Raw genomic sequence first — 72,089 nt, forward strand, 5'->3', positions numbered from 1 at the left:
GCTCAGGACAGGGCCGTCGCCCTCCCAGGCAAAAGAAATTGATCAATGGCCGCTATCCCTGCTGTTCAAGAAGGCGTAGCAGGAAAGGGACCGTTAGATCAAGCAACCTCCCGACGATCTTGACGGCCGAAGGATTTTTCCTGCGAATTGGACAACCTGCGAAGTGCATTTGGCCTGTCCCAAGAGCAACCTGCTGAGTCCTGTTCAGATCGAGCTCACAGCACAGGAGAGTTTTCCCCCTTCCAATGGCGACAATCGGGCATTCTCTGAGGAAAATTTCCCCCTTGCAAAGGCAACGGCCATCGGCCAAATTTGGGCTTGAATTTTGCCCAACGAGAGCCGTGCACGACCGCCCTGCAATTAGAAGGCAGAACTAACTTGTAAGCAGACCAGGTATTGTCCTATCCCTTCTTGATCTTCCTCTTCTCCCCTTCCTTTCTGCAATCTCTTCTTTGAAGAAGGGAGAGACCAGAAAAAATAACAAACAAATTTCCTATCTTTCTCTTTCTGGTCTAACAATTTAGGGCGCCCCCTCTTCCCTTATAAAGGGGGAGATCAAATGGGCCCCCTAAGGTGGGTCAACAAAGGGGGGGGGGGCTTATATAAATGGCTCCCCCATTACAAACTAGAAGTATAAGGAAACATAAAAAGAAAAACAAGGGAGGAGGGGAAGGCAAAGTCTAGCGGTCCCTCCCGTCGACGACGACGGCGCACGTACGAAACACGTTGCCAATGCAACGACGAGAACGGGAAAGACACAAAACACGAGAAAGAACGATGAAAATGAAAACATGATAATCGAGCATTTATCACCCGATTTTTGATGACGGTGGTGGGCGACGCGGACAACGTCATCGACGATCCTTGACGGAGTGCGCCATCACACATTTACGGCACATCATCACCGCGGGATAGATACCCTCGAAGAACATTAACCTATGCCGTGTAAAAAAATAATTATGTCTCCCATTTCCTCTACCTCATTTCTTATTAACTAAAGAACCTAATTCTTTAACTTAAACCAACACTATCAACTAAGTTTATTCACACTGTGGCTGTGTAAGTGGTCCTTAGACTTGAGACACCAAATATGTCTTGTGGACTTGCAGTTATACTTTTATTATGATCTATGAGCTCATATTCATAAAATTCCAAAGAATCTTAGTTCAGGTGCCACAAGAAGTTCACAAGATGATTGAGTGATTAATATGCATCAGTTGTGTGAGGGGCTATATGTATATGGTTGGGAATAACAAACATCATCTGTCACGTCATTTTTCATTGTGATGAATTATAATTTTCAGCCAAGTGATGGTGACAGATGACGTGACGGGTGACATGATGGTGATAGAGGGTCTCGGATGTGTCTCACGACAGGATGGCATCACGTATGATGATGGTGACGTAAATTTTAAAGCATGAAAATGGGTTAATTTATTTTTTCTGTTTAGAATAAAAGAAGAAATTGTGGGCAAACTTCATTTTTTAAAAATACATTATATTATTAATAGAGGAAAGAAATAATGCATGACTAATTTTTTCTATAACTTTAAAATAATACTATTGGTGATATTATGTATAAGATGGTGGCAATATATATAAAGTATTTACGTATAAGAGCCTATGACCGATATTAAAATTTAAAATTAGGGAAAAAGGAAACTAGGAAGATTAAAATTTATTTATCCTTACAGTATAAGGAGAGATATGATGGTCGAAATTAAAATTCAAAAATAATTAGAATGCTTAGGATTACATTATAATGTGTTTGAATAGAGGAAACAAAAAAATTCATTATTATCAATACTGCAAAAATGAATAGAAGTAATTATGCGTACATGTCAATATAACTCTATTATACTTCTCACAATTTTGATGTGAATCTTCATGTACATAATAATTTGTATATCATTATATTTGTTTCATTGGACATAAAAGGACTTTAACATTGTTTTTACACTCACTCTCTCTAGACTTGTTTTATTATCCATTCCCCCTGTTCTACAATGGAAGACTCCAATTTATTTTTCTTCATTATAATGATAAACATTCTGCTATACTAGCTTTGTTTATTTAATGGAGCTTATCTATCTAATGGAACATTATGAAATACTAGCTTTCATCATTTGATGGATGTTCATCTATTTAATGGAAATTATCATGTATTAAAATTTTAAATTTTGGAAAGAAGGAATATTAAACAGAAAATGACTTAATTGATTTAATGAAGCTCATCTATGTAATGGAACAATCTGATATAGTAGATTTTATTTCTTGATGGAGACTCATTTGTTCAATGGAGCTTATCAAACATTAAAATTTTAAATTATGGAAAGAAGGAAAATTAAAGGGAAAAGAGTTATCTTTATTTAATGGAGATTCACTTATTTAATGGAACATTCTAATATACTAGTTTTATCATATGTTAAATATATAAAACATTGTGAAGCATTATCGACAAGTTCTTTGATATACTTTGTCACTACACCGCTCTTCCCACCCGTCTCCTCAATGGACAGGTGTTCACAAAGAATGCCCTTCAATTTATCATGGACTCTAACATGATTGAACTGCATATGCCTCCAAAATATGTTTCCAGATCTATCTTTATTCATCTTCAACCTATTTTATAATGGGTCAACATTTTATTCATGACATAGTATGCAATCCCATATGCATGTTCCAACCTCTATGAAATACTTTTGATGGGAGACTATCTAGCCTCGCACACCTAGTTTTTGTGTTTGTTCGCACCTGTTTGGACCCCGGTATGGCACTATATTTTTTGTGTGTGTGCGAGCCCATGTATAGGCATGTATGTGGAGCTCTCTCTTATTAGGGGCTCTAGGACACTTACTTGGGCCTTCTTCCCTTTATTTCTAAGGGGGAAGACCCATATTTGCCCTTATAAGAGGGGGGTGTCCATCCTAAGAAAAGGAGAGAAGAAAAGAGTTGAGAAAATGTAATCCCTTAATTTTCCTGGTTCTTTTAGGTGTTTTTAGTTTAGTTTTTTTGGGTTTGAGATAATTATGAAAATACCCCTCTGCACTCAGGAGGGGAATTAGATCTTCACCTCGCCATCGCCGCCAGAGCACCACCATTGCCCCTCGCAGGTTTTCCACGCCGCCACAACCGCCCATTGTAATCGCAGCTGCCAGCCCCGGTCGTTGCCACCGGCTGCTAGCAGCCGCAAGCCAAAACCGTGACAGCCGCGAACAGCAGCCGCGAGCCACAGGTGCAGTGGCTAGCAGCGGCCGCTGCCTCTAGCAATAGCCGTAGCCACAGCCACCAACTGGCGGCCGTGACAGCTCCAGCCGCCATTGTGGTCCGTGGCCGACAACCACCAGCTGCAACTAGAAACCACATTGCAGCCGTAGTCGCCGAGCCATCGAATGCAATCGGAAGCTGTAGCCACAACCGCAACCGCCACCTCAGCCGCAGCCACAGCCCTCGCCACCACGTCCTGTCAGTGCACTTGCCATTGCGCTTGCCGTCGTACTTGTCAATGCACTGCCGCTGCGCCTACCTGCGCTTGCCACTGCCCTTGCCAGTGCATTCATCATTGAGCCCGTTGCCATGCCTACCCATGCCGTCGCGCCTACCTGCGCCGCCACACCTACCCACGCCGCTGCGCATACCTGCGCCACCGCAACTACCCGTGTTGCCACGCTTACCCACGTTATTGCGCCTAGCTCCGCCACACCAGTGCCTAGCCGCACCTAATGTTCTCTACAGTAGCCTCAAGGGAGCCGTTCGTCAGACAACCCATCGCCGCTAGTTCACCATCGCAAAGTACATTCCACCGTAGGAAGAATAGCCGCCGCTATCGCGACCAATGTTGATATCTGTTTGCCTACAAATAGCCTTAGTCGTAACCTACAACCGACTTCGCTGCAGTGACACATGACATCGTCATCGCTGTAGTCTGTTGCAACGCTGATTCAACCATCTTGCACCAGTTGTCATGGCCGCTCTATACTCGCCGCACTTTGCGCCGCCCCATGCCCCGATGCTACAACTTGCTAGAGTAGCTTCAAGGGAGACGTTTGCTGGATGATCCGCCGCCATACGTTCACCGCTGTGAAGTACATCTCACCGCAGGAAGAACAGCCGCTGCTAACGCAGCCGATGCCTACATTTATTTGCATGTAGCAAGCAATAGCTGGCACTCACCCACCACAGTTGCCAACCCGGTTGCCATACGCCTGCCATTCTACTGATTAGCTGCCCTCCCTTGTGATGTAACATGAGCCGCTCGATCCCGGCAAGCCGTGTTACATCAACTTCAATATTTTTGCCTTGCCTTTAGGCTTGGTAAGAGACATCCCAACCAAATTGAGAGGGACTTCTTGAACATCATCTGATTATGACTCTCCACTTGATTCAACATTCAAGTATCCATGAGTGAAAGCCATTCTAGACCATGTAATTAACATGAACAAAGACACATATACATAAAAATAAGTATGCATTAAAAGATTAAAAAGTAATGATTAAATTAAAACAAACCTTGACACCAACACTTTTCTCCAACTCTTCTCTCTTGTCACTAACACTTTGAGAACCCAACCCCATTAAAACATGACCATACCCCCACCGCCTCCAATAGCCAAAACGTTGTGTCCAATGCCTTGATAAGTTGAACCCATCACGGTATCCTGACCGACACTCACCCTCATCTTCAAACGCGACTCCCAAGTCTACAACAGCCCCTTCCATAATGTGATTTTAATTATCCATCATAATGGAATTTATAGACACTTGAAGGCATAAAAAACATAATTATTTACAACTTACTAGTAATTATTTTATATAATATGCAATGAATAAAAATTTTGACGACGTAAAATATTATACCTCATGTCTGCAGCTCATGTTTTCAGCTATAGTGGTAAGTCAGCACCCAATACTATCAACTAAGAACTTGCAATGACATTGAGCCAAAATAATATTAGAACATATTTGAACCGAATAAAGCAGAGACAGTTAGGAAGACAATAAGAGATAAAGGGAGAGGGAGTCCAAGTGAGAGGGAGTCTGAGAGAGAGAGATCAAAAGAGAGGGGAGAGATCAAAAGAGAGGGAGACTGAAAGAGAAAGAGTAAGATCGAGCGAGAGATAGAGACCAAGAGAGAGAGATACTGAAAGAGATAGACAGAGGAAGGAACCAAGAGTGAGAGAATGAGAGAGAGGGAGAAGGGAGACCAAGTCAGAGTCTTGATAGAGAGAGGGAGTTGGATAAAGAGATTGGAAGAATAGAGAGAGAGGGGAAGAGTGGAAGACCATAAGACAGAGTGGGTGACCAAGTTAGGGAGTGAGAATAAGACCGCAAGAGCAAGTGGGAATTAGAGAGGGGAAGACCAAGAGTGAGATAGGAAGACCCAGAGGAGTTTGAGAGAGAGCAGATTGAAAGAGAGAGTCTTTGAGAGAGATAGGAAGATAGAAAGGGAGGGAGAGGGGGAAAACAAGAGAGATAGAGAATAATGAAGATCGAGAGAGAGAGAGAGAAAGAGGGGGGGAATGAGAGATAAAGGAAGACAGAGATAGAGAGGGAGAGTAGGTGACCGAGTCCGAGAGAGACATACAAAGTTTGTGAGAGAGAGAAGGAGACTGAAGATATAGAGGGAATCAAAGAGAGACAGAGAGAGGAAGATCAAGAGAGAGAGAGAAAGAGTGGGAGAATGAAAGAGAGAGGGAGACCAAGGCAAAGTTTCCGAGAGAAAGATAGACAGAGTTAGAAAGTGAGAATGATACTTAGGAATGACAGAGAGAAGAGGAGAGAGCTCAGAGAGGCATGTTACTTACAAACGCAAAGTCATGTAGTGAGGAAGAGTTGCAGATATAGTTGCAAGCAGCAAAAGAGGAAGGGCAGGTAGTGTGATGATGGAAAGAGAAGAATCAATTGTGTATGCTACATGTTAATTTGTCCAGATGATGACAAGGTAAGAATTGACAATTTCAACCTATTGTAAATAATTACACTTCTATTTTTTTTAATTGTGGATATGAAAATTTTCCCTTGTCACGGGGATACTGTCTGGTGACAGGACAAGGACATGACAATGGATGTGGTGACGGGTGACAAAGATGTGGTAATTTTTTGTAAAATCTAGGGGTGTGTGATGTGACAGGAGATGTGACAAACTTCCCATCACGCTTCCGTTTGTCACCGATCATCACCTGTCCTGTCAAGTCCTAGTCCTAGATGTGACATTCCCTAGTATCTGTTAATTGATGATAACATAAAGGTTCCATGAGGGAGTCAATACAGTCTTTTGTATCTTCTAAAACACAAGGTGTAGCTTGGAATCCCACGAGCTAGAAAATTGAGATATCAGTTGGTTAATCAATCCATGATTAATTAATCTATATGACGGTTGGTGATGAACCCAAAATGAGGTATACTTATTTTTAGGATATTTTGGCATCATTTATTAATCTTACCTTCAGATCTCAGCTCCACACAGGGCCGAGCCAACAAGCAAAAAGATTGATCGCAGCCCGACAGGCCTCAATCTTGAGAAAAATAGAACAAAGCATGACCAGGCTTCGAGCCAACCTGGCCCGAAGCGTGCGTCTAAATGAGCCTAAGCATAAGTGGCATTTTAATCACAGTCGTCCGATCTTCATACAAAGGATCGAACAATAAATGTTACATGTAACTCCTATTTTTGCTTATTTATTTTTCTAGGCCTCTGAGTGGCGATGACTGCTGACAAGGGTGGTAGGACCCTTAGATAGACAAATCATAAAGTAGAAAAAAGCTTACGGGGCTGATGATGGGGCGTTGGCATGGCTCATGGGTGCACCATAACTAAAAGGACTTCACAACTGCAATTTAATCAAAATACCGGGGGCAGATCCATCCATATCTACCTTAGTTGCCGCCTCTGATGGGTGCATTGCAGCTTTGTTTGCATGTGACCTCTAAGGGTGATCCTAATGCCCCGAGAGGACCCCTGTGGCAAAAACATTTTATTTACAGCCACCATAGGCCCTCGAAAGGGTTTTAAATGGTCTCAAAAGGCTCCTAATTTTTACATCTTCTGTTCTCGATACGAGGTTGTGTCAAGATACCCTTTTTGGCAATGGGATGCGCTAGGGAGGGTTGTGATACCTCCCCGATGGTTCCAACTACCCGACAAAGCACCTTAGGAGTGCTAGAGCTACTTGGATTTGTGCCAACACAGAGAAGGCCACATAGACACACAATAATTAATGATGTTAGTCGGCGAACATACAAGTCAAAAATGTTGTTCGCATTCCTGTTCAGTTCATTCATGTTTGTTTGTGAAGAGTTCACGCACTGTGTGCCTTTTGAAAAACCTGTATTATTAGAAGCGAAAGGAGAGATGGGGGGAGAGGGGAGGAGGGGAGGAGGGGAGGGATCCCTAGAAGGGGGGCCCACTGGCATGGGGATGAGAGGGGAGGGGGGCACGAGAGAGAGAAAGAAAGAAAGAAAGAAAGATAGATAGATAGATAGACAACTAGATAGATAGATAGATAAATAGATAGATAGATAGATAAATAGATAGATAGATAGATAGAGAGAGAAAGAGAGAGGAGAGAGAGGAGAAGATGAGAAATGCCTGTGGAAGAGGAGAGGAGAGGAGGCACAAGAGAGGGGGGTGGGAAGTGAGAGAGTGGATGGGCATGGGAGAGGGGGGTGGGCACAGAGAGAGAGAGAGGTCACCGATCTATCTCTAACTCTATCTCTATTTTTCTCTCTCTCTCTGAAAGGGTAGGGGGGTAGGGGGAAGGGAGAGACTCCAAATAACGGTTAGTATATTATAAAAAATATTCCTCAGGAATGACAATTGATCACAAACAGTCTTAGTTATTCACAAACCGTTTATGATCCGTTCAAATGGGATTTTCTCCATTCGTGTTCGTTTGCACATTTGTGAACGAATGACACCTTTTTCCCATCATCGATAACCACTGGTGTGGAGACATTACAGGCAGATACTAGGCCTTATTTAGAGGAAGAGTTCACTAAATTGATCCATTTGAATCCCTACATGGTATCATGTTGAAATGACAACCAAGTTGAATCATGGCATAATTGCATCATTAGTAGGTTGGCCTAAGACATTGGTAAAGCTAATGCAATATTTGATTAAATGGGAATGATGGCGCGTCACCACCGGACGTCATCGAGCCAGCAGTAGAGGAGCAGCATGACGTCCCCGACTCAGCACCCGAGGAGCCGGCACTACCCAGCTCGCCACCGAGACGAGTCCAGCCACCACGACGAGCCGTCGCAGCAACACGGGACCCCGCATTCCGTTACTCGGCATGACGCGGACGCCGACCACCGGAGCATACCATCACAGTCAGTTACTTTATCTTATAGTTTTCCCTTTATTCGTATTGTCGTGTAGCGGGGAAGGGCCCATAGGAGGAACCCTTTCCCCTTTTTATGTTGGGCCTGACAAGCCCGTTTCCTATTTTCTTGCTTATTTTCTCTCCCTTTTATTTTGTGTTATTGGACTTAAGGAAGGGCCATCTTCACCCATATATAAGGGAAGAGGTGGCGCTTCCCTTACCTTGACCTAATTTTTGAAGAATTGCATTTTGAGAAAGAAGGGTCAGGTCGTGGAGAAGAAGAGAAGAAAGAAGAAGAAGAGGAGAAAGAAGAAGAAGAAGAAAGGAAGAAGAGAAAGGGAGAGGAAGGAGGAAGGCGCGCGCGCATCGCCGCCACGCCGACGCGCCGCCCGGCGCCGCGCGCGCCCGCCGCGCGCCGCGCGCCGCGCCGCGCCGACCGCGCGCCGCGCGCGCCACGCGCTCCGCGCGCTGCGCGCCGCGCTCCGCCGCCGCGCGCTGCCGCGCGCCGTGCTGTCCGCTGCCACGGGCCGTCGCCGCCGCTGCGCGCCGCTGCCGCCGCCGCCGCACGCTGTGCCGCCGCTCCGCTCACGCCCTCACCAAGCTGTCGCTCCTGCGCGCTAGCCGTGACCGCCGTCGCCCAGCGGCAACATCGCCGCCGTGCTCGTGGCGTCGTCCCACCGCACTGCTCGCCATCGACCACGCCACCTGCACCGCTCCGCGCCGTCGCGCGCAACCGCCCCTCCGCACGGTCAATCTCGGGCGCCCCGACAACTCCCTCTCCGGAACCAGTTGGTACGAAGATCCGCCGCCAGCGCGAAAGGTACTCTGGTTCCCTCGCCTCTTACGTCATTTATTCCCTTCAGTATTCTTTCGTATTGCCTCCACCGCGCTCGGGTTAGATAGGTGAGTGAGACAGATTGAGAGAACGACGAAACAAAGACGAGCGTCTTACCTGCCCGGTGCAGTCGACGCCCGACGCAGCGTGGCGTTCCAGTGGGAGTTACCCCCATTCGACGGCGTGCGCGCCCTCGACCCACCTCGGACGACTCGGAGGGCTGGTTCAACCTAGCTAGGTGACCCCGTCCCCGCTCCGGATCGGCTCTCATAGCTTGTCGGCGCATTGCACGTACCATAGTAGAACCATCGTCCTCGTTATCGTCATACATGCATTTCTGTTCTCCGCATATCCATCGGTTGACGTCGTGGACGTAACCCGATTATTTAGTGATACGACACCGAGTTCCTACCCTCGATGACGGTCGGACGCCGTTGAGACGACGTCCGGCATCAAATTGGTATCAGAGCCAGGCTGTGGTCGCCCACAGCACGTCTCCGACTTCGCATCGCATCTAGTGCATCGCATCCATCGATTTTACGTGCATCCATATCGGTACCCAGGAATGGCCAGAGACACGATCCGACGGATGGCGCAACGCGGAGGTTCTACCTCCCCGCGACCAGTCGAACGTCGCGAGGCGAGAGAGGCAACGAGATTGCCCTCTCGGACCTCAACCGCCTCACCGGCTGCGGATCCTACCTTACCCCATATCGAGGACACAGCGGTCCCACCCGACGTCACGGGTGCTCCAGGCGCATCGAGATCACCGGCATCGCCCGGTGGTTCACGCCGGTCCCAACACTCCCCACGCGGCACACCGCGCCCTCGGCGACTCGATCGGTGACTACGAAGGCCGGGATACCACGAGGCGACGACCACACGGAAATCTCCGTCGCCGAGTACTCCCAGGCGACCCCTGCACGGGTAGAGGACGAGACGAAGAGGCGCCACTCGCCAGTACCCGCCAAGAGAAGAACTTCCGAAGACCAAGGAGCTCAACGTCGCGCATCGGCAGCTAGGGCGGAGCACTTGAGCGGATGCTCGCCGACACCCGAGTGTCCGAGCACGGAGTTGAGGCGGGACGGTTGCACGAGGCCCCCGCCTCTTACGGGCTGGTAGACCCGAATACCGTGGTCACCCGACCCGACCTTGCTGATGATTACGAGGTCCCTGATCGCCCATTTCACGGCGCATCGCCACCGCACGCCTAGCTAGGGAACCCGTGCGCGACCCACAGGATGTCCGCGCTTGGGACATGCATCGCCCGCGGGACGACTACGCCCGTGGCTATGACGGGGTCCCTTATGCTCGACCTGATCTCCCAATACGTCAGTACGAGCCCGACCCGAGCCGTGACTATCCGGCTCGTCGGTTCGACCCTCCGTTCCTCCCGTGGTCCGTGGTTCGGCGAGCCACCGCACGACGCGAGGACTACCCACGCCGCCACCCCGCCATATTACGGGCTGACGGTGCATGCCCACCACCACATCGTCCGGTGCCTTTGGACCGAGCAGCGGGATGGTCGTCCCTACCACGGGACGCACCGCGGACACGACCCATTCCCGCCCGTCGCCCCATGGACCAGCGGCGAGGGGACTCACCGTGCCCGAGCGGCACTATGATGACAACGGCGTCGGGCGCGAGGAGCATCGTGGCACGCATCCAGAGGAGCGCGCGCCGGCGTATTTCCATCTCACGAGGGCTCGAGGAGCCCAAGGAGTTCATTGACTGGGAATCAAAATGAACTCGTATTTCAGGTGGTACAGGATGGATGGCGACCTTTGCGCCGAGCACGCGGAGACACGGCTTGACGGACAAGCCCAGATCTTACGGGAGAATGAGCAATTCGCCGAACGACGAGGACAGCCCATCATGTCGTGGGCAGAAATGGCGCGACGCTAAGGAACAAGCACGCTCGTCAGTACCAGATGACACTCTTCCTCTCGTGGCTCGACCTTAAGCAAGGTCGACTCGGTGTCGGAGTACATCGAGGCTTTCGAGGAATGCCGGATGCGTTGCCGCTTTCGTGGAGGATCCTCGCGTCATCATCGCCTTCGCCCACGGCCTTCGCCCGCCTTGCGCAGCAAGGTCTCGACGCCAACCGGCAGAGGTCGACGAGGCATACCACCTAGTGGAACACATGGATCCGCTGTCGAAGACACCCCGCGCCCAACGCGCACACCACGCCGCGAAGTTCCTACGGTTGGCTTGCACCCGCTGCTTCCACCCTACCGCGACCACTGGGTCGACCGGTCACCGGGGCCAAGGAACGACCCCAACCACCTCGGTGGGGTCTACCCGCAAGCCCGGCCTCGACCGGCGATGCCCGCCCGTAGCGCTGCACCAAGTCAAGCACACATCACGTGCTACAAATGCCAAGGCGAGGCACCGGGCACACCAATGCCCATCTACACTTTTGATTGATGTCGGGAAACCGAATAGGATTATTGCGATGGAGCGATGTACCCGGAGGACCACTATCACGGAACGAGGAATGCGCCTTGAGTACGAGGAGCCCGATGGACAGATAGGATTCATCCAGATCATCGAGGCGCGAGGAGCCCCACCCGTGACAGGCGTGCGTCCGTCCGGCCGTTAGCCAACATCGCTGTCGACACCCGCAGCGTAGAGATAGGATATCACCGCGGGTTGACAACTCCGCTAGACTTCCACGGGCTGCTCAACAGCCGACACCGTTCGTTGATGCGCCACCCGCATCGATCTTCTACACGTACATCAAGATCAACGGCAAGGCGTGCAAGGTGATAGTGGATAGCGGTAGTTGCATCAACGCGATCTCAGATACTATGGTCAGCGGCTTAGGGTTGACTTCGATAGAGCACCCCACGCCGTACGACATTTCGTGGATCGACGCTTCATCACTATCTATGAAGCGTCAGTGCGCGCCCACGAAGGTGAACACATACGCCGAGGGCGTGCTGTGATGTACTACCCATGAAGGTGGGTAGCATCATCCTCGATCGCCATGGTTATATGATCACGACGTCACCTTAGCAGGGCGGCGTGAACACCTGCTCCTTTATGCACCAGGGGCGGCGAGTTACGTGGCACCCGTGACACCACGGCCGCCAGCAAGCCGCCGCGACCACCAGTAGGGTTAGTGATAGTCCGAGGACCCTTATTCACCGCGACCTTGGCCGCGAGGGTGACGATACACCTATGTCTCTGGCCGTCACCCTTGACGTCCCTGCTGACAGTGTAGTGACCTCGCACCCCAGAGGTTGAGGCTCTCCATCGGAGTTCGGAGATGTCTTCCCGAAGAGCTACTGCCGGATTACCCCGATGAGGAACATACAACATGCCATCGACTTGGTGCCCGGCGCCGCTTCCGAACCTACCGATACCGCATGGAGCCGCTGGCACGAGGAGTTGCTACGGCAAGTGAGGAGCTTTTGGGGAAGGGCCTCATTCAGGAGAGCATGAGCCCTGCGCAGTACCCGCTCTCTAGCCGAAGAAGGATGGCACGTGGCGCATGTGTTGCGATAGCCGTGCCATCAACAAGATAACGGTCAAGTACCGTTTTCCCATTCCGCGTGTGCAGGATCTATTCGACATGATGGCAGGATCCACTATCTTCTCCAAGATAGACTTGAGGAGTGGATACCATCAAGTATGGATCCGTCCTGGCGACGAATGGAAGACCGCCTTTAAGATAAAGGACGGTTTATATGAGTGGAGGGTTATGCCTTTGGGCCTCTCCAACGCGCCCAGTACCTTCCAACGTCTCATGAACGAGGTACTGCGCGCCTTCATAGGGAAGTTCGTGGTCGCTCACTTCGACGACATCCTCGTCCACAGCAGATCCAGAGACGAGCATGCAGACCACCTTCGGCAGGTCTGCACCATCCTACGGCAGGAGCAGCTCTACGCCCACCCCAAGAAGTGTAGCTTCCTTGCGTCCGAGGTTGCCTTCTTAGGGTTCATCGTGTCCGCCCAGGGCGTTGCCGCCGACCCGGAGAAGGTCCGGGCCATCACGTCGTGGCTGACCCCGGCAAGCATGCACGACGTTAGGAGTTTCATAGGACTGGCGACTTTCTATAGACGATTCATACGGAATTTCAGTTCCGTACGGCCCCCATCACCGATCGCCTCAAGGAGGAGTCGTCGCCTGGACACCGCAGCAGAGAGAGCTTTCCAGCAGATAAAGCTCATGATGACACAGCGCCGTACTACGGCTTCCGACCGGGAAAGTGTTCGAGGTTACATGCGATGCCTCGGTATCGGCATCGGAGGCGTCCTCGGCCGGAGGGCCACCTCAGAAGTTCTTCAGCGAAGCTGAATGATGCAAAGCTTCGATACTCCACGTACGACAAGGAGTTCTACGCGGTCATCCAAGCCTTACGGCATTGGAGACACTACCTCCTATCATCGGAGTTCGTGCTCTTCTCGGATCACGAGGCGCTCAAGTACCTGCACTCGCAGCAGAAACTGAGCGATCGGCACGCCAGGTGGGTCGAGTACCTACATGACTACACCTTCATCATCAAGCACAAGAAGGGCAAGGACAACGTTGTAGCTGACGCCCTCAGCCGGAGAATTCACGTGCTCAACGTCATGAAGGTGACAGTCTTGGGGTTCGAGACCATCCGAGATGGGTACGATAACTGCCCTGATTTCGGCCCCATCATCGCGGAAGTCCGACAAGGACCATCCCAGGATTACAAGGACTATGTGCTTACTGATGGATACCTGTTCTTTAAGAACAGATTGTGCGTACCCCGCACATCACTACGTGACTTCCTCACTTGGGAATGTCACGCCGGAGGCCTTAGCGGTCATTTCGGCCGCGACAAGACGATCGCCGTCATGGAAGGCCAATTCTACTGGCCTTCCCTAAAGCGCGATGTTGGCAACATAGTTGCCCAATGCCGCGTATGTGCCTTGGCCAAGCAGGTCAAGAAGAGCGCCGGACTTTATACCCCATTGCCGACGCCGAGGCGTCCCTGGGACGACGTGAGCATGGACTTCGTCTTGGGACTGCCCCGCACCGCGAGGCACCACGACTCCATCATGGTAGTCGTGGATAGATTTTCGAAGATGGCCCACCGTGCCTCGCGAAGATGCTCGACGCCATGAAGGTCGCCAGATCTTCTTCCGAGAGATCGTGCGCCCATGGCTCGCCATCCTCGATCGTGTCCGATCGTGACGTGTGCTTCACGAGTTACTTCGAGGACCCTATGGAGCCTCTTGGGCACGGCTCAAGTTCTCGATTGCCTACCATCCGCAGACCGGCGGTCAGACGGAGGTGGTCAATCGTAGCTTGGGCAACCTTACGTTCCTCGTAGGCGAACACCTCGCGTCTTGGGATCTTGTCATACCACGCGCTGAGTTCGCATACAACTCCTCGGTGAACAGAACCACCGGGTTGAGCCCTTTGAGATCGCCACGGCCAGGCACCCCGTCGACCCCTAGACCTAGCTCCCATAGATCCTCATGTTAGGGTTTCGAGGACGCACTTGCATTTGCCCAGCATGTCTCTGCATTACATCATCGCATTCATGATAGGATCACGCAGCAAAATGCATTGTACAAGCCGCCGACTTGCATCGCCGACCGAGCATTTGACGTGGGAGACCTAGTGATGGTCAGACTCAGGCGGAGAGATACTCTCCCGGACGGCAACGGCTGCACGCTCGCAGCGCCGCCCGCCCGATCCTCAGAGAGTGGGCGACAACGCGTATGTCGTCGAAATTCCTCCTACGTGGGAATAGGCTCTACATTCAATGTGGCGCACCTAGCTCAAGACCGGCCCCTTCTTCCTCCCCACCCCAGCCTCTCTAGACCCCTTCAGCGTGAGTGAGTTTGCGACACCACTCCCGATTGTTTCACCCGATAAGCACGAGGCAATCGATTGTATGCTGCAGAGGTAATTGACCATGCAGGTGGGGAAGCATCGAGAGATTCCTAGTACGTTGGCGGGCCACACCTGCGCGGGACGACACGTGGATTGCAGAACAGGAGCTCCGACGCCTCCGTCCCGACCTCCTTCCACCGTCGCCGATCCTCCACCCTGACTGCCGAGTCGAGTCCTTCCCACCGGGAGGGTTGATGGCGCGTCACCACCGGACGTCATCGAGCCAGCAGCACAGGAGCAGCATGACGTCCCCGACTCAGCACCCGAGGAGCCGGCACTACCCCGCTCGCCACCGAGACGAGTCCAGCCACCACAATGAGCCGCGCGGCAACACAGGACCCGCATTCCGTTACTTGGCATGACGCGACGCCACCACCGGAGCATACCATCACAGTCAGTTACTTTATCTTATAGTTTTCCCTTTATTCGTATTGTCGTGTAGCGGGGGAAGGGCCCATAGGAGGAACCCTTTCCCCCCCTTTTTTTTATGTTGGGCCTGACAAGCCCGTTTCCTATTTTCTTGCTTATTTTCTCTCCCTTTTATTTTGTGTTATTGGACTTAAGGAAGGGCCATCTTCACCCATATATAAGGGGAAGAGGTGGGCGCTTCCCTTACCTTGACCTAATTTTTGAAGAATTGCATTTTGAGAAAGAAGGGTCAGGTCGTGGAGAAGAAGAGAAGAAAGAAGAAGAAGAGGAGAATGAAGAAGAAGAAGAGAGGAAGAAGAGAAAGGAGAAAGCGCGCCGCATGCGCCAGCGCCATCGCGCCGCGCATTGCCGCGCCGATCGCGCGCCCGCCGCCGCGCCGACCGCGCGCCCGCCGCCGCGCCGACCGCGCGCCCGCCGCCGCGCCGACCGCGCGCCCGCCGCCGCGCCATCCAGCGTCGCCGCCGTGCCGCCGCGCTGCCGGGCCGTCCTGCGCCGCCCGCGCGCGCCGTGCCGCCTGCTGTTGCACCGTTGCCGCCGCTCGCTCACGCCCTCCAAGCTGTCGCCGTGCCGCTAGCCGTGACCGCCGCGTCGTCCGACCGCGGCAACATCGCCGCCGTGCTCGTGACGTCGTCCCACCGTACTGCTCGCCGTCGACCACGCCACCCTGCACCGCTCCGCGCCGTCTGCGCGCAACCGCCCCTCCGCACCAGTCAACCTCGGGCGCCCCCGACAACTCCCTCCTCCGGAACCAGTTGGTACGAAGATCCCGTCGCCAGCGTGACGAAGGTACTCTGGTTCCCTCGCCTCTTTACGTCATTTATTCCCTTCAGTATTCTTTCGTATTGCCTCCACCGCGCTCGGGTTAGATAGGTGAGTGAGACAGATTGAGAGAACGACGAAACAAAGACGAGCGTCTTAACTGCCCGGTACGAGTCGGGACGCCCCGACGCGCGTGAGCATTCCAGTGGGAGTTACCCCCATTCGACGGCGTGCGCGCCCTCGACCCGCCTCGGACGACTCGGAGGGCTGGTTCAACCTAGCTAGGTGACCCCGTCCCCGCTCCGGATCGGCTCTCATAGCTTGTCGGCGCATTGCACGTACCATAGTAGAACCATCGTCCTCGTTATCGTCATACATGCATTTCTGTTCTCCGCATATCCATCGGTTGACGTCGTGGACGTAACCCGATTATTTAGTGATACGACACCGAGTTCCTACCCTCGGTGACGGTCGGACGCCGTTGAGACGACGTCCGGCATCAGGGAACTTAATCGGTGTTTGGACTCTAAGATTATGCAATGATGTTTATTTGTTTTCCTTTTCTACACTAAAAAGTGTAGGGTAGAAATGGGTCAATCCATAAGGAGTATATGATAACACCCTAAATTCGGTATTTATTTCATGCTATTAGCACAATTTCATGCATTTAAAGAGCTTAAAATTGGGTTGCTATCATCCATTTACATGAAAAAACTGTTTTCAAGTGATTTCTAATTTTTCCCTAATTTTATGTTACTTCTATGAATTTTAGGGGATTTATTTGAGCTTGAAATAATTACTTTTGAATGAAAATGGCAAGTTTAATATTTGATTTCGAGATTTATCAGTACAGGGATGAATCAGTGAATTTTCTAGAATTTTCTAGGATTTTTTACAATTTTTTAGGATTTTTCTGAGATTTATTTGAAGAGGAAATGCATTTTTCTAAGAAAAAAGTATATTTATAAGGAAAAAATGAGTATTTAGATTATTTTTGAACTTTGGAGGGCCTTTTTGTAAAATGTTGTTGCAATGATACCCCCAAAACAGCTCTCGGTCGTGGTTGCAGGCATAAAGATATGATTTAAAATATTATAGGGTTTTATTGCAAACGATTTATTATTTGTTTTAATCTTTTAGGGAAAAAACCGGAGGAGAGTGAGTGCGCAAAGGGTATATACGTAATTACCTGTGGGCGGCGTCATACAGAAATGCCAGTTTTTAAGAGGGGCCTTTTTACAAATTTGCAACGAAGTCTCCGGCCGACCGACGTGGCCTCAGCGTGGCCGTCGGATGATAATCCGACGACGCTTAATGAGAGCCAGCACTGGGAGGTAAAGTCACTGCCCGCACAGCGCATACAATGCACGTGTATGGGCGGTGACGTGGCGAAATATAAGTGGACAGAGCGATGAATAAACGCACATGTGCGTGCGTATCAAAACGTATTCAAAACGCGACGTTTGACATTTCTTCTTGTTCTTATTTTCGCCAGGGGGGTACGTGGAGCAACAAGGATGCATCCGCCTGGAGGAGTTGAAGAGCCGTCGGCCAATCAGCGGAAGACACCTCAGCACGCGGAATAAAATATAAATATAAATAAATGAATTTAAATCCAATGACTAATATTGGTTTAAATTCATTTATTCATAACTTTTGATCCAAGAGTCCAATTGAGACAATTTTTTTATGGATTTGCTCGTATTGATCCCCTCTTTCTATCTATATTTGTTGGATCATGAGATAAAGCCTACATTGATAGATAAAAATTAATTACTAATTAGGGGTAGACTGGTAATTTTTACTATTTTACTTAAGTATAAAAGCCGAATTTTGAGAGGAGAGGGTCATTCTTGATGGTTCTCTATCACAGCTGTAAGACAGAGAGGAGCCCCAGCCTGGATCAACCTGTTTGGTACATTTCCCTTCTTTGTATTTGAATTTTGGTGCATTTTGAATGAAATTAGTTCAATTTCTTGATTGCTCTGCTTGATTCTGGTCTGAAATTCTAAATCGCTTGGCTTGAGCGGCATGTACAAGCCCTGATTAGGATTGAGAGGAGAAATTGAGAGATTTAACTAGGTCTTCAACTGCATGCCCAAAGAAAACTCTAAAAAACTTTGAATTCTAGGGTATTAAAAATTTGTTTTTTGATTTAGTATCAAATAGTGTAGTCAGTTCTGAATTATCAAATCTACAAAAACAAACCAAACCAAACCAAAAATTTCTTCTTAGATCCCTCTAAAGTGAATTCCTTGATCCTCTCATTTGGATCAATTAATTCAACTTAGAGTTCCCTAAATTCTTCTACTCTTCTCATCTCTTCTACCTCCCTCTCTAAATTCCCTTTCTAATAAGGCTAAATTGAACTCCTTACTAGCCTCCCTTGGACGATACCTCCACTCATCATTGTGCATATTAAGTAAGGTTTTATAAATTTTATTGTATAAGCTAAAATTGACAACGACAAGGGTTAAAATTGAATAAATTTACCCCTTTTTTTGGCTTATCAAGGGCATCAAGTAAAATCTGAAAGATAGACATTTAGCACAAAGAGATTATCATCAAGCGTAGGAAGAGGGTGTGAGATGATAGAGAGAATTCAAGCTTAAACCTTCTCTTGATGATTTTGGTTGGTTAAGGGATGAATGAGGATGTTGATAGGTGCTTAGGGCTTCATCCTCCTTGTAGGATCAAGATCTAATGGTACAAAAGGATGGTAGGAGTTCTAGACCTCCTTGATCATGCCCCTCACTTGGGTGAAGCAAGATGATGGCGAGGGTGCCAATGCATCGACATTGGACGCGTCTCCACCGTCAATCGAAGTCAACGCCGCCTCTACGGACACTCCGCCACTGTCAACCAAAGTCAACGCCGCCACTACAGACACGCCACCACTTTCATCGAATGAAGTCAACACTCCGGCATCACGCACGTCTCCACGCATGCACGCCCCTTCACGCATCATGACATGTCGCCAACGGCAGATCAACAACTGCCCCTTGACGTGACACGAAGCACGTCTTTCATCTTTAATTTCTCGTCTTTAATTTTTTGTCGTTAAGTTGTATTTTCTCTTTCCTCCAAAGCCTATATGTATAGGCCATTGTCTCAAGAAACAGTCAGGCAGTCATTATTCAAGAATCGAGTTTTTATTTAACTCTTCTTGGAGGACTGCCCAGCCTCCCCTATCCTTTCCCCAACCCTACCACCGCCGCCTCCGCCTCCGCCGCTGCCGTCGTCTCGCGTCACCAGTCTCCTTCCTCTCCTTCCCTCTTCTCTCTCTTTCTCTCCCTTTCTTGTCCCTCGCCCTTGGCAGCCCTAGGCCGCCGCCCAGACCACCCCAGGCTGCCTCCCAAGACAGCCCAAGGCCGCTGCCTAGGCCGCCCCAGGCTGCCGCCCACGACAGCCCAAGGCTGCCGCCCCAGGCTACTGCCCCAGGGCAGCCCAAGGCCGCCGCCTAGGCCGCCCCAGGCTGCTGCTCAGGACAGCCCAAGGCTGCCACCCAGGCCGCCCCAGGCTGCCACCCTAGGCAACCCAAGGCCGCTGCCCCAGGCCGCCGCAGGCTGCCACCCAAGGCAGCCCCAGGGCCGCCGCCCCGTGCCGCCTAGGGCAGCCCGCCCAGGCCGCCCAAGGCCGCAGCCCCAGACCACCTAGGGCTGACCGCTCTAGGCTGCCCAGGGCAACCACCCCAGGCCGCCCAAGGCAGCCCGCCCTAGGCCGCCCAGGGTAGCCACCCCTGGCCGCCTAAGATGGCCAATCCTTGGCTGCCCAAGGCTATCGCCTCGGGGCCGTCCAAGATCGCCACCAGCACCGGTGCCCGCGCACGACTATCAAATCCACGTCTGTTCGTCTGTCTCGCTCTCTGCCAAGGCCGTTCAACGCCCGGAATGCCCAGACTTTCTCGTCCAATAGGCCTCTCAACGCTCGGATTTGCCCAGCCTCGTCACGATCAGAATTCCCCGCAGCCTCTTCACGTACTACGCTGCCAAGGTACGCTTGAACTCTTTGGTGTCGAAGTGTTCCTTGTCCAGTGTTCCACGAGAATTCTCCACCGCCATCAGACTTGATTTGATTTGGGTTTCCCAAGTTCTCTCTCTTTTGTTGGTTTCCCTCGTGACGTGAATTTGGGTATTGATTTTGGTGCCTTGCCATCGTCGCGGTGGGTGAAGATAGTACTCATGCCCTCAACGAGGATCGGAGCTGCACCACCAGTATTTCATCGGTTTTAAACTCCAAATTCGACCATGTGGATTTCTGTGGTCTGTTTTATCCCTCCATACATACCCGTCTAGCACCCTTTACCCGTCGTTGTCGTATCAACCCCCTCAGTCGCCTCTCTCAATGGTTGTCCTGCATCACAAGATCTTGAATGAGAACATCCAATTATTCAGCTATGTTTTATTTAAGTTCATTGAAAGTAACATTTCTTCATTATTATTCTATTGTGATGTTTATATTGAAGTCCACGGATACATGAAATGACCTAATGAATTATGATGAGATCATAATACAATGATCAATATTATTTAAACATTTATTCTAAATATTACCATTCAATGGATGATCAAGATGAATATTAAATTAATAAGATAGAATAACACTAGATAATCTCACTTAGATGATAAGTTTGGTTGATCTTATCGGTTAGTGTGTAGACACTAATGAAAGATGGTGGGTGCTCTTTGAAGAAATAATTTACTAAATTGATACATATGAACCCATGACTATTATTATACAAAAAAATCAATCAGGTTGACTTATTCCATGGTTGTATAAAAGATCCATTAACCTAAAATACCAAGGACATTTTGTGGATGAATGACTATGGTTTAAGTATGGCTTCCAAGTCTCTAACCAAAAATTCAAATAAGTCTTAGCTTGGGTATAATGATAAGTACACAAAGGTTATTTAATGGTCAAGGGGTGATCATACACCCTTGGAATAGGAGGAGATTGACTCAAGAAAGTTGATACAGCTAAATCCGTGTCCAAGGTAGTGAGGATATTCGAGAAGGTATTCTCCAATATCAAATGATGGTATTGGGTTTGAAAATTAATTGTACCATAAGTCAATAGGGGGTCTTGCACACATGAATAATTATACATGTAAGATAACTGATTATAGACAAGGTTCCATGAGAGAGTTCAAAGATACTCTATTTCTAGAGCACAAAGTGTACCTTGGCACCCCTGGGGCTGGAAAATGAAGCTATCGATTGAGTTAAATTAATTATTTATTGATTAAACTTATATGCTGATATAATTAATTATTAAGGTAGGTCAATAAATATTATTTGACCTTTAAAGTCATTTACTAGGTGATAACATGCAAATAAGAGCTTATATAATGCTAATTTTATCATATTTGTGGGTTTTAATGTTTAAAAACATCAAATTCTAGTGCATGTTATCATGATTTTATGTTAAAACAATACTTTTCTTAATTTTCAAGACAAACAATACCTTTAATAAATAATTAGGTTAATTAACACATTTTAAATGTTTTAGAATTTAAATTTATAAGAAATTAAATGTTTTAATTGACCTAGTTCTATAAACAAAAAAAATTAACACTAAAACTTAGGTTAGAAATTAATAAAGTATTTTTTATGCATTAATAAATGGTTTTTACAATTTATCTCAGTTGCTTTTAAATAAAAATAATTTTTTTCATGAAATTGGCCCTTATTGGGCCAATTTAAGCGCTAAAGTAGTGTTAAGTTGCGCAAAGCATACGTGGAGCGCGCAGGCTAATCAGGGCTGCAATATCTGCCTTCGGTGCACGACACTCACGTACACAGCATCGTGCGTGTCATGCACCACACATAAGTTAATGTCAACCAAGGAGATGCGGCGTAACTCGCTGCGTCGCACACAGCGAGTTAAGTTGTGTGAAGCTTGTGCGGACCAGTCGGATTGCAGATCCTCATAGTCCACGCAAGCCTCATCCGTGCAAATCGCATGTACGCAGCACCATGCGTATGAAAGCCGGTGCGTATGTGGCACCACGTGGCCCAACCACAATGCTTCGTTCAGCCTGCGTACAAAGCAAATAAAATTAGAAAAAAAAGAATCAAAAGAACTTGTTCTTACGATTCCGCGATGATAAATGGGGGAAAAGAGGAAATTGAAAAGCATTCTTGATTTATTAAGCTTGAGGACAGTTAGCTTGGCATCCTTGACGACTCAAGAACAGCCAGGAGTGCATTCTGAGCTCGACGGACAATAATTTCGACGATACGATGCTGCATTCTTCCTCAAAATTCAAGCATCATTTAGAAGAAAAGCTGGTTGTTCATGCGTGGAATCTTTTGAAATTGACTCATAGACCATTCAAGGTATTTCGAGGCTCAATCTGAATCCATTTTACACTTGATTGCATGTAAATTTTAGCGATTTCATAATTTCATTTACGTTCAAAGTTTTGTCTTAAATTCCAATTTCAATTCTTTTAATCTAGTAATATTCATTAGTTTAGGTTAAACCATTTTTCATCAAATTGAATCTTTAATCACTCACATTATTTCCCACTTTCCTTAATTAGCAGATCGTAATCATGATTTGCTAATTTAAGGTATTTCCCCAATTTTGAGATTAAATTTTGATAAAAATTCAAAACAAGATAAAAAATTATTATTTTTTCCAATCCGTGAGGAACCAGTGAGCGTGTTTTACAAAAAAATTGAATAAGTCAGTTAGAATTAAAAAAAAATTATAAACCATTTCCAATTCATTAAATAACCCAAAAGGATAATTCAAACCGAATTAAGTTCTTGGGTAAAATAAATGATGAATGTCAATGGTCGACTTGTGATCTAGACTTTAGTGATTAAAACAATTTAGAGAAGAGTAATGCTAACATTCAAAAAAATTAAGATCAAATAGACACATAGTCAATCTAAGTAGGGGATTGTTTAGCAATTCTTATCAAGAATTGCAAACTAATCATAAATCTAATTCTCATTGATAACAAAATTACAAATTAAGTCTCTGTTAATTGAGATAATTTGAAATTTAAAAAATAGAAGGTTAAATGCAACTTACAAGCATTGCTATCACTTGAGTAAAAGGATGTCATATCATTTTAATTTAGACCCTAAGTCAATAAAAGTGAATTTTACCATTGCCTCCCTAGGGTTTGACCCCTTATTTGAACACGAAGGGATAAATAAATTTATTGGTTAAGTTCGACAACCCTTAAATAATGACATAAAACACATATTTTTCAAGCTTATCGCTAGGTTAATATATGGGCCTAGAGGGTCACACGCATAAGACTTAATTATATATAAGGGGGACACCAAATTTACGTACCCATCCCTTTCTTATTTATATGTTTTCTTAACTCGCTCCACCAGCACTCAATGATGGTAAGGATGTCGACAAGGTCTTGAAGGAGAGTTGGTGAAGAAGGAAAAGAGATCCAGCAATTGTCCAATCACGTGGAAACTTCATGAGGCAGTGCCATTGAACATGTTGAAGAAGCTCTCCAAGGAAGCAAGTCAATGGTGCAAAAATTCGTCACAAGCTAATATACTTAAATTGTCTTTTAGAGATCAATTTTGAATTGATATTTAACTTCTGTTGCATTCAATATGTTTTCATGCACCAAAACATAGCCCCATAACCCAAAAAATATTATTACCTTAAGTTTAGATCGTGATCCCAACAATAAGAGAAAGCTTGCCTAATTTTAAGAATTTTATATGTAATCTTGAATGTGGGGATCCTCTCCCCAAATAATCTCTCCTAAAGCATGAATATTTTCCCCATGCTAGGCTTTTTGAGAAGAAACAAGAAGATAATCAGGAAGTGTTCAGCATCTGAACGAGCGCAGCGTCAAAAAGCGAAGCGAGCCGTGCTAGCGCGCAACTCTTCCTTTATGAGCGAGACTCTATCCAGAGAAGCTCATCCGCTAGAAATGCTTTATTTCATAACGTTTCGTTCAGGTTCTGAGGGAAAGTCAATTATCTTAAAGATAATGTTATGAAATAAACATTATGTTTACATAAAGTCAAAGTAAAGAAATGTATGTGTGTTTTTTTTAACATAATAAAGAAGTTGCGGAGCAAAAAACGGGCTTTGCTCCCCTTTACAATATGAAGAAAGAAATAAGGGTCGAAGTTTTGAAAAAAATTTAGAATTTTAAAATCATCCAACTAATGCAAGAAAGTTGGAATTTAGAGACTCATTTTGTCTCCCTTGGCCAACTAGGGTTGAAGCAAGTTTCAAATATTGTTTTTTTCCTCTTCCTGTCTCTTTTTCCCTCCAATCCAGTCATGTGGATGGAAAGTGGAGGAAAAGCTGACCTACCGTAAAAATTTCAAGACGATTCCATGGTTGGATTTCAAGAGATCAAGTTGTGTGATTTCTCTTTTGTCTATCCTCTAATCATATTTAGCTTATCATGCTTTCCATGCATGTCATTGTCCAATGATTCACGTGATGATTTGGACTAAAAATCTTGTTCCCTTGGTGTAATCCATTTAAATTTACATTTACATGTCTCATCTATGCTATTTAAGAGAAATCACAACCCATTAAATAGCATATCCTTTTTTGAAGGCTGAAATCATGACACATATCCCAAACTTACATCAAATGTTGTAGTGCGCTAAATTGATAAAGGTGATTCCCATTTTTATTCAGGATTGTCGACATTCTTCTATGTAGAATAATTGTGTGACAAAGAGGAGGTTTTTTTCGGTTGGGTCACATCACTTAATGTGCTTTTGCTAGGGAATACAACTCTGAATACTTACTCTATCTCTTCCACTTGTCCCAGCAGACTTTAAACACACCTGAAAAGTATTTCATATTGTTCATCTTGACCTTACAAATTGTAAGTTTAAAATAATGTGGCGCACTTTGCTTGATTAATCCAATCATTAATCAAAGTAAACATAACATCCCACACTGGCGCATGGAAAAAATGACATGTTCATGGAGGACCATCCCATAGATCAAGCCCAAGCTCGTCAACAGCCGCGCTGGCGTGAAGACCCAATTTCTGATACAAGTTGTACGACAGCTTCCTAGCGTCGTTTCCTTCAGGTACGTATCATTTCCTTTGACTTAGTGGACCCCCCCTTGTACAGGCCACCAGTGTTTGTGTTTTTGTTGTTGTTTTGTGAGAGTTTGTTTTGTCAAGACTCTTAGGGGAGAGTCCTTGTTGGGCATCTCCCCTAAGAAGGTCCATTAGGGCAACCATTCCTCCCCTACTATATAAACGAGGTGGGGTTATCGTTGTGGGTGGAGACAACCATTCCCCCCATTAGGACACCCATTCCTTCATGTATGCATGTGGGTTGGAGACTCTTTCGATGGAGAAATTATCGTTGTGCACCATGGGTCTCCACCTCCCCACCCCTCCATGGAGGAGTGGTAGTTTTGTTCCTTGTAGGTTCATCTGGATGCATAAGATCCCCAAGCCCCGCCGCCGTTAGCCCGTCGCTAACCGACGAACACTTCACTGCCAAGTTCCAGGTTGTGTGTCGATTTGCACCCCTGAAGGTCGTCAACTGCATGACAAGTCCTCATGGTGCCGATCATGCGTCGCCCGCCCTCAAGCCGATGTGCCTCCCTCTCCATGAAGCCCACGTCCTGCAGCATTTTCCCTGTCGCCATTTTCCCATGATTATCGCAGCCATTGCCACGACACTATGACCAACCGATGCCTGCTTCGTATCGCTCCCGCCTCCTCGACTGACTGCCAAGGATCCCTCCAGTCTTTACTGCGGCGTTCCAGACCTCCGTCCTTCTCATTTTCTTGGGCATTGTAGTTCCCCGCCCCCCCCCCCCCCCCCCCCCCCCCGATGGCACCAACGGCGGCCTCCCTTGCATGTGTGCATCCACGGCACTAATCACCCTTGCCGCCGCCCCTTGTGTGCAATCTGCAACCATAGTTGCACACTGGTGGCCCTTCCTGTGCAGACCTCAAATGTCCTATGCTCACATCAATCATAGCGGCCTTGCGCGCCACCCCCTGGCACCATCTGTGGGCATGCCACAATCGCCCTTTGCGCAAACTCACCCGAAGGTGCCAATATCGTCACACCGCTGTACCAGAATCGCCCGACACCTAGAAGAACACCATCCGTGTTGTGTTGCCCTTGTCCGACACCTTCTTCTAGCTTTGGGATTTCCCCGTCAGCCTGCAACGATCAAACCTTGCTCTACAACCTGGCCTGAGCCCACATGTCTCATTCGCTACCCCTCTTTTCAGTATTATTACATCCTTCAATGTTGTCCTCAACTTTTCCACTGCTAAGAGTTTTATTTGTATTGTAGGATTAGCCATCAAAACTTGAGTTTGAAATTTTATTTCTCTGAGTCGGGTATGCATCGCTCTCCCCGACGGTGGGGACGCTCACACAGTGATTATCCCCCATCCCGTCGGTCTTCGAATTGATTATCTGGATCAATGGGAGCTTGTCCATGCCACGCCCCTCGTGTTGTTTGCATGGACTATCTTCCCGGGTCAGTAGGTTTTCCATCGTACTTCTTCTCAATTTTTGAACATATGCATCATTTATCCATGTTTGCATCACACATCATTGATGTCCTCCTGTGGTGTAACACAAGCCGTCGATCCCGGCACTTCGTGTTACATCACATGTAGACTTGAAGTTAACAATTACAAATCTTGTCGCAAGTTGCGAGAGGTGAACCAAACGACGGATGCACTTGTCAACCATGTGGTATGATCTCACACCCTTTCCCTCTATGATGCATGTCAAGATCTTCCTCAAGAGGCCCGCAGCTGCCATTGCATCGAGAGACTCGACCTGCCAATTCTCCACACCTATCACAGCCTTGCATCCAATGGCCCTCACGAGTGGTGTACAACATGGAGCACTAGAGGTGGACGTGCACATCATCTCGCCTTAATGTGTGTGTATGCTTCACGCACCTCTATGATGATCCATGATGATGATGATGTGATGAATGCACCTCCCCCCTACATCACCAACTCCGAGGGACAAGGAGTTGTAGGCACCTAGGGTTTCCTCCACAACCTTTCACGGTTTGCGTTATTGTATTTTTTTCGTTTGCGTCCTGGGCGTGGGTAAGCAGGGTCTGTGTGTGATTGGGATATTTACATTCACTCCATGCCAATAAACTCTTATAAACACTCAACCTTCAATATATAAATCCCCTTGGGTGATGTCGAGGGCACAAGTGGATCGGTCTACGAGCACAACCTTTGGGTTGGTCGTAATCGCCATGGTGTTTTTGCCAGTAAAAAAATTACAAATTTACTAGAGTTAAATTAATAATTAAATCAAGTTATTTATTCATCAGAAAATTTCAGAATAGTGCGGGAAAATCCAAAAAAAGGACAAGTAAATTAAATCATTCAAAACTGTTATTTAATAACTTCTAATTTTTATTTGACATAAATCTAAGGCCAGAAAAAATTGGTAAAAATACCAGAAATTTTGAGAACTTCATAAAAGCATACCAAATCAAATTTAACCAATTTAAACAATGATGACATGAAAATATGGATTTTTTATGCATACATTCAAATTTATGCATGAAATTTCAAATATATGTGTACATTATTCGATGCCGATGACATCTTGTGCATGGAAGGTTATGTTTAGACTAAGATAAACAAGTTTCTAATCAATAGATTTAAACAGATCTTAGCTTAATGTACCAAAACAATTCATGAAGGTAATGGAGTGGTCAAGATGTCATCATTTTTTTACCGCGTATAAGAGGAGACTGGGTTAAGGAAGAAGATACATGAAATCCCCAGCCATTGAAGAAAATGTATTAGGGAAGACATTCTCAAATGGTCTGTACTCATCAGTAATAAAAAAAGTATTGACTAGAGTTTGATGATAAACCGTACACTAAATCATTTGGATCTCTCATGTGAAAGAGGGATTATACAAATACAGAAATTTATGAGGACAAAGGTTCTATGAGAGAATTGAACCATTAATTGTGTCTTCTAGTGAAAGAGGTGTAGCTTGGCACCTCACGGGCTAGAAACTTAACTTATCCGATGGGTTAAATTGATCTTTTAGAAGTTAATCTACATGTCTATGTAGCTAATTAATGAGGTTGGTCAATAAGTCTGATTAGGCCATTAAAGTTATTATCTAGAATGATTCATGGTGTAGACGGTCACATGCATGAGATTAATGGACATTGGCCAATATACTTAAAATTATAAGGGGATTTTATGAAAATCACCATAAATAAGTATAAATAGAAGGACCACCCATTTTAGGTGCCCATTCCAGCCAGAGCTGCCATCCATTTTCTTCCTTTGTACTCATTCCACTCACCCACTAGAGTATCTTGACGGTGAACAGATCCATATGATCTATAAGAAGAGTCAATCCAACATTACAGTGATAATGTGGATACAACAAAAGGCCAGACACATGAACAATTTGAAGAGACTCTCTCAACGAGCAAGTAACGGGTGGAACATTTCCCCACTAGGTAATGAGATTATTTTCTTTTTGTAGATAAATTGTTAATTGATCATCATCTTACATTGCATTGAAAATTACTTTTCAAGTATTCAAACAATGCTAATAACCCAACATCATGCACATTATATACTCATGTTGAGGGGATTATTCTTTAGAAGGAGCTATTCTATAGGGAGAGCTAACAAACATTCAGAGTGCCATCCTCATATGGTTTATCACTTTCAAGAAAGAGGAGAAATTCAGTCATGAATAAAAATTTGAAATTCATAAAAGGCTTACTGAATTGTATCAAAATATGTTTTCATGAACATTTGAATTGTATTTCAGCACTAGGTGATTGGGCTTACATCAACAAATGTATTTATAGATGTGAGTACTTATCCATATGAAGATAATCAAATTCATACTATTCAAACTATGCAAACCTTACATGCATTGGATGGCTACCACCATGTAGGTAAAGACATGTGAAATTAGCCCGTGTGGTCAACATACCAAATCATCAATTTAGAACTTGAAACTGGAATGAAATAATTTATTTTGATGGGGCACCATTTGGGGAAAAAATCTGATGGCTAACATGAACTTATATATTTATATCCAAATGAACACATTATTTTGTATTTAACATAAATATTGATGCATAAACCTAAATGTTTTTAATATTTTGGAGAATATGATTTCAGATATCTAAGAAAGTTTTTAATATTTATTTGAAGTTAAAGCTAGGAAGGAAATTTATTTGTTGATTCTGCCTTTTATAACCTATGAAGTGAATGCAAATTATAATTTGAAATATAAGAAGTTATTGTGTCTTCCCTGTCTCTTGCAAATAAAGTACATCTAATATTTATTTTGTAGTTTTCCATATCACTTTCAAAACCCTCATAGACGCACTCAATCCTGTTTAATTTACATTTTTTATTTAAAATAATATTTTATACAAAAATAAGGAATCCATAAGATCTAGAATTGTACATTTAATGCATGATTGAAGAAGTTACTAATGGAAATATATCTCGTTGTAAATCCAATCACACATTCTATATTTAGTTCCATGTTGATGGAGGACCATCTCGAGGACGACGCCACGATGACGAAGAACCATCTCGAGGATGACGCGACGGGATGTCGTCAGCCACGCCGAGCAGCTCGCGCCGACGCTCGCCACCCGGGGTTTAAGTACCCCGCGTAAGAACTTTTATCTTTTTACTTATGCTCATTTTCATGTGTGTTTGTATTTTTTGATTCGTGGACTGGGCCAATGTTGTTGGGCCCCGTCCTCGTCATTTTTACTTTTTATGTTTGTATTTTGAATTTGTAAGGGAGGCCGAACCACGTCTCGCGATGGTTCGTCCTCTCCCACGTTCACTTGGCACCCATCCTCACTATATAAGGGGATGGCATGCCCAAGGAACACCTTGGAGTCATTGTTGAAAAGTTTATTCACAATTCGTCTCCCCCCCTATCGTAGAGAGTAGTGTAGGGGGTTTGGCTAGCCCCACCCCACGTCGAGATCACTCCATGGGTAGAGCCCACGTCTCTCCCGTCGAGATCACTCCGAGGGAGACGTGTTAAAGCGCACAGTCGAGATCACTCCGGTGTGAGGAAAGAGTTTCAAGAAGCCGCCGCCATCAAGAATCGAAAGAGGCCTTCATCGAGATTACTCCGGGGGTCTTGGGAGATTCAAGAAGCGTCGCCGACACGTCATCAACCTGGGAAATCTGCTCCGCCGAGGGAGCACACCCCAGATCCATCAAGAACTCCTCTTTCTTGGAGGGTTCTTGGTTGTTACAGTTCAAGAAAGCCATTTCTTGGTACCTTTTTTCCACCCTTCCACCATTCCTTATCCATACCCCCTTCTCTTCGTTCTTGATCCACCCCACCACCGTTGAACACCCTCCCACATTTCTTGAATTTCCCCTCTTTCCTCCTTTCCCCATCGTTTCTTGATTCCCAACCGCCTCGTCTTGCCTTTCTTGATCGCCCACCCTCCTTTCCCCATCGTTTCTTGATTCCCAACCGCCTCCTCTTGCCTTTCTTGATCGCCCCCCCCCCTTTCCCCCTCTTTTTTTTTTTCCCAACCCCCTCCTCTTTCCTTTCTTGTTTGCCTTCCCTCCTTTCTCCCATCGTTTCTTGATTCCCAACCGCCTCGTCTTGCCTTTCTTGATCGCCCACCCTCCTTTCCCCATCGTTTCTTGATTCCCAACCGCATCCTCTTGTCTTTCTTGATCGCCCACTTTCTTTCCCCTTGATTTCTTGATTTCTTGATTTCTTGAATTCTTGATTTCATGATTTCTTGATTTCTTGATCTCACCATATCTCCTTGATTCCCCTTCGTTCTCCCCTTCGCCCTCATCTTTCTTGATTTCTTGATTCCCACCCTCTACGCCATAACCGATTACTTGGTTTTCTGCCCCACCCCCACGACTATTCCCACGATACTTGTTTCGCTGTCTTGCCCGCCCACACGACCACGCCGTCGCCAGCCAAGCGCGCCTTGTGCGCCTCTGCTCCGACTTTTGTTACACGCCACCCGTGGACTCAGCTCTCTGCTGGTAATTACGACCGCACCGTCCGCACCCGGTTTTGTCCTCGCCAATCGCGACACTCGTCCGCACGACCCAACACTAAGCATCCGCCGGCGACTTGGGCGCCTTGGACTAAGCGATACAAAGGTCAGTCTCGTCTCCTCTATAAACTCCAGTATTATTATCTTGACAGGCTCGTCTTCCCCTATCGCGTCCGCTACCGTGATATTCTCGAACATCATCGGATAGGACTAGCCACCTTGTCGAGCATAGGGATTCTTGTGGTAGACGGACTGTCATCCGACTTGGACGCCGAACGCTCCAGGGCTGTTAGATGCCCCTCACCTAGTAGACGTCTAGTAGGTCCAGCGGGTCATTGGGAGTTTGATCTTAGGATCACTCGTCTCTCATTGATCGGTACGGCCGACGTCGTTATCCGTCAAGTCCTTATCTGCTCATTCGTATTTTCTCATCATTCGGCTTACATCCCATACATTTGCATCATAACCCTGTGACGTGAAACGCGCCGATCGATCCCGGCCGTCGTCGTATCACATCACATGTTCATTAGTAGAACATATTCATTACAGTGCATGCGCGATGCTTATAATGAAATTCATAAGTATATGATTGAACTTACTAAATTATGATGAGATCGTAATACAGAGATCACTAATCTTTAAGCATGTGTTCTAAATGTTCCTATTCGAAGGATACTGGAGAAGGGCATCTAAGTATCTAGATATAATTTGACTATCTTTTGAGGAAAGAGTTCATTTAATTGACCCGTTAAGATCCCTGAATGGTATTATACCAAAACTGTCAATTAGGCTGATTCATGTACATGTAGTGCAAGTGGTCCTTAAACCTGAGACACCTAAGACATCTTGTGGATAGACAGTTGTACTTTGACTATGAATTATGAGTCTTTAATCACGGAATTCTAAACAGTCATATTTTTTGTACTTCAAGAAGCTCAAAAAGACGATTGAGCGGTCAAAATCGGATTTTCCACCCTACGTATAAGAGTGACAGCTCAAGGAAGACAATGCGATAAAGTCCTTGGCCATGGTAGTGAAATATCAAAGAAGAGTTCTCCAATGATTTCCAAAGACATCAGTACTAAGGCACATGATCGATTAGGGTTCGATAATTACACCATACGTAATTCATCCTAGGAGCATAAGGTGGATGAAGGACTATATGTACACGGTAACCGATGATAAACAGGTTCCACGTATTGGAGACTCAACCTATCGATTAGGATAAATAGATCTGATGTTAATCAGTCTATATGATGATACAGTTAAGGCATTTGGGAGGCCAATAAAGGTTGTTGGGCCGCTCGAGTCGTTAACTAAACTGATACATGGGCTTAGATGATCACACGCAAATGGTCTTTTGGACGTTGGAAGATATACTTAAGTTTTGGGGGTTTTATGAAAAAATAGCCACTTAGTATAAATAGGGGAAGGCCCTGAACGAAATTCACCTAGGCCAGAATTGTTCAGCGGCCTTCCCCTTCTTCTCCCCTCTCCCCTTGCCTCCTCTACACTCTCGGTGCGATTGGGATGATGTAACGACAACTATAGAGATTGAATGGGGCTCGTCAATTAGAGGAGGAGATTTGACATGCCAAGGACCGCATGGACTTCTAGAGGCTGCACACATGAGCATGTCAATTCATCTCGTTCTATGATCCAAGAAATCACAAATGCAATCTGTGCACATGTGTTTCGTTTCATGGTTTTGTTGATGTCATTACGATTTCATTACAATTCATCCACTGCATTGAATCATCATGTTCATCCAGATCAAGGCCTCTAGAACCCAAAACATTCTACCCAATCACAGTGTCCATATCACTATGCCATACACCACCTTCTTCATCCCTTCTTGTCTCTCCAAACTCTGATGTTCTATTTAACCCTAAGTTAGTAACCCTAAAATAGCTACTTCTTATAATTAACTCTAATCTTGTATCACGTCACCGTTTCATGCCTTCTTACCCACTAGCTCTGGCTTGATTGATCACGACTTATTATTAGTTCAATACTCATTTTATCTTTTCGAATCACTACTACTTCTATCATTATTATTACCTTCTCCCATTCACCAACTCGTACGCTACACGTAATTCCTCTCACCTTTGCAAATTCATCTGTTAGAGAGAGGTCTATTTCCCTCATATCCATTCCTTGTAGAGACTATCCTTACTCATCACTAAATAATTAAATTATTTTATGAATAAAGGTTATACACATTATTGAATAAAATCAATTTCACAATGATGTAATTGTACCCTAAATTTTGATTTAATCAACGAGTGGATACACACTCCAATGTATATTTTAGAGCACAAGGTGTAGGTTGACATCCCAAGGGGCAGAGACTTGACCTAGCGATTGGGTTCAATTGATTCATCATTAATTAATGTGTATATATATGACATAGTTAATTAATATTCAAGGCCAATACAGGTTATTGGGCCACTGGATTCTCTAACTAGACTTATACATGGGCCTACAGGGTCACACAAAAGTGGTATTTTAGACATTGAAAGATGTACTTAAATTTTAGGGGTTTTATGGAACATAACCACTTAGTATAAATAAAGGAAGGCCCTAAATGAAATTTAGCTCTTCTTCTTCATTATCTCCTTAACTCCTCTCCATTCTGGACACAATCGGGATGACATAACAATGACAATGGAGTGGGAATGAAGTTCATCAAGGTGAAGGAGGATATCTAACATGCTAGAGATCATGTAGATACATCTAGAGACTACACACCATGTCAAGAAATAACTAATACAATCCTTGCCCAGGTGATTTTATCATTTTTTTATATGTTTTTACTAGTATGTTCAAAGTTTTCCACTATACAAATAACCTTTGTTTTATCAAGATCAAGGCCATATAACCCAACATCAGCCATACTTCACACGTGCTACTAAATGGTTCTGTTCTATTAAGAAATTTTGATGTGCTTCTAAAATATACTTGGAATATGAATGGTTAGGATACATGTTTAAATATATGCAATTGCCTTAGGATGATCTCATCATAATTCATTTATTATTAAAAATATCCTATGACTTTATTATAAGAATCACACTTGCATAATTATGAATATTATATGTATTAATGAAGGCTGCAGAGATGTGAACTATGCTATTGTCTTGTAGGAAAAACGTGACAAGTGATGCTCAAAACCTGTTGAGTATGTTTCATCTATGGAACTTTGTGTGTCATTATATCGCATGTAACAATGATCAACATTGTAGTAAGATTGAGTAAGGAGAAGACAATGAGAGTCAAGTAATTTCAACCTGATAAAACATTTTTCTTGGATGGGGTACCGTCAGACAAAAATAGCATTCAGAAATTTAATGTGATCATCTACACTCGAGATCCAAATTGGAAAAAAATAATTCATTACCATATTAAGGTGTATCAAAGAGGTTGTGAGGTATTAAATAAGAAGTGAATGGTATTCGAGCCTTGAAAGTTGATAGAAAGTTTTTCAAATATAATATGGGTCTTACGAGTGTTCAGGTTTGACACATCTAGGAGGTTATTTCATTTATAGTTTCAAATTTTCATCATGGACAAGCACATTAAAGATGTATAATTGTTTGTTATCCTAGCTATGTGAAAGATTTAGTGGAAATAAAAATCATGCGTTGCACATCGAACGGTAATTATTTTTATTGTTGTCAATCGTTGGACTTTGGTTGACCTTGGGCCATGAGTTAATCTTTGCATCAAATAAAGGATCCATTGCCATTTAATTTGTTGTGTAAAATCCATTCCACTCTTATCAGATGTTGACCATGAGGTAGCAGGACAATTTCCATTGTGATGTTATTCTTGAGAGCTGCATACTCAACTTTTTAGTATTTACACAAAGAAGGGTGTTGAAGCGTATTGAATGGAGATGGGTTCATATGGTACATTATAAATGGTTTTGGGGCTGACATATGATGAGAATGACAAAAACAGAATATTAAATAGCAAGCAAGACTCATAATCAGACAGATCAGGAGGAAGTTCTTTATGAGCTGAATTATGTAGGGTAAATCAAGGTTGAAATAATTATTTCCATATGGGGGATAGTCTGATGAAACAAATGCTGTAACATGATTTGTTGGGTAAACATGAAGGATGTTGTGGGCTTGGAGTAAGAGGTGACAGATTATAATGAGTGGAGGTTTATTTCTTATCATCACACGTAGAAGTCCAACTAGAATTATGATTTGGAAAATATAGAAATCCAACCATTTTAGTAAATCATGGGAGTGGTCTCGTCCCAATATTTTTGGGGTATGGATGTACAATGCAATATATCAAGGGCTCTTTTGACAATGTGATGATCTTAATTTTTCAACGTCATTCTGTTTTGGTGTGTGAGGATGTATGGCTGTTTTTAGTTTTAAATATCAATATATAGGTATCTGTCAGCTCAAGGCTTGGATTTTAAAAGTACCAATGTGAATATAAGGATCTTGGCATGCGGAGCACCTTTTTTGAAGATTAATCAAAGAAAATCCTAGTTATTTGAGAAGTGAATGTTTAAACACAAATGTATTGATTTTTTGTACCTCTGACTTTAAATGATGATATCTTTTAGCTCATTGCTTGGATGGGGTTGATCTAGGTTGCCATGTATTTGTCTTAGAGCTCAAAATATGCGTGTTCCAAAATTTGAGCTGAGAATCTCATAATCCTGATGACCAAGATGGAAAAAACGAGAAAAAGGAGTTTGCCAACTAAAAACCGGATGATTTTTCTTACACAATAAAATTTTGAGATCATACGACAGAGTGATACATGTTCTTTATTTTTCAAACAGAGTTTAGAACCCTCAAATCATCCATAATTTAAGGGCTTTATGCCCTCATATGAGTTTATGTAGACGTTACTATGATAAACATGTATTATGTAATCAGGATTAAACTGGTAGGTGGATATTCAAATGCATTATAATTTCTGGTGCTTATGCATAAATGAGTGAAATATAAATCTATAGGCGACAAGATGAGGGTGAGTTCTTGTTTGTCATTCTTTCAAAATGGAGTGCCCATGATGTTAAGCATGAGAGTTGCAATAAGCTTATCATTGGGGGGGGGGGGAGGATGTAGCATGTCAAGAGGGATAAAAGATAAAAATGATTAAGTAGAAGTCTCCCTGTTGAGCTCAAGTCAAGTTTACACGATGTGACAATTAGGCATTACCTCTGGTATGAAGACAAATTACTTGTGTATTTTTTATGTTATTGTGATTTAATTTTCCCAAATCAAACAGAATTTATAATAATATAAAAATCACTCAAATATGTATCGTAGGAGTGAGGTCATTTCCATAGGGGTCAGCCTTTAGAGGTGAATTTGATACATCAGTTAGGATAATGGAGAATTTAGAATGATAATAAGGGTAACTGAAGAGATTTGTTATAATATTAGTAAGAGAAGTGACAATAATAGTAAAGATAGTGAAAATAAAGAAATTAATAGTCACCGGATGATGAAAAATATTTATATTATTATTGAGAGGCCAGATTGTTAGATGGGTAGTGGAAGAATATTTTTGGATTTTAATCAAGATGTGGGAGAAATAAGGTGAAATGGTTAATAATGATACTATGATTAGTAGGTGAGATTCTTAGTGCAATTATTTATTTTAACTTAAAGTAAGTTATATGTAAGAAGGATAGAAAGATATTATGAATAAAATGGATACTAGATTTAGGTAAGTAGTGAATTGGATTTTTTAGTGAGATGAAGATGAGGAAGAAAATAGAAAGGGTATGAAAATATTAATGATAATATGAAGGGTCATATTTAAATATGAATATTAATTGGGTGAGATGATTGTAGATATAGAGAGAAGTGTAGGATTTAAGTAGATAAGATGATAATAGTTTTATTTAATTTTAGAAGAGTTTAAGAATTTGGGTCGAAGGAGATCGAATAAGAAAAGATAGAAGGGACTAATAGGAGGACTTAAAAACTATATATTTAAGTATCCTTTTAAATAATATTTATAAAATAATATCGACGGAAAAAAATCACATAAAATAAGGAAATTACTCAATGCATAATAAATGTTCTATAGAATGCCTCAACGAGTCCGAGCTATGAAATATCTATGCAATCCAACTTTATACGTGATTCAATCACAACTGCTCTAATTTAAAATGTTCCTTAATGCATTGTCATATAGATCATGTCAGGGTGTACCGAATAGGCCTTAGTTCAAGAGAGCAGGGGTATTGAGTCGATCGCCGCCCCTTAACTTCAGTATGCATCCGTACTCATCTTCCTTCGTGGTGGCATGGATCTCGGTCTTTCTCTACTCTCTATAGTGGCATCTTGAGCATTTAGAGCAGTTGAAGAAGTGTCATGCCCCTCGTCTTGCTTGCCCTACCGCAGAAAGGGCCTCTCGCCATTTGCTGTGTGTTTAGGTTGGAAGATGATTGAATGAGGGTCATTAAGCCCTTTTTAAGTCCTAGGGAGGGCCTCTAGTGGCCAAAGATGAAGTGGTACGGCGATGGGGGTCCTCTAGAGTTGTTGTATTACCCTTGGCGGTCCTCCTCAGCCAAAATCCAACTATGCAGCTGACAGAGTTGACAACCAACAGCGAGGATCAACGAATTTTCCCTTGGCTGTCTGATCCCCCTCACAGAGGGTCCAACGAGTCCAACTAAGTCGTATCTATAGACTGCTGTTAGTTGTAGGGAACCCATAGAGCCACGTTAGTAGCCCCATTGAGGCCTAGTCATCTACCCATTAGCCTTCCATGATTTGATTCATCCTTCACATGGCCTTATTGTCTGATGGAGGCAAATTCCGTGTTAATTTTAATTTTTCGTTGTAATTAATTTTCCTACAATCAAATAAATTTGATAAAATACAGAACTTACTCAAATGTATAGTTGGAGTAAGGTCGTCTCCACAAGGACTGGCCTTTAGGTATATATTCACTAATCGAGTTGTTATTTATTAAAATATAGTAATAATATTAAGATAATAAGAATAAGAAGCGATAATTAATAAGATAGTATGGGCAATATTAGTTTAATAATATAAGTAGAGAAGATAAAATATCTAGATCATATATATATGTACTAGAGATACTAAGAATAATAAGGAAGGAATTAGATATTATATTTAAGAAGGATAAGAACCTAGTTAGTGAAAAGATAGATAAGTATTAATAAGACTACTTAGTTTAATAAGAGAGAGAATAATGAGTTAGATAGAAGGAATGTGTACTTCTCCAAGTAATTATAAGTCTAGAGAGAGTACTGAATAATTATTTAACTATGATGTACTAAATAAGAGGAATAGAGAGATATTGAGAAGGGGTAAGGAGGTATTAATAGGACTTAATAGACCTACAAGCTTAGAATACTCCCCAGCACTAATTTAGGTATCTTATATATATTTTTATGTGATTTATGTATTCTGCATAGTATTTTAAGGGGTCGAATTAAGGAAGTTTGGGTCGATTTAGGAGGTAGTGGGTCGATTTAGTCGAACACCCGAGAGGTGTTCTACCAAATGCCTGAAAGGAGGGTTGAAGAAGAGATATATAATATAGTATTTAAGTAATAGTAAGTTCTTTATATATATCTATATAGACTTTATAAAGGGAAATCGAATATAAGATGGTGCTTCTGTCAAACGCCCGTGAGGTGTTCGACAGAATGCCTGTTAGAGGTCGGAAGAGAGGGGAGTATATTTTTTATGTTTTTTATAAAGTTGAGTGGGGTAGAACTTTGGTAAATCACGATGCATTCATCGAACACGTCAAGTGTTTGATGCAATGCTCAAAAGATGTTGCGGTAACAATTCTTTGATCAAAATGAATCGAGTCAAGGATTAAACTAACTGCACTCGAAATGATGATGAAATCTAACTTAATTTCAACAAGATTTACTGGAAAAACACTGATCCGCCCTCATTTGAAGGCGAGAGTGGCGGCACCGATCGCCACCGCCTAGCTTCGGTATGCGGTTTCCATTGTTCTTCTCCTCCGTCCTGGCACAGATCTGAGCTTCTCCAGTCTCCCTTGAAGCTTCCCCAAGTCTTCCACAGTCGCCTGCAATGTCACGACGCTGCAATCTGCCTCTGGCTCTGAGAAGGATCCCCACAACCGGTGAAGGCTTAATGGTCGAAAGATCGATCGGAAGATGGATGAAATTGGGGCATTCTGCCCCCTTTTAACGGCTTGGGAGGGACCCCAGAGGCCGTCCGATGGCAGGAGCGGCCCTGCTCCCCAGCCATCGGATCACGGCTGGTCCCCCCCTCGTCGGCCGAGAATGGCCTGCGGCCGGCGTAGTCGATGGCTAGGGGCGAGAGAGGACGTAAATGCCCCTGGCCGTTGGATGGTTCATATAAAATGCCAACGGCTGCGATTAAATCGCAGCCGTGGACCCTATGATCCAGTGTACCCAGAGCCACATCAGCGTGCATCGTCAGGGTCTCGTCAGTAGTACATGTCCCCTTCGCCTCTTTTGATTCACTTGTCGATGGGTCCCGCGGCCGCATCAGCCTAAAAGAAATAAAATAGTTAAATTCGGTGAGATAGATCTCCACCATTTGATCTTCTTAAAGAAGATCAGACGGTTGAGATCATATCCGCCTCTTTAAATAAGCCCGAAAGCCCGGTTCCTTTTTTTCTTCTTATTTTCAAATGATCGCGACCCGTTGGGCTGCGATCATATTTCATTCTGTCACTCAGCCCGATGCGAATAGAATAAACATGGGATTACAATGCCATATTGGGAACTTCTAAAAAAAAGCAGTATATAATTGTTATATTAACTGAATTAAACTGAAATCCATACCTCTCATATGCGATCTCTTGGGTGTGTGAGGGGCGCAATTTGGGCCTACGCCATGGGCTCCTTGTGTACGGGCCTCGCTTGCTGCTGGGCCACTTGAGTGCCTAGCGCTCATAGTCCTGGCTGCTGGCTTTTGAGGCCAGGCGCTTGCTCTGCTCCATAGCTGGCCCAATAAGGGTATCTTATTTTTGTATACTTTTATCATTCTTTCTTTTTCATGAAATATATATCTTTCTCTTTCATGAAATTTTCTCTATTTGTTTCTTCTCTTAATTTCTCCAACTTCCTCTTCTTCCCTGCAATAGCAGACATACTAAATAGAGCCTTAGAAAATTAAAAAGGTCCTAAATATTTTTACTAAAAAATCTTTGAAATTCTAAAACATGCATAAAAATGACCTTAAAATGCATTATTTTGTCCTTTGCTCTATTTAGTGCAGGGAAGGTAAGATTGGAGGAAATGCATGTGAAATGATCATAAAATGCCCTTAAAATATTTATAATATGTCACACATTTTTTATCTATCATTGTCCTCATCAGCATTCATTGATAAATCAGAAATATTTAAAGGAAAAGAAAGACAATTAATAATAATAAGATCTCACCGTCCAATCTTCCTTACAAAGATTGGATAATCAAGATTATTTCAATGGACTTAAATCGACCCCATATGAGAAGGGCTTTGGGTCGTGTCACCTCGAAGAGCGTTCATGATTTCTTTCTATGTGTTTTAAGATTGTGGTCCATTTGGCCGCAATCCTTTTCTTCACTTATAAGCCAGGTGCATTGAAAAACGGAAAGAAACATTTAAATATAGTCTCATATCAAAACAATGTTAGAAAAATGATTGCTATATAACTGCTATTCGAAATGACAGAACAAATGACGACGATGATTGATGACATTCAAGATGATGAAAATGAGAAGAAATATATATTAAGTCAATAGTATATATAACTGTCTATGAGGCGACTACATGATGCGAAGACTCCTAGGAGGATGTATGTACAGGCCCCGACTCGTGGTGTTCGCCAAGCTCTGGGCTCCGGGGTGGGCAACCGACTCGTGGTGTCCTCTTGACCCTCATTGGAGCAAGGAAGGTGTCTATGGCACCGAACGGACTGAGTTGGTGGGTGCTCTCACTTAATGGATGGGCTCGACCCGTACCTAAGGAAAATGCTCAGTGGATTCTCTCATGTCTGTTTATCCTCTCACCTATTCTAACCCAAGCGCGTTGGAGTGCAATCAAAAGATATACGACAAAAGATAATTAAACTAGCGGGCGAGGGGAGCGAGGTACCTCTGTGGTGTCGTCATCCCAGAGTCATGGTACTTGTCGATGCACGAACTGGTGGGGGGAGTCAGTGGAGCTGTGCCAGAGACGGGGCACGGCATCGCTTAATTGGCAGAGTTGCCATGGCTCAGGAGCCGTGACGTGGGAGTTAATTTGATCTATGGACAGCTTCGTTGTGGTAAAGGTCGTAATGCCTAAGGAATCATTTCCGCAAGACATAGAGGGGGAGGTCATAAGCGTCTATACCGTAAAATCAATTTTTGACGGAATGAAAAAGACATATATGGTAGAATCATAACCATAGAATACGACCCTAATCGAAATGCACACATTTGTCTCATACACTATGGGCATGGTGAGAAAAGATATATTTTACATCCCAAAGGGGCTATAATTGGAGATACCATTGTTTTTGGTACAGAAGTTCCTATATCAATGGGAAATGCCCTACCTTTGAGTGTGGTTTGAAATATTTATTTTTGTAATTGGAAGTAACCAATTAGGTTTACGATGAAACCTAGAAATCGATCACTGATCCAAATTGAGTACCTCTACGTGATAGACCTCAACAGAAACCTGTTGAATAACGACAGCAAGTGATTGAGTTCAATAGTTCCTCATAGAAAATTATTGACTCTAGGGATATGGTAATATGGAGAAGACAACATTGTTTGAAGCACGGACAGAACCGAAAGCGCCTCTTGTTTCAAAGAGAGGAAGACGGGTTATTCACATTTAATTTGAATAACGTAAATCAATAGTTCAAACCGCACTCAAAGGTAGGGGAACGAGGGGAAATACACTTATTAGTCAGTGCCTTCCGTACCTCAGAGAAAGAAAGCCGTCAACCATCACAAACAATATGTATGTTAAATAAATAATAGGCTCGACTTCAGGAGCGTGAAGATGAAGATGAAGATGCGACGAAGCATTTATGAGCAGAAGACAAGAAGGTTCTTACTTATTTTTAAGAAGTGCAAGGCACGAGGAGCGTGAAGATTAAGATTCAGATGCGGCGAAGCATTTACAAGCGGGAGCAGAAGATGAGCAAAAGGTGCGACGAGCATGAAGATTCAGATTCAGACGCGGCTGATGGAGCGATAAAAGAAAGAAGTAAATCACGTTACGAAGAAGTGGACCTGCTCGGCTGGTGCTCGTTTGCGCGCGCGTGAACCAACGGGGAATTTAAAAAGGAAAGGATGCCTCTCGGGGCATTTGAGAATGATTCGAGCTGTATGAAGGGAAACTCCCACAGGGCCCCCCCCCCATCTTGGCATCTGAAAAAAAACATACCGTTTTTTTGGGGGGGGGGGGGGGGGAAGGAGCCCGATAGGGTCCCCCCACTGACTTGGCCCAGGCCTAAGTGAAAGTTTAGTGGTGGGCCTACCCCTCCCAACCTGGGCTATGCTGGGATTCGTGAAGAGCAGCACCTTACGATGTTCATGACCAATCGGATCCTGACATACCTGTAGGTACCACATGAGATCGCTATGATCCTTACTATATCCGTATCGAAGAGATGCGACAAAGTGTTCGGATCATTATGCAATGTCCTAAAAAAATGCATAGTGGCATGATCAAAGCCGATGATTGTAACCTATGTCCTCCATCACGAGGTCGAATGAAACTATCCATGGAATTGTGCGTCATGTGAAACGTAGATCATCGCCATTCTTAACCGAGACTAAAATACACTTATTAGAAGTCAAATATAGGGGTAAAAATCATGAGAACAGACAACAAGTGTGTTCTAAGCCCTAGTACCCCCTTGCATCATAGGTAGGTAAGAACAGTTATGTAAGAACAAAACATCCCTTAGAACCAGGATTTTAGACAGTGATAATGACAGTCTAAAATAAGCCATTTTACGAAGAAATTCATAAGAAATTGGCCATTTTTCTAAAGTGGTGTATAGGAGTTAGAGTTACTGGTAATAAGTTTAAATATATTATATTAGAAAAGTTTAAATTATAAATGAGAGAACAAGGATTGGCTGTGAGGCTTCGCCGATTGAGAACTCCTAAGCTCAGTACTTGGAGGCTTTGCCGATTAAGAACTCCTCAGCTAAGTCCAAGGAGGCTTCGCCGATTGAGAACACCTAGAGGCATCGCCGATTGAGATCACCTCAGGCTTTAGAGGCTTCGTCGATCGAGAACACCTCGTTTACTTTTGGTTAAGCAAAACCCTTATTTTTACAAGGGCAAGTTTCAAACTTTTATATACTTAGATAGAAACTTTGTATTGTGTCTGTTATATAGAACTTTGTATTGTGTCTGTTATATCCTGGTTTTAGTTCCAAAAAGAAGACGTTAAAACAATGAAAACTTCTGGACACTCATGTCCGATCGTGAGATTGCCTGTTGAACGTCCGATGGCACATTGCTCCGACCTGAGCTATGCAACAGCAAGGTCCCCCTTGATCCTTGATCCCCCTTGCCGGATGTGCTTGATGATCCCCCAACATACGCTAACTTGGGGACTTCTGACTCCAGCTATTCAAGGAGTCTCCGCAAGTTGAACCGCGTCCAGTAGACTCCCTGTTCCGCTCATCCCCTTCGTCAGCTGTTTGATCGGGATATTATAACCTAGGTCCCTAAACTTGGAATGGATGGCAGAGCATAGGTGGCAAACTGTTATATGGATACGGTGCTTTACCCGTAGACGCTTCTCCAGCTCTCGCAAGAATTGTATGGGAGTCGTCCTCAGAGGGACTTCCCGAATTACCGTACTGTGGAATTCTACCATACTCCGTGCAGCTATGGTTATTGATCTTGCGAAGCCTACCCAAAGGCTCAGGCCAGATTGTAGGAAGTGGGTGATACATTTTTGTATTTCTGTGAGAAGCTCTACGGCACCCACGATTCCCAGTAGTCAGTCGTCAGCATATCACGCATAACAAATTCTTATTAAGTAATTGGTTTTTAAAGGGGCCAGCATACGGGACAGGCGTCTCTCTGACCTGATAACTAGTATCACCTCCCCCCCCCCAGCTCTGTTAGCAGGGCCCTTCTTTTGCAAAACTTTAAAAGGTATCTCATGGCCAAATTTTGATTAAAGTGTTCTCTACCATAGAATTCGGCCTTCGGGGTCAATCTGGCGGCTTCTATGAGGAAGGCGGCGCAAAGGAGGTTCGAGGGCTTGTTAAGGAAGGCAGCAAGGTTCCGATTTAAGGTGCATAACGAGAAAGGTAAAATGAGAGTTTTCTGGTCCCCCCTTCGCCTGGGGTGCTTGCCGGGGGGGGGGGTTGTGCCACGACGATACAAGGTTTTTAAAGGTCGCTTTTCTTCTGAATCTTTGACTGCATTTACTTCGTAACCTGCTCGTAAAATCGGCCCTTCCCACAATAATGGCTCTGTTGTCTTGGGGAGCGTTGAAGCTTGCTTCTTCTCTAGAGTTTTCTTGGTCATCAATATGACGACCTGTCCTTAAGAAAGCATCTTATTCTCTGAACAAGAGGGATTTCGTGCTTCTGTCGGATCCTCCCCATCTCCTGATTGAGCTTGTGTAGGTAGATGTTGCCTGATAGGGCCGATAGTGGTACACTGTTTGAGATGGAGTAAGGCCCCTTCTCACCTCTTCGTCCGGCAAAAAAAAGTGTCTGAGTGGGGTAAAAGAACTTAGGATCGTCACTCTCTTCCTTAAAGATTGGAATGAATCGATGTCGGTCGTTATCTAAAGACAACCTGATGTCGAATTCAAAAAACCAGCGAGAGATTCCCCACTCTTCTTTGATCTGTATTAGGGTCGAGTGGCAACCTCGACCCGAGCGGAAGTGGGATGTGTCTGAAAACACGAGATTGTAAACGGGTTCGGGTACCATTCTTATCGCCTCTTTCATGATCTTTTCTATTGGTAGAACTACTATGAGCGGTCTAAAATTCGACCCTTATTTCTTTCTTCATATTGTAATGGGGAGCAAAGCCCGTTTTTTGCTCCGCAACCTCTTTATTATGTTAAAAAAAACAAACATACATTTCTTTACTTTTACTTTGACTTTATGTACACATAACGTTTATTTCATAACATTATCTTCAAGATAATTGACTTTCCCTCAGAACCTGAACGAAACGTTATGAAATAAAGCATTTCTAGCAGATGAGCTTCTCTGGAAAGAGTCTCGTTCATAAAGGAAGAGTTGCGCGCTACCACGGCTCGCTTCGCTTTTTGACACTCCGCTCGTTCAGATGCTGAACATTCGGGCATTTCTTCGCTTCGCCCCTTTTGCTCGTCACGTTGTCGCACCTTCATAACCTCAGTTCAGGCTAGTGTTGCCATCTATCCCAGGACCGGAATGATTATCTCTGCCCGATGGGTCTACATTCATGTCCGATCAGTGAGATTGCATGTTGAACGTCCAATGGCACGTTGCTCTGACCTGAGCTATGCAACAACGAGATTGCATGTTGAATTCCTATATCAAAAACTTGTGTCCTTACATCTATTTTTCTATTTTAAGTCATTTCGTTAGTAATTTTACCTCCCCATTAGGTAAAAATTATCCCTAAACAATCCGCCTTTTCTGGTTTATTGGTTTTGTAATGAAAAGTGTAGGGTTTTGTCACCTCTCCGACTGCCTTCCCATTAGGTAGAATTTTGTTAGCCCAAGAACTTATTTGTTCAGGAGAAACTAGTCCAATTCAAAGTTGTTGATGTTTATATCGGTCAATCATAGAATAGAAATTCTGATTCATTCAGATCAGATCAAGCTTCCTTTCGATTAATCTCAAATTTTTTCTCAGATACAAGAAAATGATTCAGTTCCAGAGCCAAAGATCGTAGTTCTCTAACAAGCAATCGAAAAGATTCTGGGGCATCCTCAGGAGTAACTATTGTTCCTCCAATAATCGTAGTACCAAGTACTTCCTGACGAGCTCTAATATGATCTGACTTATAAGTAAACATCTCTTGTAAAATATGAGCAATGCCAAATCCCTCTAAAGCCCAAACTTCCATTTCTCCCACTCATTCACCACCTTGAATTGCCCTTCCTCGAAGGGGTTGTTGTGTAACAAGAGCATAATGTCCACTGGAACGTCCATGGATTTTATCATCAACTTGATGAATTAATTTAAGTATATAGGACCTGCCTAGTAGGACAGGTTGTTCAAAAGGATCTCCAGCTCTTCCATCAAATATTTTACTTTTTCCTGGATATTTGGGTTCAAATACCCATGGATTTTTTGTTTGCTTACTTGCCTCATATGATTCTGAAAACACTAGTTTTCTTGAAGCTTCTTGCTCGTATCTCTCATCAAAAGTGGCTATTCTATAATGGATATTTAAAAGATCTCCCGCTAAGCCGAGCGAACATTCAAATATCTGTCCAACATTCATTCGTGAGGATACTCCTAACGGGTTGAAGACCATATCAACCGGAGTTCCATCTTGTAAATAGGGCAGTCTTGTCTAGGAAAAATTTTAGAAATAATACCCTTATTCCCATGTCTTTCTGCTATTTTATCACCCACTTTGATTTCACGTTTCTGTGAAATATATACACGAATCATTTCTGGGTTATAACTGGAACCCCCTTTTTCTGGATCCATCTCACATCAATGACTCGACCCCTTCCACCTATAGGTAGTTTTAGCGAAGTCTCCTTTGCTGTGGAAACCTGAATACCAAGTATGGCTCATAATAATCTATCCTCTGGTGCATACAACGATTCATTCGCTATCTGAGGTGTTAATTTACCTACTAAAATATCACCTGTTTCCACCCAAGATCCGAGCAACACAATGCCATTTCTGTCTAAATTGCGGAGTAAATGAGCTTCTAAATTAGGTATTTCATTAGTAATTCTTTCAGGTTTATTGGTTTTTATAACTGGAAGTTTTCATTGTTTTAGCTTTTTATTCTTTCACTGTAAAAACAGTCTCGACTTTTCAGTTTAGGGATAGTCAGTACTGAAAGTTCCGATTTGAAAGAGCTATTTAAGTTAGAAATACTAATAGTCGACAATACTCCGAACTCTATTTTTTTTTAGTTCCTACTTAGCCTTAGGGTAGGTATTTAAAAATTTTATTTATTTAGGGTCAGTTAGAATTAGATAAAGCTGCAGTTTTCAAAAAAAAAATTTCTTACTTGAAGAAGTGAAGTCGGTGAGTTATATTATATATAACTACAATGAGTTATAATAAGTTTATAATTATAACTACACTACTTATATATACATATATATGGCTCTATATAATTAAAAGTTGAGTTCGACTTATATATTTACTACATCACATAACATGCAATGTTGTAATCTGAATAGAAAACTAATATACTAGTCTATTTATTAGTGAGAGAATCATATACTACATAGATTAGAAAATTTCTTGAATTAAACTATAAAAACTAAAGAAGTCTAAGTAATAGAAATAAAAATTGCCCAGATTTTTGTAGTGATGTTTCTTTTTGTTGCTTCAAAAATAAGTCAATTTCAAATGCCAATAAATAAAAAAAATCAATTGATTTCGGACTAATTAATGGTAAAAAAAGTAACGGCCCAGCTAGGGACTAGCCAGGCCGGGTAACTCAAATAAAAATTAGGAAAAAAGGGAGTTTTCTAGTGGAGATAGCTGTTTGGTGTTCAAGTCAAAGCAGATTGATAGGTATCCTATTTACGTGTATCGTCTATTTACTTTTTGATGATTTAATTTATTCTTAGTTAATTTATATATTCTAACTCTTCTTAGTATTTATATATATTCTATGTTAATATGCCTTTTTTTTTTCTTAATATTTTACTAATTTATTACATTTTTTTAGATTATTTAGCTAATAATTTAGTATTCTATCAAAATAGTAAATTTTACTAGGTAATTCAATTCAAATGTATAATTATAATCTATAATTATACTCGTATATAAACAATATAAATAAACTCATAAAATCTAGATCTAGAGTTTATACACTTTTATATACAAAATTGATATTATATACAAATAGATAATTTTAAATTATAATAAAACGAGATTTTAGATAAAATAAATAAGATTTTTATGAATGAATTCGTATAGTATTTTAAGTAGCACATAAAGATAAAAAATCCTAATTCCTAATTAGGAGAGATGGCTGAGTGGACTAAAGCGGCGGATTGCTAATCCGTTGTACGAATTATTCGTACCGAGGGTTCGAATCCCTCTCTCTCCGTTTTCTCTGATCACTTGATAACCTTCAATAAAAAAATACATCGTTTTCTTTGTGATATTTTTTTTTATCATAGTTAAATTATGCCATTTTTCAAAAATATTTAGAAAAAGCAAGAATAAATTCTCAAATGAAAATATCTTATTTTTTTATTCCTCTCGACCTGGATTACGGCCTGGATCGTTAGATAAAAATCCGAAGATGAACAGAGAAACAAAGAATATCACTACTGTGTAAACGAAAAGTTTGAGAGTAAGCATTACACAATCTCCAAAATAGGATCATTTTTGGGGTAAAAGGGAATAGATTATCCATTTGAGTTATGTAACACATGTATTCTTTTGACATGGCAGTCACGAAAAAAAAATATTAAAAAAGAATAAAGAAGAAATCTTTTTTTTATTAAGTCTTTTTTCTAAAAAAACTTGAATTTCAAATTAATCCATTTGTTTTTCAAGATTATCATTTCTTCGTTACTGAAAAGCTTATTCTAATATTATATTCACTGTATAACTATAAAATTAACTCTATAACTATATATTTTTGTGGAAAACAGAAGATACAAAAAAGTAAAGTACTTGCTCACGGAAAAGAGGCGATAACTTCAAAAATCACAGATTGAAACTTATCCCTCGTTTTAGCTACAAGAATTCACATTTTTTTTTTTTGAATTTATTAAATGAGGATGTCTAACGAACGTAAGATTCATATTATGACTTACAATTCAACTATTTTTTTATTAAATAAATGCTGAATTTCATTTTTTCAGTAGACTTTTCATTTAAAAATTAACTTTCATCGAAAACTTACAGCAGCTTGCCAAACAAATGCTAAGAGAAAGAAAAATAAAGGTATAATGGGCAAAATGTCTATGAGTGGATTAAAAATCGCATAAGCCTCAGGCAATTTTCCCAAGAAAACACTACTTGATGACGAAACAGCAGAATTAAGACAGATACAGATTAAATTCAAAAATATATTAAGCATAACAAAGATTTGTTTTTAGAGATTATTAAATTTTTATTGACTAATGGATATAAGGGAATTTGACTAAGGAAGGTAAGTAATAACTAAAAAAGCCTTCTTTTGCTTTGATTTGAACTCCCCCCAAAAAATCCAAATCAAAAATCCTTACATTTTCAAATTCAAAAGAGAATACAAGGAATTATACTTTCATACAATATCTTAATTGAATTATATGTAATGATCAATGAAATTCTATGTTATTCTATAGTCATACGTTTTACGTATTAGAATACCGGAAGGAATTAGAGGATTTGCCTAGAACTATATATTATAGTTATTTTTTTTTTTTATTCTTATATTCTCTGCAATGAAATAGGGAATTGACGAATGTCCCACAATACACTAATAATTTTGATTAGTATCAAATTTAAATCTAAATGGGGCGTCGCCAAGTGGTAAGGCAACGGGTTTTGGTCCCGCTATTCGGAGGTTCGAATCCTTCCGTCCCAGATCCATTCTGCTGAATGAAAATAACAAAAATCTATCGATTCCCTTTAATTAAAGCCTAAAATAAGTCACTAGGGGACTCGAGAGTCTTTCTATGGAAAGACTAAATCAGAGAATAGAGGGAAAGACTAAATCAGAGAATAGAGGTTTTATAGATTATTAGAGTCCCTTGCTATAGTCCTTTTTTCAGTTAAATACCCTAAAACTAACTAGAATGGAGTGAAATTCAAATTAAATAGGAATATCAAACATATTTACACCCATTTATTTTTTTGTATCCCGTTCCAATACATAAAAAATCAAAGTTAATGTAGCAACTTGGTAGAGCTATTAAAGATAGTCTATAAAATATAATGAATTTTTTGAAGTCATCAAAAATCTAAAGCAAACTTTTTATGTAAAACAAAAAATGACCGAGTTTTATACCCATACCATATATATTATGTAGTCTTTGTGTTCAATTTACGTAGTTAATAAGGTCTTTTCTTTTGGTTCACTCCCAAAAATCTCATTATTTAATGAGATAATTGCCAAAATTCAATCCATAAAATTAACAAGGGGCATTGTTAACAAATGTTGCTTGTATATAATGGCTATGGAAATAGCATATTCCTACGTTTAGTTTCTCTTTTTTCATATGAAAAAAAAGAAAAATAACAATAAAAAAAAATGACCTTAATCTTATATTACCTTATATAACACATTTTATATTATATACCCATAAATAAACCACGTTTTGGTTTAGCTTTCTTTGTCAATTTATCTATCTATTTTATCTCGTTTCAATTAAAAATTTCTCAGTCAATTCGACATATCCAAATTTATATCTCTACTTTTTGACTTTAATGAGTGGGATAGATATCAATCATATACATTAAATATTTTCTTTATCATGACGGCTTTAGCGAAGAATAAATTAAGTCATTTTCGAAAACATAAGATATTTTGTAGAATTATCCTTTGAAGTAGAGGACAGGATAAAATCCTTTAATTAAACTAAAGCATTTTTCGTTTTCAATTTCTAGCAATACTTGGCACTTTAATAAAAGCAAGTCTGATATAAATAAATTTTATGGTATGTAAAAGACACGTCGAATTTGATTCATCGGATTAATTGGAATTTAAGTGAGTGGAATAAATAGGGGTTTTTCTTAATGACTCATTTTTAAATCAAAATATAATTTTTATTTACTAATTTACTATAAAATAAATGATTCAGTCCCCTGATTTAAATGGAACTTTAATTTAATAAAAAAGAAAAAAAATACCTTTACTTCCAATTGACATACATCTAAAAAAAACTTTAATTTTAATCTTTGGATTTATTGGTTTTCTTGCCGAGCCTTCCTAGGATAAAGACTTTTTTTATTCCTAACTAACTAAAAAGTCAATGGAGAAAATAAAAAAAAGGTCTGTATGTACTAAACAGAGTCAATGACTATTCATGATTCCATATTGAATCAATTCCATCCCGGTTCGAAATTAGAGGAATGTTATGGTAAAGCTTCGTTTGAAACGATGTGGTAGAAAGCAACGTGCGACTTGAAGGACGTGATCCTTTATGTGGATTCTTATATCCGCCATTTTCTATCTAAATGAGGATGCTCTTGTCTCGACATGGTTTGTTCTGATTTACTAGGGACCCAATTTCGAGGGTTAGAAGTAAATAGTACGCGATGAAGCTCGAGTATAAAATAATGATTGATTTATCATATCGGGGGGACGAATCTAGGGTTAATGCCAATTAAGAAGCTGGACTACTTTGTAAAACATATCTCTATATATAATCGAAAAAAAAATAAAATTCTAACAATTTTACTTTAAACTGAAAAAGTCAAACTTGTTAGAATCGGTAAGGTAAAACTATTTCGATCAAAAGTGTATTACAGGAGAATGATTTTTTCGTATCATTTTCCTAGAAAAGGTCTGTTGCTGCCATTTTCAAAGAAGTAAGATCACCGAAGTAATGTCTAAACCCAAGGATTCGATAAAATAAAGGTTAAGGATTGCGTAACAAGAAACAAAACACAATTTTGAAGTGTCTTGACAATTAAATTATCTCAAATTTAGGAATTAGAATAAAGAATAATAAGCAATCAGATTTGAGATGAGACAGACAAAAAGGTGTTAGAGACAACTCAATAAATTCGAAGGAATTGGAAATTTTTCAAAGCTTCCCTACTTGAGTTATGAGGACAAATGAATGAAGTTTTTTGTCTTTATGTAAAAATAAAACAATTTAAATCATAGTCTAATTCAGTTCATTTTTTGAGTTTTATATTATAGAGATAAATGTGTTTCCCTTTATATTGTATTATTTGAGGGCGATATTATGACATGACTTGTGATTTTTATTGATATTTAAACATATTCAATGACTTAAAATGAAAAATCTTAAAGCTAAATAAAAATACACTTATTAGAAGTCAAATATAGGGGTAAAAATTATGAGAACAGAAAACAAGTGTGTTCTAAGGGATGTTTTGTTCTTACAGAACTGTTCTTACCTACGTATGATGCGAGGGGGTACTAGGGCTTATAACACACTTGTTTTCTGTTCTCATAATCTTTACCCCTATATTTGACTTCTCAAGCTCAAGCATTTACTTTTCTAGCTAGAGACAAACGCCTTGGGGCTAATGTGGGCTCCGCTCAAGGACCTACTGGTTTAGGTAAATATCTAATGCGTTCCCCAACTGGAGAGATCATTTTTGCAGGGGAAACCATGCGTTTTTGGGACCTACGAGCTCCCTGGTTAGAACCTCTAAGAGGTCCAAATGGGTTGGACTTGAGCAGGCTGAAAAAAGACACAACCTTGGCAAGAACGCCGTTCAGCGGAATATATGACTCACGCTCCCCTAAGTTCTTTAAATTCTGTGGGTGGCGTAGCTACCAAATCAATGCAGTCCATTATGTATCTCCTAGAAGTTGGTTAGCTACTTCTCATTTTGTTCTAGGCTTCTTCTTTTTGTTGGGTCATTTGTGGCATGCGGGAAGAGCCCGTGCAGCTGCAGCAGGATTTGAAAAGGGAATCGATCGTGAATTGGAACCTGTTCTATTCATGACCCCTCTTAATTAATTGAATTGATATTTTTTTATTTATATCTCTTTTTTTGTTCTGGCTCGGCTATCCTACGTCTAGCCGAGCCACAACAATTTATAACAGTATATTAGGCCAATAAAAAAAATTCAACAAGAAAAAGGAGAGAGAGGGATTCGAACCCTCGATTGTTCTTTAGAACTATACCGGTTTTCAAGATCAGAGCTATCAACCACTTGGCCATCTCTCCAAAAGACAATTTCTATTTTATTTCTACAAATAGAACATGGCCATATTAACTGATACACTACCCTGTTAGAGTGACATCCTAGATAGGTATATATCTATGTGTCTATGTGTATATTGATAAGTATATACAGGATCTAGTATATCTATTTGTTAGTTAAATATATAATAAACTAAATCAAATACTAAATAAAGTGGTAATAACTTTTAATGAATGAATTGATTCATGGTTAAAGCCTGCCATGATGCATTTTCTCAAAATTTTAACTAAATAAGGGATCAAATGGTATAGTTTATTTGTTGGTAGCTTGGAGGATTACAAGCATGACTATTGCTTTCCAATTGGTTGTTTTTGCATTAATTGCGACTTCATCAGTCTTATTGATTAGTGTACCTGTTGTATTTGCTTCTTCTGATGGTTGGTCAAGTAACAAAAATATTTTATTTTCTGCTGCTTCATTATGGATTGGATTAGTTTTTTTGGTAGCTATCCTCAATTTTCTCATCTCTTGAACTTTTTCTCCGGCATTTCTTCCATCCAAAACACAGCTACTTCTAATAAAATTCCTCTTTTAAGATAGATTTGAATTAAAGTTTGAAAACAAAAAGAAAGATATTTCTTTTGGTAAGACGAAAAATATTTTCTTATTATATATATATATATTAGACTGAATAATCCCAATGACTTAACCTCGACTAAATCAATTGACTGAAGTATCGGTATTTTAGACTATGGTTCTATTGTAAAAAATGCTTTTCGAGTCAACCCCTGATGTCTCAATGGCAGCTCCTCTAATTATCTACCCCATGGATCTATTACAAATGGATGAATTCTTCCTGAAGTTTTTCTATTTCGACTTTATAGTGTATTAGACACATCATAAAAACAAACAGGTGAATTTTTAGAGAATATTTATTTTTTTCTCTTTTCTTTGAATCATGATGAAATAAAACTTCTTAACTGAGTGGTGGAATATAAAGCTCTTGATTCTTTAAAAACTTAGTTAAATTAAACAGGTCATACATAGTTCTATTCATTGAGATACTGCCAAATTTAGATGAAATTACAATTATAGTAAATCTTATCTCGCCCGACGAAGGGCACAATTTGAGATATACATAGTTCTTCTCATTCTACAATTCTAGTCTATCTTTTTAGAATTAGTCTGCTTTTATGTTATTTCGTACTGTACAATTCACTTGTTTGTTAGATCATTTTCCTTAAGGTAAATGAGAAGAATTGTAGAATGGGTTGCTAATTATGCCTAGATCTCAGATAAATGGAAATTTTATTGATAAGACCTTTTCAATTGTAGCCAATATCTTATTACAAGTAATTCCAACAACTTCAGGAGAAAAAGAAGCATTTACCTATTACAGAAATCGTGCGATTTGATTTTTTTGAAGCTTTCAGTCTTACTAGAAAGAGACATTTCTGGGGTTCAAGATAGAAAGAAAATATTTTATGTAAATAAACCTACCCTTCGTGAAGGTGAAGTTAATCTTGGAGAGAAAACAATGCCTTCTATCGTGTATCCGCGATTGATGCGGCCTCAGATGCTTGAATCGTTGATTTGAGTATTGAGCGAAAGGTTATACCTATAGATATTGCAATGGCAGGCAGGTCAAATTCTAGTTTACATTACATTAGTAGTATGAATGGGTGGCATAGGGGAAGAAGCACTACACTTAGAAATCAACAACGCGAAAACTTTGTTATAAATGACCCCTATATTTGACTTCTAATAATTTTTACCTCCCCACATGGTAGCAATCCAACTAAAGATTTTTATTCTAGTTTGGACAGCTATAATCATGGTAGCTTCGGTTAAGTAGGCATGCGTATCAACATCTGAGCCCACAGTAAACATATGATGGGCCCAAACCAGAAATCCAAGAACACCTATACTGATCATGGCATAAACCATGCATAGATACCCGAAGACCGGTTTTCCCAAAAAGGTTGATACGATATGACTACTAATACCAAATCCAGGCAGAATTGGAATATACACCTCTGGATGAACGAAGAACCGAAAGAGATGCTGGTCTTATATGGGGTCTCCCCCTCCAGCAGGATCAGAAAAGGTTGTATTAAAGTTTCGATCAGTTAATAACATTGTAATTGCCCCTGCCAGTACTGGAAGTGATACTAAAAGCGGGAATGCTGTCACTTTTATTATCACTTCCGGTACTGCACCCTAATGGGGAGGTAAATAAAAATGCACTGGGAACATATTCTATGACTTAAAATGAAAAAATTAACAGACACAATACAAAGTTTCGGAGAAAGATATAGATCAATTCCAATTCTTTCTTTTTCTATTGATTCGTTTCTGATCGAGATGTATGGATCCATGGATCTATGTGTCTATATAGACCCTGTTCATGGATTAACGAAAATGTGCAAAAGCTCTATTTTCCTCTGCCATTTTATGAGTCTCTTCCTTTTTGCGTATGGCATCGCCACTCCCTTTTGCAACATCTACTAATTCAGAACTTAATTTGAAAGCCATATTTCGACCCGGACGTTTTCAGGATGCTGCTAATAATTAATGAATGGCAAGTGCTTTTCCTTGTGTAGATCCTATTTCAATAGGAACTTGATGAGTCGATCCGCCTACACGTCTTGCTTTTACTGCTATATCGGGAGTTACTCCACGTATTTCTTGACGTAAAACAGATAGTGGATTTGTTTCTGTCTTTTGTTGAATCTCTTTCACGGCTCGATAGATAATTTGATAAGCCAATGATTTTTTTCCGTGTTTCAGAATACGGTTAACCAACATGTTAACTAATCGATTATGATAAATTGGATCGGATTTTGCAGTTTTTTTTCCACAGTACCTTGACGTGACATGAGCGTGACAGAGGTTCAAGAATCATCCTTTTATTAGGGCTAAAAATGAATCACTTATTTTGGCTTTTTGACCCCATATTTTAGGGTGGATCTCAAAAGATAAGAAAGATCTCCCTCCAAGCCGTACATACAACTTTCATTGAATACGGCTTTCCACATAATTCTATATGTATCCATGAGATCGAGTATGGAATTCTGTTTACTCACTTTAAATTGAGTAAACAGAATTCTATATGTATCCGTTTCCCTCCTTTTCCTGCTAGGATTGGAAATCTTGTATTCTACATATCCATACCATCGAGTCCTTGGGTTCCGAAATCGTGTAATGTAAAAAGAAGTGCTTCGAATCATTGCTATTTGACTCGGACTTGTTCTGGAAAAGTCGAGATATTTAAAATTGTTTGTTGACACGGAAAAAGTAAGGCAAAACCTTTAAAATGATTTCAATATTGGACCTTAGACGTATAATAGTTACAAATTGAATCTCTTTAGAAAGAAGATCCTTTGTCTCATGGTAGCCTGCTCTAGTCCCCTTACGAAACTTTTGTTATTGGGTTAGCCATACACTTCACGTGTTTCTAGCGATTTACATGGCATCATCAAATGATACAAGTCTTCGATAAGAATCTACAATGCACTAGAACGCCCTTGTTGACGATCCTTTGCTCCGACAACATCTATTTTTCTATATAACAGACACAATTGATGCGAGGGGGTACGAGGGCTTAGAACACACTTGTTTTCTGTTCTCATAATTTAGTCCCCTATATTTGACTTCTAATAGGTATCGTGGATTGAGATCACCTCAGGCTTGAGAGGCTTCGCCGATTGAGAACACCACATTAACTCGTGGTTAAGCAAAACCCTTATTTTTACAAGGGCAAGTTTCGAGCTTTTATATACTTAGATACCAACTTTGTATTGTGTCGGAGAGAAAGCATTCACATCCTTGGACAAAGCTGAGGAGTTCTCAATTGGCAAAGCCTCCTTGGACTTAGCTGCGGAGTTCTCAATCGGCGAAGCCTCCAAGTACTGAGCTTAGGATTTCTCAATCAATGAAGCCTCACAGCCAATCTTGATCTCTCATTTACAATTTAAACTTTTCTAATATAATATATTTCAACTTATTACCAGTAACTCTAACTCCTATACACCACTTTAGAAAAATGGCCAATTTCTTATGAATTTCTTCGTAAAATGGCTGATTTTAGACTGTCGTTATCACTATGTCTAAAATCCTAGTTCTAAGGGATGTTTTGTTATTACACAACTGTTCTTACCTACCTATGATGTGAGGGGGTACTAGGGCTTAGAACACACTTGTTTTCTGTTCTCATAATTTTTACCCCTATATTTGACTTCTAATAAGTGTGTTTGGTCTGCGTACCGAAACTGATAACATTCGAGATTATGCAGGATTATACACGAAAGATCCTTTTTCGGCTCTCTTTTTAGCCCTATGTCTCTTATCCCTTGGAGGTCTTCCTCCACTAGCAGATTTTTTCGGAATTTTTCACTCCATCTATTCTGGTGTGGATGGCAGGCATGCCTTTATTTCTTGGTTTCAATAGGACTCCTTATGAGCATTGCTTCTATCTACTATTATCTCAAAATAATCAAGTTATTAATGAGTGGAAGAAACCAAGAAATAACCTCTCACATGCAAAATTATAGAAAATCCACTTTAAGATCAAACAATTCCATCGAATTGGGTATGACTCTATGTGTGATAGCATCTACTATAATAGGAATATCAATGAACCCAATTCTTGCAATTGCTCAGGATACCCTCTTTTAGCTTTTTGGGTCTATTTTTTAGTTCAAGATCCCTCTTACTAACTGGAATAAAAGAATTAGTAGATCTGCTCTGCCCAAAATGGGAATGTGTTGGCGTTATGAACTTATAATCATGGAATCAACTCAATCATCAGATTATAAGTTCATTCCATACTGGACCAGACCTTAATAGGGTTATGTACATTCTCATTATGAGAGAGAGGGGGCCGTTCGATCATATGTAAATAGATACTATGTTTACATATGGATCCCTATGTCGTGACATTCTATTTAGGATTAGTAATGGGCGTAATCCGACCTGTGACATATCTATCGTTATTTGGGTACCGTATTAACTTCTTATGGCTTCTATTGAATCGAGAAATAAATTTGATTGTACATCTTTTAGATTTTTATATATTTCATTTAGAATTTAATATTATTTTCTTATTAATATTATTTTCAGTTTCATATTATTTATATTTTTTGATATTGATATATATATATACAAGGTATGCTCCGAATAATTCAAATCAAACCAATTGATGTCTGACTCGGACCTATATTATATGAATATGACTGATTGATAGAAATACTCCAAGACTCCACCTTTGTCATTTATTCCATATATCACACTAGATATATATCACAGTCATGGAATAGGATTAACTTTCAAGATGCCTTGATGGTGAAATGGTAGACACGCGAGACTCAAAATCGCGTGCTAAACAGCGTGGAGGTTCGAGTCCTCTTCAAGGCATAATATTGATAATGCTTATTGAATGAGAAATTCAATAACAGATTTCACATCTAATCGATATTGATATACCAAGTATATGTGTTTATACAAAGTATTCTGGCGGATCCCCACGATCCGAGCTATTGAAATTGGAATAGGTTCCCCACGATACCCACGAAATCTTGGTCATCTTCTCTATCTGATGAATGAGGAGTCCGTTTTGACATCGTCTACCCTACACCCCCCCCACCCCCCCCCCCCCCCCGAGTATATGATTCAATAGTAATCACACGAGGGTTGATTCATAGAAACCTATGGTAAAATCCCCACCCGTAACCCAGCAGATAAAGTACATTACATAGTCCGTTATAGGGATTGGTGACTTGCCCATTAGGTAAAAATACATTTATTAGAACTCAAATATAGGGGTAAAAATCATGAGAACAGACAAGTGTGTTCTAAGCCCTAGTACCCCCTTGCATCATAGGTAGCTAAGAACAGTTCTATAAGAACAAAACATCCCTTAGAACCAGAATTTTAGACATAGTGATAACGACAGTCTAAAATGAGCCATTTTATGAAGAAATTCGTAAGAAATTAGCCATTTTTCTAAAATGGTGTATAGGAGTTAGAGTTAATGGTAATAAGTTTAAATATATAATATTAGAAAAGTTTAAATTATAAATGAGAGAACAAGGATTGACTGTGAGGCTTCGCCGATTGAGAAATCCTAAGCTCAGTACTTGGAGGCTTCGCCGATTGAGAACTCCTCAGCTAAGTCCAAGGAGGCTTCGCCGATTGAGAACTCCTCAGCTCACTCCAAGGAGCCTTCGCCGATTGAGAACTCCTCAGCTCAGTCCAAGGAGCCTTCGCCGATTGAGAACACCTCAGCCAAAAGGCAAAGGAGGCTTCGCCGATTGAGAACACCTCAGCCAAAAGGCAAAGGAGGCTTCGCCGATTGAGAACACCTCAGCCAAAAGGCAAAGGAGGCTTCGCCGATTGAGAACTCCTCAGCCAAAAGGCAAAGGAGGCTTCGCCGATTGAGAACACCTAGAGGCATCGCCAATCGAGAGCACCTCGTTTACTCGTGGTTAAGCAAAACCCTTATTTTTACAAGGGCAAGTTTCTACATAACAGACGTTGTCCACTCCTCCTTAGGAGTGGAGGAAGGGGGGTGGCAGCTAGCGGCGCGGACAGTGGCAGCTAGCGGCGGCGCGGGCGGTGGCAGTTAGCGGCGAGGGGCACAGGCGGCGACAACTGCAATGACGACGACAACGTGACCAGCGGCAGCGACGATGACGCACAACGGCGCTGGCTACGGCGCGGGCGGCGACGGTGCTAGCGGTGGCGATGTGGGTGACGGCGCAGGTGGTGGCGCAGGTGGCGATGCGTCAGCGACGATGGCGCGACGCGGCAATGCGTTAGTGGCGCGGCGATGGCGCGAGCAGTGGCGCATCCGCGGCGCGGGCGGCAGGACATCGGTCGCGTGGTTGGAGGCAAAGGCGGTGGCAGGATGTCGGTGGTGCGGGCAGCGCCTGTGCCGCGGGCGGCGTCGGCGGCGAGCACCCTTCCCTCTCCCTTCTCTCTTCCTCTTCTTCCTCCTCTCTTCTCTTCTTCCTTCTCTCTTCTCTTCTTCTCCCTCTTCTTCTTCCCTTCTTCTTTTTGATCGGGAGTCTTTCCAAAAATTCAACTTAGACTTGAGTTTTAGGGCACCCGTCCATCCCTTATATAGGGATGGTAATGGGCCCCTAAAAAGGGTCCAACAAGGGGGGCCCAATAAACATGGGGGCCCATTTAAAAACCAAAAACAAATACTAAATTTAAAAACAAAGGTTTGAAAAGGGACGTGCGAGTGGATATGCCCCGAAACTTATGAGTGATGAAGTGCCTTTGCCTTCCTCTTGGCTTGCCGATTTGACTGGGCTCGAGCAGGCGACTGTCGTCGGTGACGGCATTGGCTTTGGCATTGTCCTTGATGGAGTGGGATATCTTGCTCCATCAAATGATAACAACGATAACACTACCATAGAATTAATTAGGAGGCCTTTTATGGGGAAAAATGGGGGAGGGGTTTATCAAAGAAGAGGGTGTTTTTGTGGATGGAGTTCAAATAAATGAGAAGTAAGATATCCTCAAGCTACTCATTCCTAATCCCACAAAGGTCATCCCATTTAATCTCTATCTCTCTCTTCACGTCCACCTTTTAGCCATCTTAGTCTACAAATCCCATTTTTATTTTCATTCTATATTTTGATATATCTAAATTGTTACTCGCAGCTCCTTCTCTATCTCCATAGTAGTATATCTATACCATCTCTATATCCCTCATTCAAACTCTATATATTATGTCTCAATATAGGAAAATATAAATCTCCTACACCATCTACATTGCTTCCTCCTAGCCATCCCCATTCCCATGCACTCATCTGCATGACTATCTCTCATATTCACATCATTCTATATGGAATTTATTCATCTTCATCAGGTAGACATGGCATCTATGGTCAGCTTGATGCAGTATGGCTAGGAGTGACATGGGTACGTAAGACTAAGGGTGAACTAAGGACAGATAAAATAGACCACAAATGAACACGATCGAATTTCAAATATTTAAATTTGGAGAAAATGATGATGGTGCAGCCCCTTTCCTCAGTTAAAGGTGAGAGGACTATCTTATAACTACTATGGTGAAAACAAAGCTCCAAATTCATCCTTAAAATTATTCAATAAAAATATATGTTTAACCGTACTTAAAAATACATAGTTAGTGATGATTACTAATCATCTCCACTTAAGGAATTACTTTCTTATACTAGTGATGATCAACACGAGGATCGACGTAAACAAGATTCGAGGAGTAAGCTAGTGGTATCAATTGAAAATACATAAGTTATAAGTTAATTTAACTTAAATAAAAGAGTAAGTGCACGTGACAGACATAATGATGGATGATGGTATTAACGACGATAGTGATTGGATTTGGAATGGTACGGTGGCGAGGATGAAGAGACGAGAAAAGAGAGTAAAATGAGAGTGCAAGAACGATGACAAACCCTAATTACATTAACTATGGCGTCGGGAACAAGACAACGTAAGGCAAAGATACTTACCTTAGATCCTTACGTTCCGCCAGGATCACACCGATTTACGAGTGCCGGTAAGCTCCCCCTCTTCTCCAATGCTTCTCCCCACACACCCAGGACACCAATAACGCTCTTGATGGATCTCAAAACTCACTATCTTTCAATCGGCCAACAAAAGTAGGAAGTAAGTTCAAGATGAATTTCACAATGATCCAGGCCTCTATTTATATATCAAAGGGTATGGATAGATAGAGGGGGAGACGAAGAAACGCTGAAAATTTCATCTAAATCGGAGTTGTAGATCAAAAGTTATGGTCGTTTGAAGTTGGAGCAATCCTAGCCCTTGATTTTTCTCTCTCCTCATCATCACCATTGTTTTCCATTTCCGTTGACTATTGCAATCACTCCTTATTTTGTGCCACTTTGGATTCCGTGCGCGGTTGTCATTTTCCATGCCCAGTGTACCTAGGAGAAAGAAAAGACAAAAGAAGAAAAAGACAAAATGATAAATAAATAAAGAAAAGAAAGAGAATGTTCGTGCTGACGTAGCGGCGCGTCATCACGTGCCATGTCAGGCGCGCAGAATATATATTTTTTACTAATGTGGTTGCACACGCACCATGTCACCAGCGTCGGAATCCAAAGAGAGAGAAGGGGAAAAATGAGTTTTTGTCCTTTTTGCATAGGTCTTCATAGCATTTATTGCGAAAAAAAGACTTCCTTTTTTTCGTTAGGCCACATCACCTTATGCAGAAACACAAAAAATGGCGTTGTTAGTTTTGATTGCAATCATCGCTTCATGAATCACGAAGCGATGATGGCGTGCTGAAATGGTTGGCTGTCGCCAATCATTAAAATGACTTCTTATTCATCGTCATTCGACGAATCGAACGGCGACACGTGGCGCGCAAAATAAAAGGGCTTTAAAATAAATATAAAATATTGGGAAATACATAGTAATTAAAATAAAACCCAAAAAATAAATACAAATATATTTTTTGACTCAAAAAAAGCATATATTTCCAGATTTAATCTCTAAAAATTCCATAAAAGTCACATTCTGTTTCAAAAATTATATTATTTTTTAATCAATGATTGGAAAAATCTCAAAAAAATGCAGAAAATTCAGAAATTCATTCTAAAGATAGATTTAATCATTTTGAGCTTGATAACATTCAAATGTGAGTAATTTCAAACAGATAAACATGTAAATATGATTGATAACACCCTAATTTCGGTCTTTATTTCATGTTATTAGCATGATTTATGCATCTAAAAGGCTTAAATTTGGGTTGTTATCATATATTTACACAAAAATAATGCTTCCAAGTAATTTCTGATTTTTCCCTAATTTTCTGTTAATTATATGAATTTTTAAGGATTTATTGAAGCTCAAATAATTATTTTGGATGAAAATGGCACATTAAAAGTTTATTTCGACATTTATCAACATGGGAATTAATCAGGAATTTTCTAGAATTTTCTAGAATTTTTACAAATTTTTAGGAATTTTCTGGGATTTATTTCAAGAAGAAATGCATTTATTCTATGAAAAAGGGCATATTTATAGGAGAAAAATGTATTTATGCAATTTCTAGACTTTTAGGGCCTTTTGCAACGTTTAGTTGCAAAAGACCCTGAAAACACCTCTCGGTCGCCACGGCAGGCGTAAAGATCCTATTTAAAATCATTCAGGGTTTTATTGTAATTTTTAATATATATTTTTAATGTTTTAGGAGAAATCGGAGGAGAGAGAGTGCGCCAGGGTCATATACGCAATTACTTTTGGGCGGCGTCCTAAAGCAATTCCAGGCTTTTTAAGGACTTTTCTGCAAAAGGAGGATTCAAAATGCGCCAGCCAATGAGAGAGCGACACGTCATTGCGTGTTTAAAAACGAACTAATAAATAAATCAATTTTAAATCTAATGGATTAAATTGGTTTAAAATTGATTTATTAATACCTTTTGATCCTGAAGTCCGATTGAGATGATTTTTTTATGGATTTGTTCGTCTTGACCCCCTCTTTCTATCTGTACAGTTAGATCATTCAGATCTAGCCTACATTGATAGATAAATATTAAGTACTAAATGGGGTAAAATGGTGATTTTTACCCTATAACCTAAGTATAAAAGCTGAATTTCGAGAGGGGAGCTCATTCTGGAGGGTGCTTCATCACAGCTGCAAGACAGAGAGGAGTCCCAGCCTGGATCAACAGTTTTGGTATTTTTTCTTTCATTGTATTCAAACTTTTGTGCATTTTGAATGAAATAGGTTAAGTTGTTTGTTTCTTCATCTCCATTCTAGTCTGAACTTCTAAATCGCTTGGCTTGAGCGGCATGTACAAGCCCTGATTAGGATTGAGAGGCGAAATTGAGGAATTTTACCTGGGCATTCACTTGCATTACAAAAGAAAATTATAAAAATTTAGTTTTAATTTTTAGAAGTCTCAATTTACCCCATTTTAGTTCTGAATTATCAATCTGAAAAATCAACCCAACTCATTTTAAGAACCCTCTTTCAACCTCTCTAAATGATTTCTTGGATCCTTTAATTAGGATCAAAGAAGGAAATTTAGAGCTCTTAATTCTTCTAATCTTCCCATCTCTCCTACCCCCCTCTCTAAATTCTCACCTAATTAGGGTGACTTGATCCTCATTGAAGATCAAATTCACTCTAATTAGGATCTAAAACACCAAAAATTAAATCAAATTGAAATTCCTACTTGCCTCCCTTGGACGACACTCATACTTATCACTATACATATTAAGTAGAGTTTTATAAATTTTATTGCATAAGCCAAAAATTCACAACGACAAGGGCTAAAAATTTGCGTAATTTTCACCCCTATTTTCGGCTTATCAATTGGCGCCGCTGCCGGGGAGGCAACACTTAAGAATTCAACATATTTTTATTTGTAAACACAGTGGTTAATTGTTGCTCACGAGTTTGTTAAGTCTCCTTATTATTGATTTTGATTTAAGACGGTATTTGGTTTTTAACGACTAACGAGTGTTGTGTTTGAATTAGTGGTTTTGTATGAAGCTTAGGTCTGGATTTGAATCAGGGAGCAATGACAGAAATCCCCCTGTAGTAGATTCCACCACACCCGAGTCGTCTTTCACCGAACCCACATTTGTAGAGGAGATATTGATTAGACCTGCACCAATGGACCCAATAGGTAATGGAACAGGAAACCCTGAGGTAGTTAACGATGGACGGAGGAGGATTAGAGAGTATTCCACACCAGCAGAAACCCCCATCTTAACCAGGATATCTGCCCCGATTGGAGAAGATGTGATGTTTAGAATCGATCCACACCAATTTCAGCTATTACCGTCCTTTTTGGGGAAGGCAAACGAAGAGCCCTATGACTTCTTAGAAAAATTTTATGAAGCATGTGATAGTTGCACTTACCCCAGAATTTCAAAGGAAGTTGTGAGAATGAAACTATTCCTCATGCCCTTAAGGATAGAGCCAAGGATTGGTTTAGAACATTGGGAACAAATTTTGAATCATGGAATGATATGGAGAAGAGCTTCTTAAAAGATATTATACAGTGGCTAGGACAAATTCTTTCAGAAGAGAAATTAGAAATTTTCAGCAGGAAATGATACATTTAGCGAAGCATGGGAGAGATTGATGGGGCTCATTAGGAAGTGCCCCCACAATGGCATTCAAAAATGGGAGTTAGTGCAAATTTTCTATGAAGGCTTAAATGATGTGGAGAGAGGCAGAGTTGATATCTCGAGTGGAGGAGCAATAGCTGACATGTATGAAGATGAAGCTATGGCACTACTACAAAAAATGTCCGATAATTTAGCCTATCACCAAGATGCCTCCGATCATGTTAGGGTTACCCTCGGAAAGGTGGACTGTTGGATGTTAAAGGGTTGAACCCCAGATTACTATGGATAGAATTGAAAACAGATAGGTGTAATGATGGGAAAAGCCATGGAAAAGATGAATGAAAAATAATCTCACTATGGCAAGGTCAGAATAGCGGAAGAGCACCCAACCAAATAAATCGATGTGAAATGTGCTCAAGTGATAGCCACACCGGAGAAGAATGCCCTATGATATCAGAAGTGAATGCTATAGGCAGGCAAGAAGGGAGCAATGTCCAATGGGGAACTAGAGGAAACTTAGGAGGACAGGGATGGAACAACAACAACCGACCACCCCAACAACAGTTCCAATCCAAGGCGAACAATCCCCAACACCAACAACATTATCAACCTTACCGAAATTTTTCAGATCCCACTAATGCGACTCTCACCAAGGTCATCGAGGAGCTGCAAGAAGACAAGAAGAGGATGCTCAAGCTTTTTGAAGAAATGGAGGAGAGGCATCGGAGGGAGATGGAGAAGCTCAAGGCGGAGATCTGCCTTCACAGCGGTCAACAATTTGCGCACGGGGGAGCACCGCAAGGTACGTGTGAAGACCCTATGAAGATGGGCGCCAAATCAGGTAAACTCCCTACTCAGGCCTGTATTAATCCTAGCAATTTACTTTATGTTGATGACATGTGTAGTGTAGTTAATGAGCATATTCATGACATGCATGCATTGACTGAACAACAAGAAATAGGAGAGCTGAGTGCTATATCAAAACTTAGGAGTGGGAAAGAGTTGGCTAATCCATTTGCAGCTATAGAGAAACGAAATGAAGTGGAGGATAAGTTAGAGGAAGTAGAAAAGGATGAGGATGAAGGGGTAGAGGAAAATCTGGAAAAGGAACCCAACCCCAAAACATATTGCCCACCTATCCCTTTCCCTAGTGCCTTACAAGCGAAGAAAGAAAAATCGAAAGACAGCCCACTTCTTGAGTATTTGAAAGAGGCTACGGTCGAAATTCCTGTTTTAGATGCGATCCAGTACATCCCTGATTATTCCAAATTTGTGAAAAACCTGTGTACACCTCCTAGGAAGCAAAAGAGGATTCAACTTTCTGAGAATATTAGTTCAATTTTTCTACATGAATTACCTCAAAAGTGCAAGGATCCGGGAGCACCAGTGATCAAATGCGAAATTAGGGGGGAAGTATTCACCAAAGCTTTACTTGATTCAGGAGCAAGTGTGAATATCATGCCTAAGGCCCTACTTGAGACTTTTAAATTTGGTGAATTACAACCTGTAAATTTAGAATTGCAGTTAGCGGACGGATCAATTAGAAGACCGTGTGGACAGTTGGTGGATGTGGTGATGAAAGTAGAAAAGTGTTCATTTCCTGTCGATTTTATAGTAGTGGATGTAAAAATTTCAGGAAAAATTAGTCATGCACCGATTATTTTAGGACGGCCATTCCTAGCTACCGTAAGAGTGAACACAGATTGGAATGCAGGAAAATCAAATTGCATGGGAAAAGAAGAGGTTGAGTTACCAATCTCTCAATTGATGAAGTATCCCAATAGTAGCCAGGAAGACATTTATACATGTTCCTAGATGATGAAAATGATGAATGCCATGTTATAGGGAAAGTAATCTATGAGGTGATGGCGTGAATGAGAGTGCCTATGAGGGGAGAAGGACGACCATGGTGAAATGAAGGGTGAAAACATGAATAACTACAGATCTACGCCCACTGAAGAATTAGAATTGAAACCTCTTCCTTCTCACCTTAAATATGTTTTTAGGTCCAAGAAAGACATATCCAGTAATTATCTCTTCAACCCTCACTTTAGAGCAGGAATTTAACCTATTAGATGTCTTACGACAGCATAAGAGCGCTATTGGATGGACCATAGACGACATCAAGGGAATTAGTCCTGATATCTGTCAGCATAGAATTTTTATCGAGGAAGGATCCAAACCATCAGTTCAGCATCAACGAGATTAAATCCTTATCTTTACGATGTGGTGTCAAGGAGATTACCAAATGGCTGAAAGCAGGATTCATTTACCCAATTTCAGATAGTAAGTGGGTGAGTCCAATTCATGTGGTACCTAAAAACAGGGATTACTGTCCAAAAGAATCAGGATGGAGAAGAGATCCAGACGAGGGTAGCATCGAGTTGGCGAGTATGCATAGATTACCGAAAGTTAAATCTAGCAACAAAAAGACCATTATCCTCTACCTTTCATTGATCAAATACTTGAAAAATTAGCTGGACAGAGTTTTTATTGTTTCTTGATGGGTACTCAGGATATAATCAAATTAGCATTCATGAAAGTGACCAAGATAAAACTACGCTCACATGTCCTTTAGGAACATTTGCTTTTAGAAAATGCCATTTGACTTTGTAATGCACCAGCAACCTTTCAAAGGTGTATGAGTGCAATGTTTTTTGATTTAATTGGTACATGTCTTGAAGTTTTCATGGATGACTTTTCCGTGTTTGGTGAATCTTTTGGGTCTTGTTTGTCTAACTTGGATAAAGTGTTACAGATTTGCGAAGACAACAAGTTAGTGCTCAGTTGGGAGAAATCACATTTTATGGTGGACAGGGGGATCGTCTTAGGTCATCATATCAGCAAGGAGGGGCTGGCTGTGGACAAGGCAAAGATCGAGATCATCAAGGAGCTTCCACTTCCATCGACCCTAAAGCAACTTAGGGGTTTTTGGGCCATGCCGCTTTTATCGTCTGCTTTATTAAAGATTTTGCCAAAGTGGCTAAACCTCTCACTTTGCTTCTATCTAAAGACAAAGAACTTATTTTGAATGATGAATGCAATTTGGCTTTTAATTTGATTAAAGAAGCATTAGTTATGGCTCCCATCTTACAAGCTCCAAATTGGAGTGAACCGTTTGAGATTTTTTGTGATACTTCAGATTATGCAGTGGAGCTGTGTTGGGACAACGCAAAGACAAGAAACCGACAGCTATTTATTATGCAAGTAAGACTCTCGACGCCGCCAGGTAAATTACTCTACCACAGAGAAGGAATTACTTGCAATCGTCTTTGCTTTGGATAAATTTGATCTTACCTAATAGGAGTAAGATTATAATCTTTTCAGATCATGCTGCACTTAGACATTTGTTAAGTAAGAAAGAGACAAAACCTAGATTAATGAGATGGATCCTACTTATGCAAGAATTCGATATTGAAATTAAAGACAGGCGGGGAGTGGATAATGGTGCGGCTGATCACCTCTCCCGCCTATCATTGCCAGCCCTAACTCCCATCACAGATTCTTTCCTGATGAGCATATTTTAGAAATTTCTACACGGAAATTGCCTTGGTATGCTCATATAGTAAACTACTTAGTAATCGGGCAATTGCCTCAAGGTTGGGATTATGATGATAGAAAAAAGTTTTTTAAGGATATCAAGTATTACTATTGGGATGAGCCTGAATTATTTAGATTAGGCGTCGATCAAATTTTTAGGAGATGTATACCCGAGGATGAACAATGGAGAGTCTTGGAATCATGTCACTCATCCTTATGGAGGACACTACGCCTCCAAGATAACGGCACATAAGGTCCTACAATGTGGATTTTATTGGCCTCATCTTCATCGGGATGCATATGAATTCTGCAAGAGATGCATTCGATGTCAAGCGGTGGTCAATGTAAGTCGCAATGCCGCTATGCCTTTAAACCCTATCCTTGAAGTTGAGTTGTTTGATCTTTGGGGCATTGATTTCATGGGACCCTTTCCTCCTTCTTTGGGCTATGAATATATTTTGGTAGGTGTAGATTATGTCTCTAAGTGGGTAGAAGCCATACCAACACGAAAAAATGATCATAAAGAAGTTGTTAAATTTGTCAAGGATAATATTTTCTCTCGGTTTGGATGCCCACGAGCCATTATTAGCGATGGTGGAACTCATTTCAATAACAAAGTCTTTAAAGAGTTGTTAAACGATATGGAGTTCATCATCGCTTACCACTCCGTATCACCCTCCAGCCAATGGCCAAGTGGAAGTCTCCAATAGAGAAATAAAAAAAATCTTGAAGAAAATTATTAACCCTAATGGAAAGGATTGGTCGAGCAAATTGCCGGATGCGTTATGGGCATATCGGACGGCATATAAAACCCCGTTAGGAATGTCGCCATTCAGGTTGGTGTTTGGAAAAGCTTGTCATCTCCCTTAGAAATCGAACATCGTGCTTTATGGGCTATCAAGAAACTTAACGTATCGTTACATGATGCAGGTGACCATCGCCATTGCAGCTGCATGAGTTGGAGGAGTTGCGTGAACGGCATACGAAAATTCACGCATCTACAAAGCCAAGATGAAAGCATTCCATGATCAACACATACACAGGAAGGTTTTTGCCCATGGCCAAAAAGTATGGTTATATAATTCTCGACTTAAACTATTTCCAGGAAAGCTTAAATCAAGATGGGATGGACCTTATGTAGTATGTCAACATTTCGACAATGGGTCTGTTCTCGCTCGAGATCCAACACATGGAGCTGAATTCAAGGTCAATGGGCAGCGCTTGAAACCCTTCCTTGAACACGAGCCGCACCCCTAATGAAGACATTTCTTTAGAAGCGCGACATCACCTCTACTTAAGAGCATCAATAAGATTTATTTTCTTTTCATTACGCTTTTAGGATTCATTTTTTCTTTGCATTATTTTCTTTTACTATTATAGCTCCTCACTTTTGTTGCATCTCTTGTGGTAACTTTGACCAGGTTATGGAGTATGTAATTCAGCAAATCCGAGTTATCGCCAGGATCTCTTGTTCACAATGCTAAAGGGCCCCATATCCTCCATATCACTGTTTGCCCTCTAACCTCAATTTTATTCTTCATGATTTTAGTAGCTTTGCATTGAGGACAATGCAGGTTTTAATGGGGGGGAGATAGTTCATTTTTAGGTGACAAACTATGGTTCATGCATTTAATTTTACAGAATTCTACATGAATTGAACCTGTTTTTTTTTTAACAATCTTTAGCATGCACAGTCATGAATTAATTTTCTTTCATCCAATGGTTTGGGAACAAGTGTGGAGAAGTTAGGCTCCTAGAGCGGATCAAGAACATGTTGAGGTGCAACACAAGTGATTTTGGGCGATGTGGATTCAATTTCAAATTGGGGAGGGTGTCTAGTAGGTGATTAGATGATGGAAAGTCAAGGGTAGAAGCTCTATGCTTCAAAGGGGAGTGACGAGTGAACTGAGAGCCCCCATTCCATCAATTCTAATAGCCGATCCCACTTATGCATTTCGCCTCCCATTAGCCTACTTTCATTCCAAAATAGTGAGCAGCCATTCTCCGAGTCCTATGCACGGAATCCACCACTTCATTCACCTTATTGTTCCACACGCTCACGCCATATCCATCACAACTTGACTCCACCCCCTTGCTTCCGCTACCGAGGATATGCTTATCTCCCAAGTCCGTCTATCTCACTTTCCACGGTATCACTACGATACTGCCTCTTTGTATCTTTTCTGTCAATAATTCGCTCTACATCATCTAAATCTCGTTTCTTCTATCTCTTCTCCATAAACAAATGTTATTGTTAGTACACTCATGCTGGTTGTTATAAAATATTTAAAAAACTATTCAAGTCATGGAAAGTGTTTCATTTGTTGTTATCCTCTTTGTTTGATATACAAAAAAAGAAAAAGAAAAAAAAAAGAAAAAAAAAAAAGAAAAAAAAAAAAAAAGAGGTCGAAAAAAAAAGAAAGAAAGAAAAAAAAGACAAGAGGAATGAGAAGAAGACAAAGAGAAAGGAGGGGTTTGACTTACACCATTTCTGGTTTTGACTTTCAATTCAGGGCAAGATGGTCTTTATTCTCTATATCATCACATTGGTCTCATCTCTTCTATCTCCCTCACTTCCTCTAAAAATCTTGGGAGTAGGTTATCCAAGGTAGCACAACACCCGTTGGACCATAAATCTCTCATTGTTCATGCTCACCCTAATTCTTTCACAAAGTCTCATTCTCCCCCATCACAACTCTATCCTGTACTCTTCTCGTTGTGTTCAATATTCTGTGCTCAACAGGAGGAGGAAATGGCTTCTTCTATTCTTAGGAAAGAGAAAAGGCTAATGGAGAGGCAAGTACTAGGTGGCCGTCACCCCGGGAGAGAGTGATCTTGCTCGCTAGAGATGTGAGACCAGCTGCACATGAGTGGAGAGAGTTTACCTGAGGAGTATAGCGTTATACCTAGAAACAAGTACACTCCCTTCTCATCCACTTAGGCATCCAAGCCAAGGAGAAAGAAACCCCACATTCCTGAAAAGGTCGGAGCTCAAAATGTCATTTAGTGTTTTAGTTCGGCTTGTGATTGATACACTTAACACTTCCCACACATGTTGTCTGACTTACAGGATGAAAGATATGATAATTCAGCAAAGTACTTAGATGTTGCTAAGGACTAGCAATGTCTAAGTAGGGGGTATATGATAACACCCTAATTTAGGTCTTTATTTCATGTTATTAGCATGATTTATGCATCTAAAA

The 72,089-nt window shown here is 41.6% G+C and overlaps 2 non-coding genes and 1 pseudogene across 2 annotated transcripts; 1 reads left to right on the plus strand and 2 right to left on the minus strand.

Annotated features, from left to right (window-relative positions):
• Positions 1-43,673: 43,673 nt before the first annotated feature.
• Positions 43,674-45,202, minus strand: LOC144708004 (uncharacterized; annotated as a pseudogene).
• Positions 45,203-48,416: 3,214 nt separating this feature from the next.
• On the plus strand, positions 48,417-48,504 carry TRNAS-GCU (transfer RNA serine (anticodon GCU)). Its single transcript has one exon. It is a non-coding gene; the product is annotated as a tRNA-Ser (tRNA).
• A 16,785-nt stretch (positions 48,505-65,289) lies between these two features.
• Positions 65,290-65,394, minus strand: LOC144708118 (small nucleolar RNA R71). The gene has a single exon (XR_013582662.1). It is a non-coding gene; the product is annotated as a small nucleolar RNA R71 (small nucleolar RNA).
• Between the last annotated feature and the right edge of the window lie 6,695 nt (positions 65,395-72,089).

This window comes from Wolffia australiana, chromosome 9 (genome assembly GCF_029677425.1).
Source record: "Wolffia australiana isolate 7733 chromosome 9, ASM2967742v1".
NCBI lineage: Eukaryota > Viridiplantae > Streptophyta > Magnoliopsida > Alismatales > Araceae > Wolffia > Wolffia australiana.